Source organism: Benincasa hispida, chromosome 1, assembly GCF_009727055.1.
Source record: "Benincasa hispida cultivar B227 chromosome 1, ASM972705v1, whole genome shotgun sequence".
In the NCBI taxonomy this organism is placed as follows: Eukaryota; Viridiplantae; Streptophyta; class Magnoliopsida; order Cucurbitales; family Cucurbitaceae; genus Benincasa; species Benincasa hispida.
This window is the reverse complement of record NC_052349.1, coordinates 84,299,951-84,372,039: the sequence shown is the minus strand read 5'-3', so window position 1 is coordinate 84,372,039 and position 72,089 is coordinate 84,299,951. Positions and strand designations below refer to the sequence as shown.

Below are 72,089 nucleotides of genomic sequence, written 5' to 3'. Positions count from 1 at the left end.
TTTATTGATAGGATAGTTTCTATACAATGTTGTACAAGAATTTGTCTTGGGAAACTATCACTTTTGAGTCTTAAAGGATGAATGTTCTGAATTCGTTTTTATTTTTTAATGTACAAGCTATTGGATATTATCATCCCAAAATGTCCTTTTCTTTGGGGGGGTGGGGGCATTAACATATTCTATTTATAATGTTTTTTAAGAAAATTAAATAATTTCGAAAGTTATTTTAGGGTTGACTGCGAGCTATTATCCTTGATGACAATTTTTTCATGGCAACAAAAACTCACTCAAAATGGGTAATGTAGAATGAATTTGATAACCATTTGTGTTTTGATTTTTTCTCCTCACAATTTTCATACAACGATCTTCATCATTTTTAATGTAGCTCTTTATACGAGATTACAAAAGAAATTTAATTTGTAGATTACGGAAGAAATTTAATTCGTGTAGTTTGAACTTTATATTTGTATTAATTTCAATATAGTGAGTATAATCTCTAATACCATCATGTGATGCTTTCTCTCAAAAAATAAATTTCAATATTTGTTGATCTTGTTAGATGATCGACCTTTGGGTTTGATGATTATTTTCTTGGAGGATCGACTTTTGCGTTTGATGATCTTTTTGGAGGATCGACCTTTGGGCTTGATGATCTTTTTGGAGGATCGACCTTTGGGCTATCGACCTTTGGGCTTGATGATCTTTTTGGAGGATCGACCTTTGGGCTTGATGATCTTCTTGGAGGATTGACCTTCAGGCTTGATGAACTTCTTGGAGGATCGACTTTGGACTTATTGATTTTCTTGGAGGATCAGTCTTTGAATTTGTTGATTGTCTTGGATCAGCCTTCAACTTCAATCTTCTAGTCTTTTAGACTGAGAGCTTAAGAGCTTCAAACTTTGGAGCTCGTGAACTTGGGAACTTTAAACTTTTTTGCTTGAAACCTTTGGAAGCTTCAAACTTCGGAGCTTGAGAACTTTGGGAGCTTCAAGCTTTAAAGTTTTCAAAGCTTCTGATCTTCAAAGCCTATTATCTCCAAAGCTTCTAAGTCCCCCCAAATGTAGGGGATGAGGCCTCTATTTATAGAGGTTCCTTTATGGGTCTTACATAGGCTTGGGCCAAAAAATTGGGCTTGGGCTAAAGTTGAGCTTGGGCCCAATTTTTTTTGCCTAAATTTCCATCATGAGCTTGGATTGGGTTGGGCCCGAGCAATTTTAGTTACTCGGCCCAATCCAATTATAATTTCCATAATGTGCTTGAACTTTCATTGTGATGATGTGGCAACTTGTGATTAGTCGAAATTTCTCATACAACAAATGTCCATTTTTGAGATTTATGCACGTCTATACGGTGGGTGAATCTCATAAAACATAATTTTAAATCGAAATATGATTTGAACTCATTTAATTTGGTGCATCATTCTGAACAAAATATGAGAATTTAGCTCAAAATTATAATTCGAAATTTGTTTCTTGACACATTTTAGGCCATGTAAACAAAAAAAAAAGGAAAAAGAACTTTAGTCGTTGACTATCTTATTTGAGAGTAAGCTTTTATTAGAATTAAAGTAGAAAATTTATACTCCAATTTAATTGCAAATTGAATTTTCAGTAGTATTTCATATTCTATCAATCCTCTTTGTTTCAATTTGGAATTCACTTAACTCTTGATGTGATTTTGAAGTATAATTTTGACTTTGTCTTTCTCGTCTTTCTCTTTCCTTCAACTTTGATTTGAAGAAGCTTAGAGTGCGCCCATATTATTTTATTTGAGACACTATTATGCTGAAGTTTGATATTGGAATAAAATTGGTTGGTACTCTAAATTTTGACTTGAATTTGGAATATGATTTTAATTTTATCCCAATTTTGATTTGACATAAAACTTGGATTATGCCAAATTTTGAATATGAGAAGGATTTGATTTTTAGTTTAATTTGTATTCAATCCAAATTTTTAGTTTGGATTTGGATTACACTCTCATTTATATAAAGATTGAAATATACCTAAGAATTGGTAAAAATGAAAGTTTCACCTAAATTTGATTTTGATTTAACTTGAATATTACCTCAATTCTTATAATTTGGAGTAGAACTTGTGGAATAATTTGAAGATTTTTCTATTGGCTTGGTAGTAAATCAGAAATGGGATCCTGAAACTTTGAGTTTTGCCTAATTGGGAGTAGAATCACAACTAGCCTTGAGTTCTATAAATTGTAAAATCTATTAACCACCCAAATTTTGAAATAGTTGAGAAAGATTTGATCTTCTCGATGGAATTGGTATCATAAATCTCTTATATCTCGTAGTTTGTAAATATCTATAAAAAAATTGTTATTAATATAATAATTGTTATTTTATGTGCAGTAACTCAATCCAATAAACTAAGATCCTATATTATTTTATGTAATTTAAACATGTATGTGGAGACACAAATGAATCATGTTTAAGTAATAATTTGAACGGTATGTAGTAGATGAATAAGGCTAGGTACTTTATCCTAGTGACACTATGAATATGACCCGTTTTGTAATTGTTACAATTGTTGTAAAGTATTACAAATGATCTGATCCTGATCATTCATATGGAAACATGTGAGCAGGGATATCCTATACAAAGACTTTGTATAAGATCGGGTTAATTTGAAATGTTCAAATTAATAAGATGAATTTAATTCTATATAACATAATTAAATTGTTTCAATTATATATGATATAATTGTCATAATGTATTTGATACATTATAGTTTAATGGGAGGAAATAAATATTTGAATGAGATTCAAATATATTTTCTATGAATGTGATTCATAGTTGTTAAATTTAATATAAATATGATTTATATTAAATGCCATAAAATAGGGAAAAGAAACTATAGTTATATTGTATGTGATACAATATTAAAAATATAGGTTATCTGTTATATTTAATATAACATATAATTTAATATAAATATAATATGATAAGTTAGTTATCATATTTATTTATATTATTTTATTATTATTTGAATGATAACTTCCCCATCTTTTCTCTCCAACCACTTTAGTGGGTGGTTATTAATTTTATGGCAAGAAGAATAAAAGAAAAATGGTTTTTTCTTCTTCAACTACAATTTGCTTTTGCTAAACGATTTGAGAGTCTTGGCAAAAAAGTTGTGTGTTCTTGATTTCTTGAGAGAACTCTCAATCTTCTTCCTCCATCAAATCTTATCCCTCCTAACCAAAATAGTCAGAGCCCACCACTCCTAAGTTCTCACCCCGAGAATACCAAGGACTCTTCGTTGTTGTGTTTGGGTTACTATTCGAGGTTTCGATGAAGAAGGTCTTCAAGGAGGAATGTGATTGTTCGAGGGAGTTTTGTGAAGAAAGGTTCTTCAAAGGTAATGTATTTTGAACTTTTTTTTTCTTGTAAAAGGCATGTTGTAATTTATTTTGAATGCACATCTATTGTATATTTACTGTAAACTTAGAATTTCATAATTTATGGAATTTGGACGATCCGCTTCCGCTCAAGATTCTTTTCATATGAGTTCCTTCAATATTATATGTGATATAATATAGACTATAGGTTATATGTTATATGTGATATAACATATAGTTTTATTAATATATAATTAGGTGGTCATTATATATATTCAAAATTCGAAATTATGAAATATGATTTTGTTTTGAATTTTAACTAATAGAAAGGGAGTTATTTTTATAACCATCATCTCTGAAGGAACTCTAATTACAAAAGACCTTTGAGCAGAAGTGGATCGTCCATACCCCATTGTGAATGAATGCATGCATTTACAGTCCTACAATACATATTATGCATTATAAACTAAATTACGACATGCTTTGAAAATAAAAACAAAGGTTGAGAGATTATACCTTTGAAGAACCGTTCTTCAAGATAATCCCTTGATCATTCACGAATGCAGCGAGTAACACGATCTCCCTCGAACAGCCACAGCCAGCAACTCGATCCTTGAACTAACTGGACACTACCACTAGGTTACCTTAGTATTCTTGATGTGAGAATCCAGGAATGGTGGGCTCTGGCTTATTTTGGTTTGAGGGAAGATTTAGTGTGGAGGAGGAAGACGATCGACGAAAACACGATCGTGTAGAAGATGAAGTCTATCGCATATGCGATATACTCGATCATGGAGGCTCTCAAATGATTGTATAGTAAGACTCTCTCACTCAATTACTAATAATGTCAGTTGTATAAGATTTTTGAAATCAAATTTCATTTTATCCCAAATTTACCATAAAACTTAATAACTACCCACTAAGGATGGTTATTGAGAAATTTTTTTTATTATCAAATAATTAATAAATATAAATAAATATGATAACTAACTTATCATATTATATTTATAACCTATAGTTTTAGTATTGCATTATATACAATATATAAACCATAGTTCTTTTTCTTTATTTTATGGCATTTAATATAAATCATATTTATATTAAATTTAATAACTATGGATCTCATTCATAGAAAATATATGAATCATATTCAAATATTAGTTCCTCCAATCAAACAATAATGTATCAAATACATTATATCAATTATATCATATATAATTTAATTAATTTAATTATATCATATATAATCAAATTTCCTCTTATTAATTTGAACGTTTTAAATTAACCCAAAAAATGATTCTCAACTTGAATCCATTGAGCTACTAAGGGGACCTTATGGACCTAATGGACCTGTAGCTTGAAGCTCCAACGGTACGTGAATAACTTATTAAACTTTTTAATCACATTATCCACCATCCATTAACTACCAGACAGTTCACTAAAGATCGATAGCTGCACTTTTCGCACTACAGATATATTTCTGTGTCCATTGGATATAACCAATCAATAGTACGATGACCCTTGCTTGTAAGTACAACTGGACCAAATTACCGTTTTGCCTCTATAGTTACATCTAACTTCTTAAGTACCATTGATCCCTCTAATGAATTAGTAGATCATAGTCCCGCTATAACTAAACCTTTCTCGGACAAAGAGAGGGTGTGGCACCACATTGTTCAAGTCCCGAAATCAGCCCTTGAGGGAACAATTTATCTACTTACCCCTGCTTCGGGAAAGGAGTGAATTTCATCTTGTGTAGCTGAGTTTCCAGAATCCTAATCAAACGAATCCCCAAAATGGTAGGTTTTTTGAGTAGGCGATCTGGCCACTCTCACCCATACAAATCAAAGCATCGCCTTTATAGGCAGGAGCTCACAATTCACTCAGGATTAAGGTCATGTTACCTATGGTCATCCTAGTGAAATGAAAGTCTCAATTATGAATGACATTATATAACGAGACTAAACATTTCGTGGTCTGGTCTTATGCAAACTCCTTTGTATAGAATATCCCACTCACATGTCTAATACATGAATGATCAAGATCACATCATTTCTAGCACTTTACAACATTTGTAACACTTACAAAGCGGGCCATACTCGTAGTGTCACCAGGATAAGGTATCCAGCCTTATCCATATACTACAAACCATTTAGGTTATCACTTAAAACACGATTCACTTGTATGTCTCCACATATATGTTTAAGTTACAACGATAACTATGGATCTTAATTTATTGGTTTGTGATTAATGCAACTAAAATATCAAATATTTCATAGACAATGTGAATAAAATATCATATATTATAAATCACAAAATATTTGTTCATACAAGTGTTTACAAACTACAGAACCTTACGAGATTTAGGGCATCAACCCCAACACTCTCCCCCTTTAACCTCTCCATAACATGAAGCACAGAGAAATTGTAGGAGTGAACGATTTTGTTCATCTTCACCTTCTCCCTTCCCTAAATTAATCAAGAGCGAGCCCACAACTCTTTTATGATTCTTATCTTAGAGAATAACGAGGATGCCCTCATGGTGGTGTCTTCTTATTGTTATGAACTCCCTGTTCATGATGTTGTGATTATGAGACTGGGAAGGTGTCTATTCATGATCGTGCTGTGATTTGGGAGAGGAAATCGAGAAGATGTATATCTTCAAGGGTGATTTCTCGATTTTTTTCCTCTGTAAATCATAGTCGTAAAAGTATGCTTGATGAATTTTGTTTATCATTTTTTGATCATTTGCTTTATTTGGTTCTTTAAAATGTAAATTGGGACTCAATTGTATTAACATACTTCCACTACAGGTATTCAAATCCTTTCACTTATATTTGAATTTAAACTCGCCGTTGATTGTGATTATATTTACCCCTATAAATACAAATGGGTGTCGCTTGCTTCTCTTCCATCTCTTTCTTCTATTCACCTTTTACAATCTTTCTTTGCTCTGCATATTTTTTTTTTTTTGTTGCAGGCTTTCCTTCTTCCCTTTCAACATACTTTTTAGTATTTTTTTTTAAGTGAGTTTTGAATTCATTCTTTCCTTTCCATTTTTTTTTCAAAGAATTTTACCTTTGAACTTTCATTTCATCCTCTATCTTCAATGATTAAATTGTTGCTGTGAATGTATACTAAGTGATGTGAATGTATACTAAGTCTCCTGTATACTAGGTCTCCTTTGGAGAGTCTTTAGGTGTTGGTTAATTTAGTTAGACTCTATTCTTAAGGTGCTAATACAGTATTTATACCCATATATAGTTCCTTGTAAACAATCCACTTGATAAATACATCTTTCACATGGTATTAGAGCCTTACTAGCTGGTCTTTTCTTCCTCTTTTTCTCTATCATCTTTTCATTAGGTCACCGACCGACCACCCAGAACCCCTCTCCGGCATGAAGAAGAATCACATAGACCCCCTGTCCAAAGCCACTGTGAAAAAACTCGACCCGCGATCCCCACTGTGAAAAACTCGATCCTCGATCCTGTAGCCTATGTGAAAAACTCGATCCTCAATCCCTACTGTATAGAACTCGACCCTTGATCCCTAATCCAAAACTCGATTGAACCCGATCCCTGGTTCTCGATCCAGAACTCGATTTGGTCTAAAACTCAATCGGGTAAAAACCTTGATCCTTCGATCGAACTCGATCCCTGATTCCCGATCCAGGAATCGACCTCCGATCCCCGGTCTAAAACTCGATCCTCAATCAAACTCGATCTTCGATTCTCGGTCTAGAACTTGACCCTCGATCCCTGATTCAGAACTTGATCCTTGATCGAACTCGACCCCTAATTTCAAGAACTCAGCTTTTGATCCCTTTAGCCACGCCACCTAGCCACAAACTCGACCCCTGATTCCCTAGAATTCAACAGTTGATCCCCTTAGCCAAGCCACCAAGCCTTTCTTGTCGCTGGTTTTCTTCTTTCTCCAAGCTGCTTAGCCACATGGAAAAGGATCATTTATTTCGTCCCTAGCCATAGCGACCACCAGAATATACCTCTAAGTCTCGATCTTTTACACCTAATCCTGACTCTGCCTCTACTGTTGCTGCTGCTGCCTTTTCTGCTGCCTCTGAACCTTTCCCATCTACTTTTCAAATGAGTGACTTATAAGACTTGCTTGAACAAGTGATATTATCCAATTTCTCCGCGCTTGCAGTCTCCCCAGGTAATAGATGGCTTATTGATTCCACATGTTGCAACCATATGATGTCTAATCTGCTTGCACCTATTCCTGTCAAATCTCTTCTTACCATTTATATTGCTGATGGTAATTGCATAACCATATCCTATGTTGGCTCCATTGACACCTTCCTGTTACAACTTTCCAATACTTATCGTGTTCCAAATCCGTCCTTTAATCTTGTCTTCGTTGGGCAATTATGTGACCTTGGTTTAACAGTGTCCTTTTCTTCTACTGGGTTTCAAGTTCAGGATCTGCGGTCGGGACAAACGATTGGTACAGGCCGCAAAGTGGGAAGATTGTTTGAGCTCACATCTCTTCGGCTTTCTATTTGTTCTCTTTATGCCCTTGTCACCGACTCTGCTATCTATTAGTGGCACCTTCTTCTCGGTCATGCTTCTTCCGAAAAACTCCGTCATTTAATTTCTAGTCATAATTTGAATAATGTCTCTAAATTTGCATCTTTTGACTGTTAGAATTGTAAACTTGCAAAACAACCCACATTGTATTTTTCTTAGTCTAGTTCTATAAGTGATAGTCTTTTTGACTTAATTCATTCTGATATTTGGGGACCTGCTCCTATTTCCACTGTTAATGAGTATCACTACTTTGTTTTATTCATTGATGATTGCTCTTGGTCTATCGGGATATATTTCATTAAACACCGCTTTTCCCTGTCTTTAATATATAACATGGTTCACACTCAGTTTTCTCGTCCAATCAAAGTTCTGCCTATAGATAACGCCTTGGAATAAAAGAACTATAAGCTCCTTTCCTTTCTCACCAACAAAACACTCTTGTTCAGTGCTTTTGTCCTCATACCTCTCAATAGAATGGGTGAGTGGAGCGGAAATATCGTCACATGCAAGACTCCGTCCGGGCCTAGCTACTGTCTGCCTCATGTCCTACAAAGTTTTAGGGTGAAGCCGCTCTTACCTCTGTTTACACAATCAATGGTTTTCCTTCATCTGTTCTTCAAAATATTTCTCCATTTGAACACTTATATGGTACTTCTCTTGATTACTCTAACCTCAAGGTCTTTGGTTGTGCATGTTTTGTACTTTTTCACCCTCGAGAACATACCAAATTAGAACCACGTGCCTGTCTCTATTGCTTTCTTGGCTATGGAACTGAACACAAAGGTTTCCGTTGTTGGGACCTTTTCTCTAACACATTGCGTATCTCCCACCATGTCACTTTTTGGGAGCACATTATGTTTTCTAGTCTCTCAACCAACTCATACCAACCCATACCAATATAGAAGACAACCCATACCAAACCAAATACCAAAAAACACGAACATCGTCTCACGATCGCAACTAACCCATTCTCCATCTTTTTCCATGAAGAAAATTAGTCAGTAGAAAGGGGCTAAGAAGAATTTCCATGTCCAAAATCAACATCAATCTATTCCATATTTAATTCATTACCACAAACATTCAACTCGAAAATATCTTCATGTATATTCACATCAGAGAGAAGAAGATTGGGAATAATAGGATCAGTATAACAAAGAATATCTTCCTCAAAGATAAAATGATCAAATACATCTTTATCAAAGCTATTTTTACCACTACCTGGACCATCATAACTCACAACCATTTGATCAACCAGACCATTATCAACATTTATTTTCTTAAACACATTCAAATCAGCAAGTCAATTTATATTAGTAACACTAGTAGATATATCAGTAGAAGTAATGTCATCCTTTAACACAATCTCAGAATAATCAACCAACTGACTAGTTGAAGCAATATTAATAAATTTATTAACCTCAGGAACACAGACAATGCCAGCAGAAGTATTATCAACAGCAGACACAACATTCCATACAACATTCTCAGAAAAAGCATGATCAAAAGTTTCTTGGGAATCAATGACAACAACAATAGAAGTAGTGAATTCAATTTACGTTTCTAGTTGTAATAACAGATTCAACAACGATATTAAAAGACACAATGACTTTACCCAGAGATTCAGCAAGAGCACCATTATTAATAACTCTATCACACAACATATGAGGCTCAACAAATGTCTCAGTGCCACAATATGATCTATCAGAGTTTCAACAGAAGTAACATGGTCAATATAATTCACATAATTAATCTCAGTACTTCCAATGACAAGTTTTGTGAGTACAACAATATGAACAACACAAGTTAATACAATAGTTCTAACAAGGACAATATTACCAATAACAGAGGAAACAAGTAGATCAACATTCTCATCAGTGGGTTCAGTATGCGCATAATGAGAACATCAAACAACTCAGCATGATCAATAATAGACAAAAATTCTATCACAGTATTATCAACATCATTAATAATTTGATCATCACTCTCAATTTTAGTTTCTTCAGTAAACACAAGCAAGTCAAGAGAAGTCAAATTTCTAGACATCTTAATAGAAAAATCAGATTTAGCAGTAGATGTGTACCCTTCAAGATCTTTTCCGTATCCATAGACACATACTTGGAGAGCTCAATGACATGACTTATGAGGTATTTCATTGTTAGGACAACCAATTTAACATCACACCTTTCCTTCTTAATTTTATTATGTATCAGAGGCTCACCACTGAAAGAGAAAGAAAGGCCTCGCACTTGAACACCATAGGTGTTGACTCTTGACGGAGAGTTGCCCTTTTTGACACTTTTTTTTTTCCCGTTTTACTGATCTATTAACCCTTTTACTTTCAGAAGTCTGAGTATCTTGACAAGAATTTATCCTGGTGATAAAAAGTAGAATATGCACAATTGAGGATAAATCAAACACAAAACTGACAATCTTAATATATTTTAAAATCACAATCAAGAATTTCCTACTTATAAAAGCTAACTTGACCCACTTTGACTTTCTTTGATCAGATATCTTTAGTTGCTATATGAAAGTTCTGCAAAGATATAAGGTTTTCCTGAGAAATTCAAATTGACAATCTTCACAACTTCCATTTGTTTATTTCAAAATCTCAAAAAGTAAGTACGTTGTTTGACCAAACTCGTTTCAAGATAAGTTTGCGTGTGTTGGACAGAATGTTCCACCATCTTCTTAGACATCCTTTTGAAAGTTATGTCATCTCCATAAATTTGAAAAACAATAAACTTTCCTTCCGTCTTCTTGAAAAATAGACATGCTTCAGTTTGTACTCATGATACACTCGACTGTTGGTAGAATATCTCATAAATATATTGTCATCACTACATGGAACCCCTTTTTGTCTCAAGGCACAATTAGCCAGAATATAACTACGCCACCCAAGTGATGGAAAATTTTAACATTATTAAAATTATTAGAATTCCTTCCTTCTCCATATTTCAAAATTTGGGCACACATATCTACTCGGGTTGATGCCCTAAATCTCGTAGGGTTCTATAGTTTGTAATTGTAATGTATAAACATCTTATTTATTTAATAAAATATATGATGTTTTATTAATTTTATTACATTAACCATACACCAATAAACTAATTAGATCCAAGGTTATCTTGTAGCTTAAACATGTATTAGAGATATACAGGTGGATTATGTTTAAGTGATAACCTAAATGGTCTGTAGTAGATGGATAAGGCTGGATACCTTATCCTTGTGACAACACGAGTATGGTCTGCTTTATAAATATTACAATTGTTGTAAAGTGCTACAAATGATCTGATCCTGATCATTCATATGGAGACATGTGAGTGGAGATATTCTATACAAAGGGGTTTGTATAAGACCGGACCACAGAATGTTTAGTCTCATTATATAACGCCGTTCATAATAGAGACTTACATTTCACCAAGATGACTATAGATAACATGACATATATCCTGAGTGAGTTGTGAACTCATGTCTATGAAGGCAGTCATTTTATTTGTGTGGATGAGAGTAGCCAGATCGTCTACTTAAAAAGCCTATCATTTTGGAGATTCTTTTGATTGGGGAGCTGGGAACACAGTTACAAAAGAAGGAATTCACTCCTTCCCCAACATCAGGGTAAGTAGATAAATTGCTCCCTTAAGGATTGATTCCGGGGCTTTAACAATATGGCGTTATACCCTCTCTTGATTCAAGAGGGATTTAGTCATAGTTGGACTATTATTTGTTGTTCATTAGAGGGATCAGTGGTACTTAAGAAGGTAAAAGTAACTACAGGGGCATAACGGTAATTTTGGTCCAAATGTACTTACGAGCAATTTGTGAAAGGTAATCGTACTGTTGACTGATTATATCCAATGGACATATAAATATATCTGTAGTGTAAAGAGTGCAGATGTCGGTTTTTAGTGGAGTGCCCGACAATTAACATATAGTGAATAATTTAATTAAAGAGTTTAATTAATCAAGTCCATGAGGTCTCATCTGTAGCTCAACGGGAATTGATGAGAATCAATTTTTGGATTAGTTTGAATTGTTCAAATTAATTGAGAGAATTAATTATATGTGATATAATTAATTTAATCTAATTATATATGATATAATTACTATAATGTATTTGATACATTATAATATAAAGTATATATGAGAGAAAATAAATATTTGAATATGATTCAAATATTAATTATGTGAATTAGATTCATATAATTAAATTTAATATAAATGGATTTATATTAAATGTCGTTGGTGAGAGAATAGAAACCATAGGTTATATTGTTTTTTATACAATATAGAAACCATAGGTTATATATGTTATATTTAATATAACATATAGTTTAATATATATTATATGATAAGGTAGTTATCATATAAATATATCCTAAACTATTTATTAAAATTAAACTTATTTATTTATTTTTGAAGAATCATTTTGGAAGGACTCCCCTCTTTTCTCTCTTGTACGTGTTAGTGGGTGGGGGTTGTTTCATCATCTTCTCCCTTTGCCTTCTACAGTGACTAACATACAGAAATAACACATACGAGTTTTGTTCTGTTCCATCATCTCCTCTCATCTTTCTCAAACTCCATCTTCTAAAATAGTTAGAGCCCACAAAAACTCTTGGATTCTCACCTATAGAATACAAAAGAAATTTCTTGGTGGTGTTCGTTTGTTCAAAGGAATCCATTGAAGAATTGTTCTTCAAAGGTAAAAGTTCTGAACCCTAATTTATTTTTATGTATTTTGTTTTAAGTATGCTGTTAATTTCTAAATTAAATGCATAGTTTTTTGTTCATCTCTGTAAAATTCTGTGTTATGTGAAATTGGGAAATTGGGACAATCTTGTGTTCTGCTTAAGGATCCATATCAATAGGTTCCTTCAACACCTTGACTCAAGAGCAAGGCAATTCAAAACATGATAACTAGTACATTGCATCATATCAAAAGTCGTCTCTTTAAGAGTACTAGTCTTGCACTTGAATATTCCACTTTTCTGTGGAGAGGCTACAATTTCATTGTGCTTAGGACTGTTAAAAATATGGTTAAACAACATTAGGAGTCCATAAGTAATAATTATCAGATGAGCACATACCTGACATGATAGTCACATTTTCTTTGTTGGTCACCAACATTTATCTTTTGAGAAGCTTACAGTAAGACCCTGATCATATAGCTGTCTTATGTTGATGAAGTTTGTTGTAAACGCTTCTATAATAATGACATCCTCTAGTGCTAGAAGGCCAAGGTACAGCAGTTGTCCTTTCCCCAATACTTTCCCTTTTGTTCCATCTCCAAAAGTAACATGACCAGAACAGCATGACTGCATATTGGACAAATAACTTTCCGCTATGATGAGAACATCCCACTATTAAAGTATCAATATTCTTTTGTAAAGGTACGGAAAGAGGTGAATGCCCTTTGACATCGAGACTCAGAAGAAGATCCAGACTTCTTAATTCTCCATTTAAATTTATTTCTATGTACTGGTTTGACAGGATTGGCAAACATCCTGGTCTTTCTAGAGTGATTCTAGAAATGTAAATGACACATTCTTGTTAACAAATTAAAACAGTAAGGATAAATGTATCTTGCCTTTTCACAGTAATGACAAATCCATCTCTGTTTCTCACTACAACTTCGAGTGGATATTGACACATCCTTTGTCTTTGTGAAAGGGACTGATATCGAAGAGTCTTGGGCTAGAAAAAAATGATTTGACAAAGATGATTCACCTTTATAAAATCGTTCACCCTCCTACTTGAACCCAATGCCATGCTTATCTGAAACCTACTTGCCAAAGGACATAATCATGTTAAGATCATCAGTGCTTGAATTCATCATGCAAATAGGCTTTGACATCAATTCAAGTTCAAATTTTGATGGCTTCAACTCTTTCTTTAGCTCAGAAATGGTGCTTAACAGACGATGATTGCCTTTAATTAGTGTTACGAAATCGATAATTAAAGAACACCAAAAGGAATGTAGAGATAGAGAAGATCGACACACTGATATATGTGGTTCACTAACAGTGTATTAGCTACATCCACAGACAGAGGGAAAACAATATTATTTGAGAGAATGTTTTTAGAAATTTCATCAAAGCGACGCCTCTAGGGTTAGAGAGTTTATATAGCGCATTGCTCTAAACCCTAGGGTCAAAATCGTAAATAACTACAAATAAATAAATATGTTAAATATGAAATCTGAATAGGTCAAGCGAGACCCCCGTACTTGGTTGTTCAAAGCGCTAACAAACAGATTCAAGACATTTCAACAAATATCCACCTTGACTTGAAATTCTCTCCCAGATAACAAATGTACCAAATGCAACATAAATCAATATCGCCAGACGTACCCAGACTTCTCCCTCATGCCTCAAAGTGTCCCACAAAGGGGACCACTAACAATTCAAAACATTCAGCAAGTCCAAACAATGTTGGAACTTGCCTTGTGGAATCGGTTTAGTGAACATATCAGCAGGGTTATCAGCAGTACCAATTTTCATCACTTTAACTCTCTGCTCACCTCTTAAGAAGTGATATCTTACATCTATGTGCTTAGTTCTCTCATGATGAACTTGATCCTTGGCTAGGGATATTGCACTCAAACTATCACAATATACAATAGCTTGGTCATGATGCAAACCAAGATCACCAACTAACCCCCTCAGCCATATTCCCTCTTTAGTAGCTTCTGTCAAGGCCATGTACCCTGCTTTAGTAGTAGACAAAGTAACTGTAGGCTGTAAGGTTGCCTTCCAACTTACAACAGAACACCCAGAGTGAACACATAGCCAGTCATAAACCTCCTACTGTCAACATCTCCAGCATAGTTAGAATCAGAATAACCGGTCACCAAACACTCGGTGCAATTCCCATAAACAAGACCAACATCAGATGTACCTCTAAGGTAACGAAAAATCCTTTTAACGGCTTGCCAATGCTTCTTCCCAGGTTGACCCATGAACCTGCTGACAACACTAACAACATGGGCAAGATCAGGCCTAGTACAGACCATAACATACATCAAACTTCCCATTGCAATAGCATAAGGAACTCGAGATATGTACTCCTTCTCAGCTTCAGACTGTGGTGAAAGCACAGATGACAAACGAGCATTTACAACACTAGGAGTATCTATAGGCTTAGCTGATGACATACCAAACCTAGACAATATTTTCTAAATATATCATTTCTGTGACAAGAAGAGCTTATTCTTATCTCTATCCCTATAAATCTCTATACCCAGAATTTTTTGAGCAGTACCCAAATCCTTCATATCAAACTCAGCACTGAGAAGATTCTTCAATTTCAGAATATCAGACTTGAACTTTGCAGCTATGAGCATATCATTTACATATAAAAGTAGATAAATCATCAAACCATCATCAACTTTGTTGTGATATACACAATAATGATGCGGACTCTTCTGTTATAGCCAAGTCCAATCATATAGCTGTAAAATCATTTGTACCACTGCCTTGGAGACTGCTTTAACCCATACAAAGTTTTCTTCAACTTGCAAACATAATCTTCTTTACCTGGACACTGGAACCCATCTGGTTGAGTCATATAAATCTATTCCTCTAACTCTTCATGTAAGAAAGCTGTCTTTACATCGTTCAAGTTCCAAATTCTGATGTGTTACTATAGCTAGTTACACCCTGATAGAAGTATGTCTGACTACTGGTAAGAAGATCTCATTATAATCAACTCCTTCCTTTTGTGTGAACTCTCTAGCAATAACTCGAACTTTATATTTAATGCCCTCTGAAGGTGATATTTCTTCCTTTTTCTTGAAGACCCATTTACAAGTGACATTTTTCTCTCCTTAAGTCGTTTAACTAATTCCCAAGTTTGATTTTTGTCAAGAGATTCCATCTCATCCCCCATAGCAGCAAGCCATTTAGCAGACTCACCACATGACACAACTTCTCTATAGGTGGATGGCTCATGAGGATCCACCTCTTCAGCAACCTGCAATGCAAAAGTAACCATATCTTCAAAACCATACCTCACAGGAGGTCCAACACCAACTCTTCTAGCTCTATCATGAGCTATGCTCGGTTGATCTACTCGTGATCTAGAATTCTCAGGCAAATCAACTTCTGACGTTCTAGGCACATTAATTTCTAGTTGCACATCAGTTTCTGTAGTAACGTGTTGATCTTCTCCACCTTGATGTTGTAATTCATTCACAGCTGAAGTGAATTACATCTCCACCTGCTTATCAACACTACTACTTTCTCCCACACCAGTAGACGTCACAAAAGGCTTTACAGTTGAGTTAAGCATGGAATTTTCATCAATATCACAGTCCTACTAAGTATAACTCTATTTTCAGAAGGTGACCAGACTCTATATCCCTTAACTCGAACCCACAAATATACTCTTTTTAGCTCTCAGTTCTAATTTACCTTCATTAACATGATAGTAGAAAGTACAACCCAAAACTTTTAATAAAGAATAATCTGCAGGCTTACTAGACCACACCTCGTAAAGGTGTTTTACAATCAATAGCTGTATGAGGTCCACGATTGATCAGATAACATGATGTATTTACTACTTCTGCCCAAAACCTTCTAGCCAACCCTGTATTAGAGAGCATGCATCTTTATCTCTCCAACAACGTCTGATTCATATGTTCTGTAACCCCATTTTGCTGTGGAATATCCCTAACAATGTGATGGCGAATAATCCCCTCAGCTTTACAGAACTCATTAAATTCAGATCCACAGAGTTCCAGACCATTATCAGTTCGCAACCTTTTGATCTTCTTCCCAGTTTGATTTTTAATCAACATCTTCCACTACTTGAAATTCTTGAAGGCTTCACTTATATGTTTCATCATAAAAACCTAAGTCATTCTTGAGTAATCATCAATTATAGACAAAAAATACCTACTGCCTCCAACAGATTCAACTTTGGAAGGCCCCTAACAGTCTGAATGAATATAATCAAGTGTCCCTTTTATATGATGAACACCTCTTGGAAACTTGTTGCGATGAAGCTTCTCAAATACATAATGTTCACAAAATTCAAAATCCTGCACCTTGTGCCCACAAAAAAGATCTCTTTTTGACAGAATTTGCATCTCTTTTTTACTCATATGACCAAGTCTCATATGCCATAACTTAGTCATATTATCCTTGTGAATGACCGACGATGCAACAACAACATAACCTGTTATCGTGGAATCTAATAGAAAATGCAGTGTTTCACGCTTTATGCCTTTCAGAACTATCTCAGAACCTTTATAGACATACATTGCTCCACATTTACCTTCAAAACTGTAACCCTTGCTATCGAGTACACTAAAGGATATCAAACTCTTCTTCATTAGTGGAACATGCCTAACCTCTTTTAAAGTGTAGAAGGCACCATTATGTGTTTGTATCTTAACTGAGCCGATTCCAACTATCTTGCACACAGCACCATTAGCCATGCTAACATTCCCTCTATCTATTTGCTGATAGGTTGAGAACCACTCTCTATTTGGGCACATATGATAAGATGCCCCAGAATCAAGAACCTATACATCATCAGATTGTGAATGTTCATTCACAACTAAAGCTAGATCTCCTTCAGAATTGATCTCGACTTCTTCAGAATCAATCTCAACTTATGCAACAGAGGCAGATACTTCCCTTTTGTCACTCTTTTCCTTATTTTTCTGATTCCTTTTTATCTTAGGACATTCGATTTTACAATGCCCCTTTTCTTTACAGTAGTTACAAATATCATCTGACCTAGAACCTTTAGACTTCGAAGACCTTTTATTCTGATTCGACTTATGCTTACCAGAATTCCTATGTCCCTTGCTCCTTGTAGCAACTAACCCAGATGCTTGACTTTTTGTAACTGAACTTCTTGCATTTTGACGGTCCTCTCTCATAAGCAACATGGACTTTGAATCTTCTAAGGCCAGAGTTTCTTTCCTTCCAATATACGAGTCAACGAAAGTCTCATATGACGGGGGCAAAGATGTCAACAGAATTAGGGCAGAATCCTCATCATCAACCTTAACCTCTACGTTACGCAGATTTAATAAAATTTTATTTAATTGATCAAGATGGTCTCGAAAAGATGTACCTTTCTGCATACGTAGATGATACAGATGTTTCTTCAGAAAAAAAACTTCTTGGTTAAAGATTTCATCATGTAAAAACTTTCCAACTTCAACCAACGATAGTTTCTTCATCTATGACCTCGATGATGACGTCATCAGCCAAACATAGTATGATTGTCCAATGAGCCTTCTCCTCAAGAGTCTGCCACTCTTTGTCATCCACGGCCGCCTTCTTTGACTTACTTGTCAGTGCCATCCACAGCCCCTGTTGCTTTAGCAAGGATCGCATCTTAATCTGCTATAAACCAAAACTGTTCCTCTCGGTAAATTTGTTGATCTTTACGTTCGCGCCAGACTTCTTCAATTGTCGAACAAATGCGAAATTTCGAAAACCCTAACTAGGCTCTGATACCAGTTTGTTACGAAATCGACAATTAAAGAACACAAAAAGGAACGTAGAGATAGAGAAGATCGACACACAGATATACGTGGTTCACTAACAGTGTGTTAGCTACGTCAGTGGGCAGAGAGAGAACAATAATATTTGAGAGAATGTTTTCAGAAATTACATCAAAACGACGCCTCTAGGGTTAGAGAGTTTATATAGCGCACTACTCTAAACCCTATGGTCAAAATCGTAAATAACTACAAATAAATAAATATGCTGAATACGAAACAAATTCAAGGCATTTCAACAATTAATTTTTCTAAATTTTCAAGACTTTAATGTTCTCCATCCACAGTTGATAGACTTCTTCAAAAAATAAGTTTTCAGAGGTAACTGCATTTTGTTCTGTTTCCTTTCCTACCATAGAAATAAATTCATTAGAATGATCAATCACATTAGAATATTCAAGAGAAAGACTTCCCATAAGAGCTCGAACTTTCTCATCAGAGTCACTCCTTGACTCAGTTTCATCATCTAAGAGGGTAGGAGAATATTCTTTATTTTGTCTTCTCAGAAAGTTTAAACATTCAGTTTGAAAGTGTCTGAACCCCTCACATTCTTGAAATCTAAAATTTTTTCCTTTGACACCTTGATTACTGCGGGCTCATTTATCATTTTCTATCCTCTTGGCAGGAACTTTTGAGAGCTTTGAATTAAGGTTATTGCTGATGTTACTAATGTCTTTGACATGGGAGGACACATAGTCTCCACAGGATCTTGAATGTGTGTCCAATCGTATAAGAGCTTTGCCAAACTACTTTGCCATAAGGGAAATAGAGTCAGCTAGATTTTCATCACTTTCTTTATTCTTACTCTTAGAAGTTTCATTGCTCACAGAGGATTGTAATAGCATTCCCTTAGAATTCTTCTCAGGTTAACCTTCAACGGACATTTCAAACGTTTAAAGGGATCCAAACAGTTCATCAACTTTCATGTTGAAAATGTCATGGGCCTTTTCAATAGTTGTGACCTTCATATCAAATTTTTTAGGTAAGAAGCACAAAATTTTTTGTACAAGCTTCCCCTCTGAAATTTTCTCTCTGAGGGCAAAAGATTCATTGTCAATGTCCAAAAAATGTACGTTAAACTCTGCAATAGTTTCATCATCAAACATCTTTAGAGATTCAAATTTGGTAGTCAAAAGCTGCAACCTTGGCATCTTACCGTAGATGTTCCTTTATGAGCAATAACAAGTATATCCCAAACCTTTTTTGCTAGAACACAAGTATTGACCAATCTGAATGTGTTCTTATCCGCTCCATTGAAGATTGCATTCAGGGCACGAGAGTTTCCTAACGATACTTCATCTTCAACCTCTATCCAATCTCTTTCAGGTTTTGGACTCACAACTCCATTCTTATCAGCAGCTTGAGGAGGAAACCCTCCAATCACAATAGTCTTCCATGACTTACTATCAATAGATTTGAGAAAATCAATCATCCAAGCTTTCCAATATGAGTAGTTCGTTCCATCTAAAATAGAAGGATGAGTAGTTGATCCACCTTCCTTCCATCGAATACTCAATGAATTGGCAGTCAACTCGCTCTGATACCAATTGAAAAATTAGGTAGATCTAACACAGAATACAATGTCAAGTACGATGTCACAGACAATATGTATGACAAGTGGACAATATGATAGCAAATAGAAAAATAATGAAACAGAGATTGGTCATCCAGTTCGGTATAAAAATTACCTACGTCTGGGGGACAGTGTGTCTGGTAGAACGAAACTTCAATATAAAGAGTTTAACAATTACAACGAAAGTACTTATCTGATAGACTCCCTCTTTAGTGACTTACATATTATCCCTCTTTAGTTTCAACATATTCCCCTTTTAAGTTTGAGACCCCATCACTTCCACAATAACGCTTCTTCAAGCTTTGTATGAGATTCCCTCAATACAACATACCTAGGCTCCCCCTAAGAGCAAGATCCCTTCACATTCATCATATTTAGGCTCCCCTAAATATGAGTTTTCATCATCTTCAACGTACTTAGGCTCCTTCTAAATACAATATCAAATCAAACTTCTTCCAAGTTCTACAATGGTTGCCGAACCAAAATTTTCAACGACAAATACAAAGATTTTCAATAACAATACATGAAGGTTAAGGCTTAGACAAACCCTAAGCTCAAAACTCTTAATACACACTTTTCTAATAAAGAGGCTAACCCTAAAAATGAATAAGAGTACAATATAAATAAGGCTAGCTATAGGAATATATTTCTAGAGTGAATAAATACTCTCTGCAGGAAAATAAAGGAAGCAAATACGAAAATCTGTAAATCATACGGACAGATATGGAAAAGATATTCTGCAAAATCTGCTGCCAGCATGTAACAATATATGACAATGTCTTTGATATGTTGCACATCATGTTGTTCAAATTTTTCCTGTAATAAAATCAGCCAACCACACTACAGACCTATAATAAAATTAGTCAATCACATTGTAGTAACGTTAAGATTAAGCAATAAAGCACTCAAACAAAACCACTAACACAACCTTAAATGTCATTTAACTACTTTTTTAAGCCTAAAACTAATAAATCAAATTTGGCCGAGGATTTTATCCCAACGTTCCTCGGGAGATGAAAACTATGGTAAAGAAATATAAAAAAAAAAAAAAAAGAGCATATTTTTCAAAAGCTTAATAACTATGAAATTGACCCTTAATTTTCAAATGAATTTGTACCTTTTTGTTGCATAAATCATCAATAACATTGATCTATTAAATACAAGGTAAAAAAAAAACACTTTCAATCCCTAAGGCCTTGTTTGGCAACCATTTAGTTTTTTTCATTTTTCTTTTTGAAAGTTAACTCTATATACATTACTTCCCCCTCCAAATTTCTTTCTTCATTATCTACATTTTACCAATAGTTTGAAAAAACCAAGCCAAAATTTGAGAACTAAAAAAAGTAGCTTTTAAAAAGCTTGTTTTTGTTTTTGGAATCTGGCTAAGAATTCAATCATTATACTTGATAAAGATGAAAATCATTGTTTTAAAAAATAAAATAGTTACCAAATGGGACCTTAAACTTTCATACAAGTAATAATATAGTTTTGGAACTTTAGGTGGTAATGATTTGATCGCTATACTTTCAAATTTATAATAATTTAAGCTCCTAAACTTTGTAAATAAAATTTTGTCCCTGTACTTAATTTTTGTAACAAGTCTCTATCATGAAAATCTTTTCAAAATTAAGGGTCAACTTTTATATATACACGTAGCTAGTATTTATATATAATTCACAAAAACAAAAAACAAAAAACAAAACAAAACAAAACATCGACTCCCCTATCATTTTACCAATCTAATGTGTAAGAAATTTCATAAAATCTTAACAACATTCTTCATAATAAAGACTAAATTGTTACAAATTTAAAAATATAAAGACTAAATTATTACCCACTGAAGTTCATTTTATGCAAAAAATAAAAGGAGTATGGCAAAATTTGTGATTTAAGAACCATAAATCTTTTTACGACCTTACTTAAACAAGATATGTTCTATAGGTTGTATAATAAGTCTTCTTAAGTATTTGTCCATATTGGATTGACTTAGAAGACTTGGCCAAAGTCTTTTAGGGTAATTAAGTAAACCTACATGCACTCCAAGAGAGAACACTGCATTAATTAGAAGGGGTTGGTTGCACAAATAATAATCAGAGTCAAAATAATAAAAAAAAATGATTAGGAAAATGGTATAAAATTAGTGCCAGATATCATTAATAGTAGCTATCAGTGATGACTATATATGTAAATGGGAAAAAAAAGCCCACACGCAGCCCAAATTTTGCACTTGTTCTTCCGATTCTTTCAAATTTAAAACTACCATTGATAGTTGCTATCAGTGCTAGCTTTTGAGAAATATTAATACAACCATAAAATAGTAACACTTGAAATATCACCTTTCAATTTACTATTAGTTTTCAATGGCTATCATTGATACACTTTGATCAATTGTAATCAAACTTGAAATATTAACACCTAAAGGTATTAGTAAATATCAATGATAGACTTTTATAAGTAGTTGTTAACTTTTGAAAGGAAACTATCATCTTTCAAAGATGACACTCAAAGCTATAAGTGATAAAAGTCTATCAATCAGAGGTCTATAAATGACTATCTTTGATATGTACCTAACTCATATCACCAATATCATTAATATTATTCATTTTATTGACGTATACCTAAGTTATATCACTGATATGCAGATATCACTTATTGTTATGGATATCATTGATAGCTTCAATCAGTGGCTATCACCGATAACTTTTAGCAGTAGCTATCAGTGATAGACTTTCATCAAATGAAGTTGATTTTTATATTATTAATATCATCGATATATGGATATCACCTAAGTTTTATCACCAATATCACTTACTTATATTGTAGTTATCGGTGATGGCTTCTATAATTGATGACATGCTATCAGAGATAACTTTTGCTATTCATTTTTACCATCAAATTACATGTCATCGTTGATAGCTTCTATCACTCATAACATGCTATTAGTGATAACTTCTAAGCATTTCATTTACATTTTAGTTCGAGAGTCAACTTTATTAATTAAATTCACTAAGTTGGCTATTAATGATAGACTTCTATAATTTTTGAAAAAATATCAAAGATAAAGCTAACAATGATAGAAAATATTAGTAACTATCACTGATAGACTTTCATTGGTGACTATCAATTTTGAAAGACTAACACTCAAAGCTATCAGTGGCTATTATTAAGAAAGTTTTATCATGACTATCAATAATGAACTTTTATTATTAAGAGAATTCTACTACTGATGTCTACCTAAATTTGATATCATCAATACATGAATATGACTGATATCTATCTAAATTCTATCACTAATATTATTAATAATTGTTATTATAAATACACAAATATTACGGTACACAAATACACAAATATTTCAATTTGTGCCCTTCATTTTGGGTCATCTATACCATTTTTTCAAGTTTATTTTTTATAGACATCATATTCTTAAAGTCCTATAAAAAGGAAAAACGGTTGGCCTTCTGATATCGTTCACATTTCTCATTTTTTGAGAAATAAACTCATTTAATAACTATTCTCATTTCTTATTTCAAACTTTTAAGAAATATTTCTAAAAATGTGCAAATTTTTAGACTAACAAAGGTAGTTTCTTTCAAATCCATTTTCATTTGCTATTTATATTTAATGTTTCGTTATAATAATCAAATTTGATGATTGACTTGTTGGTGTTAATTCACTTATGAATTGGATACTTTCAAGTCTTGGATACGAAATTCAGCCTCATAATTCTTATGAAGATAAAAGAAGTAAAAATTGGATAAAAGAAAGATTATTTAAAAAAAAAAAAAAAAAAGGAAGAAGCAAAAAATGAAGAAAGAAAAGAAAATTAAAAAAAAAAAAAAAAAAGGAAGAAGCAAAAAATGAAGAAAGAAAAGAAAATTAAAAATATATATATATATAAAAAGAAAGGGAAAAAGTAGAAATCATAAAAATGAAAGAAAATAAAAAAAATAGAGAGAAAGGGAAGAAGAAAAAACTGGAGGAAGAAAAGAAAATTAAAAAAAGAAAGAAAAGAAGAAGGAAAGAAAATAAAATTAAAAAAATTAAAAAAGGGAAAAAGCAAAAACCAAACAGAGAAAAGAAAAAAAAATAACAGAGAAAAACGGGAGAAATGAAAGAAACAAAAATCGAAGAAAAGAAAGAATAAATTTTTTTTTTTAAAAAAAAAAGGAAAAAGAAAGTGTGGAACAAGACAAAATAAAAGAGGGCGAAATTGGAAATGAGAAAAAGTTTAAATGTTAACTAGCCAATACTTCTATATTTGTAAATATTTTAAAGAGGTGATATAGTTTTAGATTTTTTCCTTATTTTATTATCTATTACAAATATCCAATTAGAAATTGATCTGTAACAATGTTGCGGCTTCTTGAATTCTTAAGGATGTTGTGATATATATTGTTCATTTTGGATATTGGTCTTACTAGTTTTGTGTTTTGTGTTTTGTTTTTGTTTTTTTTTTATTTTTTTATTTTTTGAGTTTCTATAGTTTTATTTTTGGTTTTATCTAAAAAGGCACTATATATAATTGGGGATATTTGTCCTTCCTTTATAGACGACTCATGATTCATTCCCTTATATCTAACTAAATGTGGGACTTTGATCGCATTTTCAACAATTCTCTCCTCGAACCAAGAACCACCAAGTCTCCTCTCAAATATTCATATCTCCAAATTACACTTAAGCACACCATTTGTCTGAGAAAGCATAATCATGAAATAGTGTGATATCTCCAAATTACACTTGAACACACTGTCTATTCAAAAGCACAACTATGAATGGATACTACCATGACTTCATCTTCCAAGGTCTAGACTTTTGTATTCAACACCCGAGGATTCTTCCAACATGGCTAAGTCAAGGCATGTCTCTGACACCACACTATGTTAGGGGCAATCAACCTCCACATATCTTCATAACAATATGATATTGTTCACTATGGGTATACCCTCATGACTTTACTTTTGGCTTCACTCTGTTGCATACCATTGTAAATAGTTTTCCTCCCTTATAACCTTATGTGATCCCTTTATCTAATCATTGTGGGACTTTAATCACATTTTCAATAATGTATAAATTTGACATCGATATAATGGGTGAGTCAACATTTTCATTATATATATCTTGGAAAAATCAACGTAATATATGTGGAAGGATTTGATACTTGAAAATTAGGAGACCTTACAATGCTTATAATTGTTTCTCTCATAGTTAATTGGATTTGAGATAGAACCTCATGTTAATAATATTAATGATAAGAAATTTAGTATTATTTGTTAGAGATTTGCTGATTGTCTCTATATTTTTCTACGGCAGCTTCTGTCGGGTTTTGTAGTTGTCTCAAATGATGTCTTAAACATCTGCATCAAGCATATCTAATTACTGCATAATTTTTTTATTTTCCTAATCTTGAATTTATATGCATAATATTTTTATTTCCTAATTCTAAAAATCTCTGCAGAAATATATTGGTCAATATCTTTTTATGGTGCATTTTATCTTTTTAAAAAAGAAAATATTTTCTAGACATTCTTTCCTTAACTGGCCACGATCATTTTAAGACGAATTCTGATCTTCTTCGAGGGTTTCTACTGAAGAAAATCAGACATGAGAATTTTCATGAGCAGCAGAATGATCGTTCCAAATTCCATTCGTATTTGAACATACACAATTATAATCAAGAAACAGAAACTAAGTGGTCATGCACAAAACGAAATTACAGCATGCTTTAAAAAGATCAAGGGAAGAATTATATATACCTTTGAAGACTCATCTTCAAACTCCCTCGATCATGAACGCTCGTGCAAAGTCCAAGATTGCAACTCACGAACGCTCGTGCATACTCCAAGATTGCAACTCGTGAACACTCGAACACAGCGACTGCAACATAGCACGATCACAGTGACTACGAACACAGCGATCTCCAAGATCACAAACACAGCGATCTCCAAGATCATGAACACAGCGAACGACCTCCAAAAACCTTGGCTTAGCCGAGTTGAGTACGACACCACCACAATGGCTATTTTGGTATTCTTGGTGTGAGAATCCAGAAGTGTGTGCTCTGTGTGGACTTGATTAGAGGAATAACAATCATGTAAACGATTGAGCAAGTGGGAGATGACAAAGGTCTATCGTATAGATGATGCCCAATCGTTTAACAAATGTTATGCGATCGTTTAGTAAAAGCTCTGCGATTGTTTAGCTAAAGGCCAGCTGAGTGAACTATCGTGTAGTGTCACTCCATGATCGTCTAGCCTCTCTTCAGTTATCGTTTAGTGAATCTAATCTACTTGACAGCCTTTCCGTGAGTAATTTCTGAGAATGGAAAATCTCTGACAACAACTACTAAATTTAGGGAAAAAATTTCCTTTTATCTCACAGTTACCATAAAACTACCAATAACCTCCTACTCAATTGGTTATTAGAGAAAAAGAGATAATTATCCAATAATTAATATTATTATAAAAATATATGATAACCAACTTACTATAGTATTTTTATTTATAACCATAGCTCTTTTTCTATTTTATGGTACTTAATATAAATCTCATTTACATTAATCCTCTACTTTATGTATCTTATACATCACACCGATCATATCATATATAATTGAATTACCTCTTGTCAATTTGAACATTTCAAATCAACACCAAGAACTGATTCTCAACTTGAATCCATTGAGCTACCAAGGGTTATGAACCTGTAGCTCGAAGCTCCAACGAAATCTACCATCTGTTAACTGCCAAACACTCTACTAAAGGCCGACAGCTGAACTCTCTTTACTACAGATATATTATGTGTCCATATCAACCAATCAACAGCGCGATAACCCTTCACAGATCGCTCGTAAGTACAGCTGGGCCAATAACCGTTATGCCCCTATAGTTACATCTAACTCCTTAAGTACTATTGGTCCCTCTAATGAACATAAATCATAGTCCTACTATAACTGAATCCCCCCCTTCAAAGAGAAGTTGTGGCCACTATGTTTAAGACCTAGAATCAGCCCTTAAGGGAGCAATCTATCTACTTACCCCTACTTCGGGGAAGGTAGGCATGTTGAGTTGACAATCTAACCACTCTCACCCATATTAAGCAAAGAACTGCCCTCAAAGACAGAAGTTCTCAAAACACTCAAGATTGAGATTATGTCACCTATGGTCATTTAGGTGAGATGTAAGTCTCCAATATCAACAACGTTATATACAGAGACTAGTCATCTCGTGGTCCAGTCTTATACAAACTCTTTGTATAGGACACCCTCACTCGCATGTCTCCACATGAATGGTCAGGATCTACCATCTGTAATAGTTCACAATACTTGCAAACCTCTACAAAGCGGACCGTATTCGTAGTGTCACTAGGATCAGGTATCCCTCATTAATCTTTATACTACAGACCTTTTTAGGTTATCATTTAAGGCATGATCCACTTGTATATCTCATATACATGCTTAAGTTTTCATACAATAACCATGAAGCTTTGTTTATTAGATATGAGTAAATGCCAAATAAAATAGCTCTTATTTTATTCATAACAATGTGTACAGATTACAAACTACAAAACTTCGGGAGAATTATGAAACTAATCCCAACAGCTACATTTGTTAACTATTAGAAGAGTGTAATTCTTTGTGATCAAATAGTGCATCATTTTGATTTGTTCTGGCAACTGATTTGTTCTTGACGTTCGTTTTCTGCATCGTGGGTTTTGTCGATCTTTGCCCACTTTATTATGTTGTATATATCTTTTGGATAAATCATTCAAAGAACTTGAAGATATTACTTGCCTTAAAGGGAGCTTAAGGCATATTTGAAGAGAAGGGATTCTCTATCTTAGAGGGAGCTTAAGACTTCATACTAGATAAGGATTTCTCTATCTTAGGGAGGTCCTAAGATTCATCAGTGAAGGGAGTTCACTGAGTTGCAAGGAAGATAATCAAGTGGAGAGGAGTCTCACACACTATTGGAAGCTGAAGTGTTCAACACTAATATTATCATATTTAGGGGGAACCTAAGGTCATTTGGGAGAGAGTCTCACATCTAGGGAGAGCCTAAGTGACTTATGAGTTGGGCTCTATGTGAGTCACTATAGTAGTAAGAATATTACAGATATGTACTATATTGTAATTGCTTAACTCTTTAATATTAGTGAATTATATTTTTTAGGCACATTGTCTCCTAGACGTAGGTGGTTTATCGTCAAACTGGGATATCAATTCCTGTGTGTTTTTACTTGTTTTCTTGTTGTTGGTATTTTGTTGTTACAGTGTTTGTTAGTTCTTTTCATTTAACCTCTATATTTCGAGTTACTAGTCATCCTATCACATTTTTTATTATTAAATCTAAATATTCATAATATCATACAATGCACCTATTAGTAATAATAAGAAATATTAAGTCAGTTAAAAGGTGAATGATGATTATTAATTTAGATATTTTTATGCATTTTTTATATTAGTATTTTTTAAAAAAATATCAATGGATGCGCATCAATATTTCATTGTTATTTCTCAATAAATAAATATATATATACATACATTTCATCGTCTTTTTTATTCACACGTAAAATTGAAGATTCGACATTTACATTTTCTTTTCTTTTCTTCTTTTCTTATATAAAAAAAATTGATACTAATATTTAAGACACTGAATCAAATTGACATACAAATATGTTAGTAATCATGAAATCTATAGTTCAAATCCTTTTACCTCAATTGTAATAAAAAAAATCATTTAAAACTTTGGGTTAATTATACATATTGACATATAACTATTTATAAATCCGATCATTTTGAAAGAAAAAATGTTCGTGTTTATACTAAAATTAGGTCAGCCGTGAAAATACACGCCATTTAAAAACGTACCAATTGAGTTGACTTGTTATTTATTTCGAAAATAATTTCTCTCATTATTTGAAATTTTTGTCATCCTTGAAATCTATTATATTATTTAATTTAATTTTTTTTAATTATTTATTTGAGTTATTTAATGCCACGAACTAGTCAAATATGCGAATGGTTTTTTATATTCTAAAAAGACAGCTAATCATCACAAGAATATTATCTCCATACCCTCACCAATCCACAACATGATTCATCTATAACATTATCATAAAAATATTGATCAATTGTTAGTTAAAAAAAATAAATGATATCATTTCTCGGTCTCCTATAATTCCATTTTAAAAATGATAGTTTTACTTGGAATTATCTAGTTTCATTTTATTAGATTGTTGTTTCAATTTTGATTTAGTACTTAATAGAACAAAGAGGTAGAAAAATTAGAGTTTAACATATATAGTTTGGGTTATGGTTAAAGTCATAAATGATGTTGATTTATTTATTAAATATTAGTTCTTTAACAATTTTGTTTAGAGTTCAAAAAAGTCAAATGAGATTATACCGACATTTTATCTCTGTATCAAATATGAAAAAAGAATACATGAGAATTTGAACATCTCACATTTTGGTCGGTATCATAATATACCTTAATTAGCATAATTATGTCAAGTCTTTTTTGTAAATACAAAAATTGCAGAGTGCATACCAACACATATCAAAAAACACATACATAACTCAAGAGAAAAGGTCTCTAGGAGATGAGTCTCCTTGAATCTCCTCAATAGAAGTCACTAAGAAACATCTCAAACCACACAACTTGACTAACTATCTAGGAAGGACGAAAGGTAGTCCCATAGACTCCCATAGACTCAAAGATATATTACGCTCACGACAAAAATGCTAGATAACAACATACCAATCAATTCTTTAAACCTTACCCCTAAAAAATCTGACATTACTCTACTAATTGGTTAAATGGGCATTAATTAGTAGAGTTACATTAGATCTTTTCTTATTTTTTTAGCACACCAATGGTAAAATGAATATATATATATATTAATATTAGCATTAAGTTAAGATGATAATGACAAGATATGCATAGATAAAACATAATCTAGGCTTCGTTTGGTATCTATTTGATTTTTTATATTTTGTTTTTAAAAATTAAGTCTATAGATACTACTTCCATCTTAAAATTTTTTTTATTGTTATCTATTTTTTACTAATAGTTTAAAAAGTCAAGCTAAATTTTGAAAACTAAAAAAATAGTTTTTAAAAATTTATTTATTTTTTAAATTTGGCTCAACTATTGTAGCTAGTAAAGATGCAAATGATCAAATATGAAGTAGGTTACGGAAGGATTGTTATTTTAAAATAAAGGTGAAGTAGACGTAAAATTACGAAAGACTTGGGGGTGCATGTATTCATATAATATATATATATATATATATATATATATANATTTTGGTTGACCATTCAAAGCCAAGTTGGCAACAGGTTGAGCCTCACCCGGAATGATCATATTACATTACAATCTGCCAGATAGTTGACTTTTGAATATAAGGCAGTCTGTAATTAAATTTTAGAATATAACAAAACATGGCGTAAATGAGATTCTCTCATAATTTCCAAGTTTTTTCAATGCACATCTCATTCATTCTTCTTTGCTCTTTAATTAATTAGTTTGACCAATTCCTTTGAAGAAGCAAAAAAGCCCATAAATTGTTCGACGAAATGCCTCACTCTTTCTATTCATCATCTTAATCCAATGGCAACATTATTATTCAACGCCTTCCTTCTTGCCTTTCTCCCCACCTTTTCTCTTCTCCATTTGCTTGTTCATGCCCAAACCTCCCAAAACGGTCTGTTATCTTTTTCATATTCTTGTTTCTTTTCAACCATTCTAATGTGTTTTAGACTATTAGATAAACTTGTGATTATGAGCCAAATTCTAATTCTTTACGACTGTTTAGACGAATACTCGTTTGCATTTCGTAAGATCTAATATCATATTAGATAACTATGTGGGTCCATCTCAAAACTAATAATTGACAACGAGAGGAGTAACTGATGACCATGTATTTATCAAGATTGTGAGGTCTCTTCATCTTTCCAATGTAGAAATTCTCAACACGTTCCCTCAAGATGGTGGCATTTTGGGGTTCATCGTTTTTATTGAGAAGCACACATTGAAAAAACCAAGGGCTCTCACACTTTTTATAAGATAGATAGACTATTCCTCACATTATCAATTTATTTTGAGATGCAACCTCATATTATCTAATAGCTCTTAAGTCGTTGTATGGGGATTCCAAATTTTTTACTTTTTTCTACTTGACCAAATACCCATTTAGTGTTCTATCTCAAAATCATTTGAAAGTGAGATGAGCATATCATCCTTTCATTTTTTTTCAATGTGAAATCCTCATTCCTTAGCATGTCCCCCTCAAGCTGATGTAGCCTTTTCAAAGTACATCATTCTTAGATCAGATCTTTTTTTCCCTCCTTTTTTCTATTCGTCAATGGAGATTTGAATCTTTGACCTTTTAGTCAAGGATATACACTTTTACACTAAACTTTTGTTGAATATCAAAGTCTATGGAGCTTAAACGGATAATTGTATCCTTAAATCTTCTAATTCTAGTAATTAACTGTGTTTGTTCAGGGTTCATCAGTATTGATTGTGGGGCAAATTCAAGTTATATTGCAGCAACTACGGGTATAAATTATGTTCCGGATTCAAATATGGTGGAAACTGGGATGGTAAATACTGTAGCAACAGATTACAGATTGGATAGTCTTCTTAAACAACTATGGACTTTAAGAAGCTTTCCTGAAGGGATGAGGAATTGCTACAACATTCCAGTCAAAATTAACACTAAATATTTGATTAGAGCCAGTTTTTTGTATGCAAATTATGATGGCCAAAATAGTGCTCCACAATTTGATATCTATTTTGGACCAAATTTTTGGACAAGAATAGATCCGCCAGAGGTACAAACTATTGTAGATGAGGAGATGATTCATATCACAACTTCAAATAAAGTGCAAATTTGCTTAGTGAATACAGGAAATGGAGTGCCATTTATTTCATCTATTGAGCTAAGGCCATTGCCAAATACAACTTATGTAACAGTGAGTGGATCATTGACAACTTTCTTGCGGTTGGATATTGGTGCTCCCAATGATACTTTCATCAGGTGACTACTAATGCCTTTTGTGTGTGTATATATATATACGAAACTCATTTTCTCGACTTTAATACATCTTTATTCTTTTCAAAGTTGTAATATATGTCTTTTAACGGTTTGTAAATCTTTGAAAATTAGCTTTAAAGTAGTAGAAATCTCTTTTCAAATTTTGAATAGAAATTGAGATCTAGAACAGGTCTGTCAGTGATTGAGAATATGATGTGTTTCAGGTCCCAATTTTCGTGACACCACCGTTCTTATAAATCATCTCGATTTTCATCCAAGATTTTAATAAATTCTAGTACTCCAAGAGTAGTTTTGAAATATTTATGAAGATCAAGGATTTAAGGGTAATATTACAATTTTTTTTTATACAAAAAAAAAAAAAAGCGGTTTTGAAACGAAGGACAAAGTCCAATGATATTTTTGTTTTTGGATTTGTAATTTTGCACTTGTTAATAAAGCATAAAGTTTTTTCATGGATAAGTTACAAGTTTAATTTGTAAACTCATAGTATCTTTGTATTTGGTTTCATAAACTTTAAAAAATTTAACTGAACCTGCAACTTTCAATTTTATGTAATAAGTGTTTAAACTTTAAAAAATGTTAATAGTTTCCCACATTTTTTATTTTATTATCCTTGAACTTTCAATCTTATTTCTAACAAGTCCTCACCGTATTCAAAATATATATTTTTTTTAAATTACAAATTATTTACTAGACAAAAAATAAAAAATTTAAGTAAAAGTTTCTATTAGACATATAAAATTCAAATCTCTAAATTTAATAGATATATTAGAGAATTTTATTAGATAAAATTGAAAGTTTAACTGTTTGGTAAACATTTGGTTTTTCATTTTAAATTTTTTAAAATTAAGTCTATTTCTTCTCCACTTGTTTTGTGTTTCTTAAGTAAAAAATGTTTAATTCTAACTCAAATTTAAAAAATAAAAAGAAAAAAAAACTATTCTTTTTAGTTTTCAAAACTTGGTTTGGTTTTTTAGAATATTAATAAAAAGTAGATAACATAAACAAAAAATGTAGAGATGGAATGGTTGTTTATTAGCTTAATTTTAAAAAACAAATACTAAACATCAAGCTTTGTTTAATAACCATTTGACTTTTAGTTTTAAAAAATTAAGCCTACAAACATCCCTTCCATCTCTAGATTTCTTGTTTTGTTATCTACTTTCTACCTTTTACAAACAAAATTTAAAAACTAAAAAAAAAAATTCTAAAAAGGGAAATTTTCAAAAATAGAAAAATAAGGAAAATTATTTACACAAAATAGCAAAATTTAATCAAGTCTATCATTGATACTATTTGATAGACGCTGATAGAAGTCTATCAATATTTTTGTTGTTATTTCTATAAATAGTTTGACATTTTTTCTATTTGTGAAAATTTTTCTTTTAAAAACTTGTTTTTGTTATTAGAATTTTAAGAAAGGTACTAACCGTGGTAAGAAAATGAGAGAATATAGACTTAATTTTAAAAAACAAAAAACAAAAAACGAAATAGTTACCGTAGGGGATCCAAATGATAACCGAATGACACAAATTAAAAAAGTTGAAAGAGAAAAGTATAGAATTTATGTTATATATATAGTAACATAATTATTATATATGGTTATGGTTTTAGATATCCAGACGATACATATGATCGTATATGGAGTCCACCAGCTGCACTCACAAATTGGAGTCCATTAAGTACTTCACTTACAGTTAACAACAATGACGAACCTGGTTTCATGGCACCTTCTAAGGTGTTAAGTACAGCTTCCACAGTCAAAAATGCAACTGCACCAATGGAATTCTTCTGGAGAGATGCCGATGCTTCCAATCAATACTATGTCTATATGTATTTTGCTGAAATTCAAGTCTTGAAGGCCAATCAATCAAGATTATTCAAAATCTATCTTAATGATAAACTTTGGATTAAAGATGATATTCTTTTTGAATATCTTACTGAAAATGTGGCTCGTAGCTTGGTTCCTTTGACAAGTAGTACTACTTATGACTTCAAATTCATCATGTCTCAAGCTTCAACTCTTCCTCCGATTTTGAATGCAGTTGAGATATATAAGGTCATCAACTTCCTACAACTCACCACTCAACAACAAGATGGTAACATTTTATTGTTATATACATTCTTTTTTTTGCTTATTTATATATCGTTGCAATATTACCCCGGTATCTTTTTATAAATGCTTTAAAACTACTCTTGGAGTAGAAATTTTGTAGAATAATGTTTGATGAAAATTGAGACTTGAAACGTTGTGGTTACCGGTGATCTGGAAACGGAATATTGAGACCTGAAATATACTGCTACACACCATTCCACGTCATTATTACACCCTTTCGAGTCTTGCTTTTTCATCCATAATGCTTCAAAGCTACTATTGGAGTAGAAATTTGATAGAATAATGTTTGACCTAGAACACATGAATTAGAACCTAGAATGATGCTATACCGTTCTACGTCATTACCACACCCCTTCCAAGTTCCACTTTTCATTCATAATTGTTTCACAACGACTACTCTTGGAGTAGAAAGGTAATGAAGTGTTTAGATGAAAATTGAGAATTGAAACAGCGTGGCAGTAATTTGGAACGAGAATTAGAATCCATAATACTATTATCATTCCACGTTATTGCCACACCCTTTCAAGTCTCACTTTTAATCTAAAATTTCAATGAATTTCTACTCAAGATGTAGTTTTGAAGCATGTATAAAAGGTCAAGAGGGCAATAACTATGGGGATATTTTTGCGCGTTAATCATGATAATTTATTTATTTATTTTTTTTTTTTTTGTAGTTTCTTTAGAGATGTATTTGAAAATTAAATGCCAAAAAGAATTTGTTAATTGCAGTTGATGCCATTGAATCCATAAGGAAATATTATGGGGTTACAAAAAATTGGCAAGGAGATCCATGTGCCCCAAAAACCTTTGCTTGGGAAGGTGTTAACTGTAGTTATGATGCTTCAAATCATCCTTCAATCACAGGGCTGTGAGTATAATAATATCTTTGCATTTAGTTAATTTTTGCTATCAATTTGTTGAAATTGGTTTCCTCTTATATATGTATGTAAATATGTATATATATGGAAGTATAGTATGATATATTTCAATTATTTTTACAGAGATTTATCATCAAGTGGATTAACTGGAGAAATTTCATCCAACATATCAAATCTAGCAAGCCTAGCAGTTTTGTAAGTGCTTTTTCTTTATACCTTATTATATTATTATTTAAAAAAATCCATATCTTATCATTTCAAAAGTAGTTTGAGAGGGTGAGGAATTAGTATTATCTATGCCCGATAAGTTTTTACCCACCAAACGAAAATAAATATTTTAAGAATATAGAGACCAAAAAATGAATTTAAAAAAAAAGTACATAGTAATTAAATATTATTTTTATCATCATCCAAAACAAGAATATTATTAAATGGATATTAAAGTTTCACCCAAAAAAAAAAGAATATTATTAATGAATTAAAGTGATATTTAAAAAAATGGTCACCTTACCAGAGATTGATAAATAATTACTCATTAATTTCAGGGATTTGTCAAATAATAGCCTAAGTGGACCAGTACCTGATTTTCTTGCTGAAATGCCAATGTTGACTTTTCTGTAAGTTCACTTTTGAATTCCATGGGATATATATATATATATATATATATATATTTAAATACGTCTCGAACCATATTTATCTTTGTGTATTTTACTAAATTATTAATTTAATATTAATCACTGCAGAAACTTATCTGGAAACAACCTATCAGGACAAATTCCTTCTGCACTTATTGACAAAAAGAACAAAGGCTCTCTTTCATTAAGGTGATTTCCTTTTGACTTTCATTAATTAAATCCCCTATAATTAATGCATGCTTAATTATAAATTAAAATTCTTTATTCTTTTCTTGGAAATGAGGGGGAAATCTTCTCATACCCATTTTACTAATTTTATTAACTTTTGATGAATGTTAATGTCACAAGTTTGGAGGGAAACCCTAATCTACAAGAGACAACACCAAGTGAAAAGAAGAAGAATAACATAATAGTTCCTATAGTAGCAGCAATTGGTGGTTTTTTCTTCATTTTGATATTGATTTTAGTTTCAGTTTACTTCATTCGACGGAAACGAAATTCTAAAGGTAAGTCAAAGGTTGATTCGTTTGATAGTGTTTTTATTTTTAGTTTCATATTTCTTATTTTCGATTTTTTGAGAAATAGTAGCATTATTTAACTGTTTCTGTTTTTGTTTCTTGTTTTTTACCTTTCATTCATGCGATAAAAACAACAAAGTCAAGATTTCTTGTTTCACGTTTATATTTCTAGGTTTTTTTTTTCTTCAAAATATAAATAAGAGTTTTTTTTTATATATTTTTACTTATAAAATATTTTACTTAAAACTTTATATGTTTTGAATAAAAAATTTCAAGCAGACAAGAAACCAAAAAATGTTACCAAACATGTCTATATTTGTATGACAAAAAATAACAAACAGATACTAAACACAATTTTTTTTCTTTTTCTTTATTAAAAAAATGAGAAAACAAAAATAATAAATGATTTTTGTGAATGATAAGAAATAAGAGTGATTTTCAAATATAGGAAAATGCATCAACTTATTTACAAACAGTGATAGATAGTGACATTTTGTTATATTTAAAAATATTTTCAATAATTTTATCATTTAAATGATAAAAATAATTATCAAACAAATTTAGTTTTAAACGATAAAAAAGAATGAATATACAAACTCATCACAATATTATTTTTTTAATTGAGAAAAAATAGTCCCCTTTGTTTCAAATGTTCACAAAAAAAATGAAAGAATCGGAAATAAGAAACGTGAAATAAAAAATAATTACCAACGTATATATAAGTTATCTTTTTATTATCGTTTTTTATATAAAAAATATAAAATTTTCGAAGATAGAAAAATGTCAAACTATTTACAGAAATAACAAAAAACAAAGATAGACTTCTATCCACGTCTGTTAGTGATAGATTTCTATCCGCCTCTATTAAAAAATATTACAATTTTACTATTTTGTTAAATAATTTCCGTTATTTTTCTATTTTTGAAAATCTCTCAAAAAAAAAAAAATCATTAAAAAAAACAATCTTTATTCATTAATTACCTGTAAATGCTATAGGTCCAATGATAGTGGATCACCATTCACCAATAAATTCTGAAGTTGAACTTCATCCACATGATCAGCCGCCATTGCAGTCACCAAGTCGCCAATTTTCCTACTCAGACATCTTAAAATTTACTAATAATTTTAGTAGATTATTGGGTGAAGGTGGATTTGGAAAAGTTTATTATGGTCTTATGGGTAACACTGAAGTCGCTGTCAAAATGCTCTCTCCAAAATCAGCTCAAGGATATAGAGAATTTCAAGCAGAGGTAAATATTTTTTTATCTTTAACACACCAATTATTAACTTTATTTTCAATCCTTATATTTATTATATTGAGTTCAAATTTTTCATTTTGTTTTTAAAAAGAAAAACTGTTAACTCATGAATACAGGTTGATCTTCTTTTGAGAGTTCATCATAGAAACTTAACTAGCCTTGTTGGATATTGCAATGAAGGGGAGACAAAAATGGGGCTTGTCTATGAATATATGGGCAAAGGAAATCTAGGGTCAATTCTTTTAGGTAGGAATTTACTAACATTTGACTTCAATAATTTTAATGTAGTAAGATTATTTTTTCAATATATAGTTGTTTTGATTTATATATTATATATGCAGATGGAAAAGGAGAGGTTTTGAGATGGGAAGAGAGACTTCAAATAGCATTGGATTCAGCACAAGGTTAGACAATAACTTAAATCATAGCTTTGCAAATATATGCTATATTAATTCATGTTTTATTATTATTAGGTTTAAATACTATTTTACTCTATGTACTTTTAGTTTTGGTTTATTTTAGTCCTTGTACTTATAAAATATTTGTTTTGGTCATTATACTTTCAACTTTTGTTCATTTTGGCCCATGTACTTTCAACTTTAGTTCATTTTGGTCATTGAACTTTACGTTTTGAAAGTAGTACAAGGACCAAAATAGACGAAAATTGAAAATATAAGGATCAAAATGAACATTTTCAAAATATAGATATCAAAATGAAACAAAACCAAAAATACTGGATCAAAATAGTATTTAAAGCTTATTATTATTATTTTTCTTTTACCGTTCATTTAATTTGAACCTCCGATCTCTTGGTCAATTTGACAGTCTTATATCCATTCTAATGAAAAGATTGAATGTTTGCAGGATTGGAATATCTACATAATGGTTGCAGGCCACCAATTATTCATAGAGACATTAAATCAAGTAACATTTTATTGAATGAGTATTTACAAGCAAAACTTGCTGATTTTGGCCTATCTAGAGCTTTTCCTATTGAAGGAGGTGCCACTCATGTGACAACGAAGGTGGTCGGAACTCCAGGATACCTTGATCCAGAGTAAGTCCTTTCCAAACCTATCTAGAGAAAGTCATTTCAAACATGCTTAATTAAATACGAGAAAATAGCAATTAAAATCTCACGTTAAAAGCAATAGCTAACTTTGATTTTTTTTTTTTTTTGTCTAGGTATTATACATCGTACAAATTGACAGAGAAGAGCGATGTTTATAGCTTTGGAATTGTGATTCTAGAACTCGTGACGGGGAGACCGGTACTAGTGAAAACGAGTGATAAAAGTCACATTATTCAGTGGGTTGATTACAACATTAACCAAGGTGATATATATACTATAATTGACCCAAAAATAAAGGATGAATGCAATACAAACTCAGTGTGGAAAGCAGTAGACATAGGAATGAGTTGCACTGCTATTAATCCTATAAGTAGACCAGCAATGAGTCAAGTTGTAAGTGAACTTAAAGAATGTCTAAACCTTGAGTTCAATCACAGAGCTCCTCATCAAATGGACTCTACAACTTCCATTTCCTCAACATTCCATTCTGAGCTTGGCCCTGTGGCTAGATAGTTTATTTTCTATTATTTTGTATTACAAAAAAATCCTTGTAATGGTTCTCCCTTTTTTAAGTTTTTTTTTTTTTTTCCAATTATTATGTCAAGAGAAATTAACTTGTCATTTTGTTTGTATGTACTAGATTACAAACTGCAATGTAGAATGTATGTGAAGCGTTTTGTTTTATTTATTATATTTATGTTAAATCATCGATTGGCTCAAACGTTTATATATACAAGTTATTAAATCGTGATTTTTTATTTTTTTGCAATAATGATAGGATGGAACATCTAACAATCAACGTTTGAGATGGTACATATTTTATTAGAGGAATTATAAGCTACAGTTGGCAATGTTGCTAGCTACTAATTATTATCTATATAATTATTGACAAACTTACAAAATTATTTATATTATGAGAGAAATTATATATTTTCATACTTTTATATCTATAATTCATATAAGAATTTTTTTTCCCTCAAAAAGACAATCACGTCAATATCATCTATGTAAAGTCAACGGTAATGGTTTAAAAGGCACAGAAGTATGACTTGATTACACGATGTTCATTTTGGTTGACATAGTCACTTTCCTAGAACTCAAAACAGTAATAATAATAAGGGTAATTATTTTAAATTATAAAATTGTTAAAAATATTTTTAAATATAACAAAATATCAATATCTATCAGTAAAAAATAGTGATAGATAATTATAAACTATTATCATCTATCAATGATTAACAATGATATTTTACTATATTTATAAATAAATTAATTCATTTTGTCATATTTAAAAACAATCCAGAATAGTAATGTACTTAAAAATAATAATAAATAAACAAAATAAGGTATCTTTCATATTATCTAGCCTACACCATTACAAACTACATAGTTTTTCTTTACCCGTAATAAAGTTTAGAGCAAAATATTCTTTTGTTCCTAAGAATTGAGTTTAGTATCTATTTAGTTACAGAAGTTTGTACATTATACTCTTTAAGGTTTAAAAAATAGTTATCAAGTTGATTGTTAGTTGACAAAATGATATAGTAGTGATAAAGTGACCAATTTTAAATCACTATACAAATTTTATAATATTTTATTGATATGACAATTTTTTTGTCCTTTTTTTATTCTTCAGTTCTCACTCTTCCCTTCTTTCTTTCTCTTTATTCTTTTTTCCTCGAAAGTCACGATGGAGCAGATTTATTAAGGGATCAGGATACACATGTCCTCTAGTCAAATGATGACGTTTTACATAATTGAGAACGAGAGATTTTAGTTAGTTACATTTGATGAACTTCATAACTAATCTCTCTTAAAAAACAATGGAAGCATGAAGATGTTTTGATGGATTCTACAAGATACATATCTAGATTGATGGGTCAAAATTGTGATTCTAAAACTAGTCACTGGAAGATCATATTAGTGAGATATTCTAGTGAAAAACTCTCACGGTTGTCGTCGTCCGTAGTCACGTGCCAACGGATTGACAACTATTGGCTCATTGTGAAGGAATCCCTATATTTATTAGGTCATTAATCTATAATCATTAATGTTTAAATTGGATTGACAACTAGCTAGCTATTGGTTCATTTGAAATAAAATCCTATGTGTAATTTGACTAGGTCATGAATCTATAATCACTCAAGTTTAAGCATTATGAAATTGGATTGACAACTATTTGCTCACTGCCAAGTCTTTGGTTGACATTGTGAGCTTTCGTGAGGAGAACTAATTAAGCTAAGAAAATGATATTTCAATAATCAAATCCCAACTTGAGGCAAAACAAATATTCTAATTGCCAATTTATTTGAAACATCCCATTCCAATAAACCCCACTTTAAAACCAAAGTTGACGACCAACTAGTTCAGCAAATAAATAGGTGGATGAAATGATTCAATGAAAAACGTTCTTAAAAACTACTAGATTCATGGGAAACATCATATTCATACACTTCTTCCTTCTAGGCCTTCTACCCAGTTCTGTTCTTTTCCCATTGGTTTATGGCCAGAGTCAACAAGGTTCTGCTCTGTACTGTGATTTTCCTACAATTTTGATTTCCACATCGTTTTCGTTATCGACTTTATTTCGTCCCTATTTTGTTTTAAGGTTTTAAGACATGTGCCATTATATAAACTTTTAAAATGAATGTTTGGGACGATGATTTGAGTTCTAAAGTCTAAAGTTAATATGTTGGAATTAGAAAGTTAGCATTTGGGGTATAGGGTCGTAAAAATGAAGTTCTTTGATAAGTGGGAAAAAGAGAGAATGAGAGATAGATAAAATTTCTGCGATAAATGTGCAAACTTCAATAGTAAATACTGTTGAAATTGGTGAAGTGGAGTTATTTAACTCTGATTTATGAAGTCGATGGGCCAAACACTTCCTAACTCTTACCTGCATAGTGTCTCTACTCTATTGGTAGATGTAACTAAGACATTATTAGTAAATCACGCAAATCAATGTGTCGTTTTCTTTTTTTTTTTTTTAATTCTTTGCTTGTCGACTGTTTCTGTCATAACACAGGCTGATATATGGTTTTTGTGGTATTATTTCAGGCTTTATTAGTATTGACTGCGGATCCAATTCTAGCTACACAGAGAAAATTACAGGCATAAATTATGTCCCAGATTGGAGTTATATCGACACGGGCAGAGTAAGAAGTATACCATCAAATAGAATATTGTCTGATCTGGAAAGACAACTCTGGAGTTTAAGAAGTTTTCCACAAGGAAAAAGGAACTGCTACAATGTTAAAGTGAAAGTTGGGACTAAGTATTTGATCAGAGCTAGTTTCTTATATGAAAATTATGATGCTCAAAATACAGTTCCTGAATTTGATTTGCACTTTGGACCAAACTTTTGGGTGACTGTGAAATTGGGACTGCCACAGACTATTATACACGAAGAGATAATTCATATCACAACTTCAAATAATGTAAAAGTTTGTGTTGTCAATACTGGAAATGGAACACCCTTTATTTCTGCCTTGGAGTTGAGACCTTTGGAAAATGTAAGCTATGAAACTGTGTCTGGATCATTATCAACTTACATGCGATTGGACATTGGAGCAAATAACAACACATTCATTCGGTGAGTCTTTTTAATTAACATCTCACTATTTAATTCACTTTTCATGTCTAGGATGCCTTTAGAATTCATTTCCTATGAGTTTAGAGTGATTATAAGATAACTTTAAGAAATCACTTTTTACCTTTATAAAATCTAACTAGTCTATCTAATCATTTAGTTTTTTGTTTTTTGTTTTTTATTTTTAAAATTAAGCCTATTTTATCTATATTTCTTTTAATGGTTTGCATTTTTATGTACAATGGTTCAATATTTAGCCAAATTCCAAAAATAAAAACAAATTTTTTAAAGCTACTTTTTTTAGTTCTCAAAATTTGGTTTAGTTTTTTAAACCATTGGTGAAAAATAGATAACAAATGAAGAAATTTGGAGGTAGAAGGAAATAGTATCCATAGGCTTAATTTTTTTAGAAAAACAAAATGGTTATCAAACGGAGTCTTAGCTTTTAAAAATCAAGCATACCTCCTCTTAGTTTCTTACAATAGTTTTCATCTTTCTTAATTAAAAATTTGAATTCTTAGCTAATTTTTTGTTTAAAAAAACATATATATATTTTCAAAATTTTGCATGGTTTTTTAAAACATCGGTAGAAAGTAGATAATAAAATAAAAAATTTATAGGTGGAATAAATATTTATAGACTTCATTTTCGAAAATTAAAAAGAAAAAAAATAAACAGTTACCGAAACAAGTAGTAGTTTTTGGGATTAACATCCTAAAAAGTCTCATACATGTTCTATTTATGTATTACAATTCCTTATCCCTATTCTATAATATTTTTTCACGTTTAAGATCGATTTTCCCAAACACTTGTTTAATTCATTTTGCAGCTGGTTTTTATAAACATGCAACTATTAGTAATTATTTTAAAAGCTACAACATTTTAAAATAATCATTGAAAGTTAAATGCTAATTCAAAATTGTACCAAATAACCTAGATAATTATGATTCTCCCATGATTACTTTTTACGCTTACGAACACAATCTCAACATATGCTCTCTTTTTCTTTACACACGAATTTAAAATTTTTTTTTAAAAAAATATCATTTGACAATTTTTTATTAGACGGTTATCTGAATTACACAAAGATAAGTAGAGAAAACACCTAAATATTTCTAATTTGAGTATTGCTAAACGTTTACAATTCCTTCTTGAACTGTTTAGATATCCAGATGACGTTTATGATCGTATTTGGAGTCCACCAGTCCCAATCTCAGGATGGGTTCAAATACAAACCTCTTCTGAAGTGAACAATAATGATAACAAAGGTTTCAAAGCACCATCTTCGGTGCTTAATACAGCATCCACAGTAGCAGATGCAAGTGCACCAATGTTCATACCTTGGGGTGATCCTGACCAATCCACCAAATTCTATATATACATGTATTTTGCTGAACTTCAAACCCTCCAACCTAACCAATCAAGAACATTCAAAATCTATAATAATGGCAAGCTCTTCTATAATCGAGATGTTTCCCCTGCATATCTCAATGAAAATGTCATCTATAGTCCGGCACCCTTATCTATTAATGCAACACATGAATTTACTCTGGTCATGTCCCAAGGTTCGACTATGCCACCCATCTTGAACGCGCTCGAGATATATAAAGTGATGAACTTTGATCGACCTACAACAAACCAAGGAGATGGTAATATGTGTGCACTTTCATTTCTTAATGCTACTAGTTCTATAGTTGACATAAAAGATAATGGTAATGGATAGCACTTCTAGAGCTAATAATTAAGTAAATAGCACGTTTTTAAAGAATTGCAAATGTAGCAGAATATATCCGTGATAGACTCTATCGCTAGGGGGTTGGATCTAAATTTTGCTATATCTGCAAATTCTTTTGCATTGTGCTATATTTGCTAATACTTTGTGTCTTATTGATATATTTACAATTTCCCTTAACATAAACATCATTTAACTAGTTTCTTGACTCCATATCTTTCTTTGTTGAAGTACCTCGAATCTGGTAAAACATGCGTAAATCTATTTTATTTAGCATTTAAGAGGGGTGTCATATATAAATCTTCTAACTCTCACGTGCGTACAAATCTCTCTCCTGCTTCTCAAGATAATAAAACAGTTTCTCTCTCCATGCTCGTAGATGTAGCTAACCTACCATTACTAGCGTAAATTTGCGTGTTGATTTCCTTTTAAATTCTTTGCTTTTCAATAGTTTTTGTCATACATGCTTTGCAGTTGTTGCTATTGAATCCATCAAGAAAGATTATAAGGTTACAAAAGAAGATTGGCAAGGAGATCCATGTGCTCCAAAAACTTTAGCTTGGGGGGCTCTTGTCTGTAAATATGATGCTTCAGATCCTCCGACAATTATAGGCTTGTGAGTGACTCAACCTTAAACAGGGATTATTCCCTTACATGAATATTATAAGCTGATCTTATAATTCTTGACAGGAACTTGTCATCCAGTGGATTGATGGGAGAAATTTCAAGAAACATATCAAATCTGGCAAAGCTTGAGGTTTTGTAAGTGTCTGATTCTACTAAAGATCTTAATGTGTTAAAGCTTTCAATGTTCTTAAAACCTGAGTCATATTAAAACTTACAAACAAGTTCTTCTTCAATACGACTCTTAATGAAATTACTTCCAAATGCACAAAGGAAAACTAATATGTTAATTTGAGGTTGGTTTCTCCATAATTGAGTTCTTAAGTTTGAAAAAAAATTATTTTTTTTAAGAAGGGAATTGAATAGGGTGGTTGTATTGTATTGTTTATTTAAAAAGGGAAAAATGTGCTTTTGGAAACTCTACTTTCGGTCTATGAGATTTGAAGTTGGTGTCTATTTGGTTATGGAAGTTTCAAGACGAACATTTTAGTCTTCAAGATTTGGCAAATGGTTCTAAATGGTTCCCAAGAATCCTTGGACCATTAGATGGTAAATGACGTGGTCGTTAAATGATGAGTAAGTTAGATGATTTGGTAAAATATATTAATTTAATTGTTTTTAATGATGTGACCTCTCTCTTCTTTCCCCCTTCTCCATTCTCTTCTTCAAACCTCCTCCGGCGAACCCTCCCCCACCATCCCGCCAAGTGAAGAACAAGTATCATCGTTGTCAAACTTAGCCAGATGAAGAATAAAGGAGAAGTCAAAGTTTAGATCTAAACGAAGAAGTCTCCCTCCATCATTCAAATTTGAACGACGACCCACCTAGAAGATGAAATCTAAAGCTTCTAATTATCCTTCGTTAATCACCTAGTGTGATGCACGGCAGTAACGAAATGTAGATCTCAATGACTGAAGTATTTGTTTTGAAACTTCATAGACCAAATAGACATTCACTTAAAACTTCAAGGACCAAAAACAATACCTAATCTTTTTTTTTCCTCATTTCCAGCAAATGAGTTTGTAACTGAATTTCATCTCTATTTCATAGAATTAAAACAATACCTAATATTTCCTAATGAGTAACAAAATTAACAAGGGATTTATGGCTCATTTCAGGGATTTGTCAAACAATAACCTAATTGGACCAGTGCCAGAGTTTCTAGCTGAAATGCCATTCTTGAGGGTTTTGTAAGTTTACTTTTGACTCCATGAATCCATCTGACAAAGACTTATCTATATCACATTCTACTTGTTGCTTTTACAGAAACTTAGCAGGAAACAACCTAAGCGGCCAAGTTCCTGCTGCACTTATTAACAAAATGAACAAAGCCTCTCTTTCACTAAGGTTAGCCTTTGATACTAAAACCACATGCACGTCCAACCAATATTTCTAAGCTTCAACACAGTACAAAATTTGCCAAAAGTTCTGATATCAATTTAACTTTCATAAATATTTCTTCCATCAGTTTGGATGGAAACCCAAATCTACATGTGACAGCTACAAATGAGAAAAAGAACGATATACTCATGCCTATTCTAGCAGCAGTTGGTGGTGTTATTATCATATTAATCATTTTAACTTCAATCTACTTCATCAGGCGGAAAACAAATCGTAAAGGTAAACTATCCCAATAGACTGTTAATTAATTGTTTCTTGCAATGAACACCAAAATAACATATATTAAATTTTGGTATTCTTACAGGCCCTGTTATGGTACAGCCTCATTCACCACAAAATTCTCATATCGAACCTCAATCTCATGGGCCATTAGATCAGCATCCAAGAAGAAGATATTTATATGCAGATATCTTGAAAATGACAAATCATTTTGACACATTGCTAGGTGAAGGAGGATTTGGAAAAGTTTATTATGGTCAAATTAGTAATGGTACTGAAGTGGCTGTAAAGATGTTATCTCCAAAGTCAGGTCAAGGTTATAAAGAATTTCAAGCAGAGGCATGTGGTTTTTTTTTTTTTTTTTTTTTTAACATAATGAGATTTCTTGAACCCCCCTTATGCTTTTGTTGTTCTTATGAATCACTCAGAATAGATATTTCATGGCAGGTTGATATTCTTTTGAGAGTTCATCACAGAAACTTGACTAGTCTAGTGGGATATTGTAATGAGGGAGACACGAAAATGGGGCTTATCTATGAATATATGGGCAGAGGAAACCTTGGATCACTCCTAGGTACGGATTTTTTAAAAATTAACTTAGGACCTGTTTGGATTGCCCGGGAAAAAATGTGTTTCTCAAAACTTCATTTTTGTTCATATTTTTTATAAAGACAATAACTTTCTGTTTTTGTACAGGTGGAAAAGGAGAGGTTTTGAGATGGAAAGACAGATTACAAGTAGCACTAGATTCAGCACAAGGTTAGCAGCAAGTGTATGATACATGTGAACTGTTTTTGTAAAATGACATTTTTGTTCTATTCCCGTTTCAAATGATATTGGTAGAAAAACAAAAAAAAAAATTGCAGGCCTAGAATATTTGCATAATGGTTGCAGACCACCGATAATCCACAGAGATATCAAATCAAGCAACATTTTATTGAATGAACATTTTCAAGCAAAACTGGCTGATTTTGGCCTATCTAGAGCTTTCCCTACTGATGGAGATGCCACTCATGTCACTACCAAAGTGGTCGGCACTCCTGGCTACCTTGATCCTCAGTAAGTTCTTCCAATTTGTCTTTATAAAACAAGATTAGAATACAGTTCCATTGTGATTATTTGACAGAATTTTGCTTGTGATTATTTGCAGGTATTACATATCATTTAGATTGACAGAGAAGAGTGATATTTATAGCTTTGGAATTGTTCTTATGGAACTCATTACTGGGAGACCAGTGTTAGTAAAAAGTGGTGAAATAAGTCACATAACTAAATGGGTAGATTTCAACATTAATCAAGGAGATATCTACTCTATAATGGACCCGAAAATAAAAGAAAGTTGTAACGTTAACTCTGTATGGAAAGCAGTAGATATGGCAATGGCTTGTACTGCTTCAGATCCTACAAATAGGCCAACAATGAGTCAAGTTGTGAGTGAACTGAAGGAATGTCTAAACCTCGAGTTAAACCACGGCAACGACCGTCAAGTTGACTCTACAATGTCTATTGCCTCAACATTCGACAACGAACTTGGTCCTGTGGCAAGGTAGTTTGAATTTGTTGTTAAGATATGTTTGAGCATAGTTTTCTTTGATCTTTGTTGTTGGAAGGATGGCTTTCTTTTGTTATATTTAAAGTTCACTGTGTTACTGTCTGTTGTGTTATCGTGAGTTTTAAACCAAATTAATTCCAAGGACTGGCTGTTTAGTTGTCAAACTACAAAGGCTGATTTGTAGCCTTCATATGGTTGGATCTTAAGGCTGTTTTCAGTTCGACATTAATAAGACTACCAAGTGTTTCTCTGTAAACACAATTTCTACACTTCTTTCGGCAGCTGGTTAGTTATAATGCCTCACGCCACCAGATAAATTAATGTGGATATCATGGAACAGCTAATGGTGGCATTTTCTATGCAACTCTTGGATTCTAACTAAGATTACAGTTTTGATTAAGAGACCTTCCCCTACACCCTTCCTATTCCTACAAAGCCAATCCTTGTTTCTACAAAGGATTTTGTTAAGCTCATATGGAAAACAGTGCTCTCGTTTCGATCAAACTAATTTTGTATGTATCTTCAAAATTTAGAACTTACTGAAATTAATGGTGTTTGACTATCACCTTCACTTCAACCAATTATGCTTTTCGCCACTACGGTGGTCCAGAGGTTTGTTCTTCGCTGCATGGTATTATCAAAAGAGACCAGAGATATTTTTAACCCACTTTCAAGGTCCTGGGAATTCTCCATCCGCCTTTTAAAGATAAAAGGTTGTTTTCTTTGGTTTCCGGTGCCGTGTGCGATTTTCGGATCTCTGAAATAGTATTTAATATATCAATAAAAAAATTAATTACGAATGAATAATAATTTTATTATTGAATAATTTGTAATTAAAATTAATCAATTACTACATTTAATGGACGTCATACTAATTATAATCTAATACTTAATCATTTTTATTATTAATTAAGTTTAACATTAGTAATTTTAATTTTAATTAAATAATATAAGACAATATATTTTAACAGACAATATATTATATAAAAAGGAAGAAAATGAGATAAAAATATGATATATTAATAAAAAATACTAAAAAATATTTTATGAATATGATATGTTAATAATGAATGGAATAATAAAAATTAATCACAGTAAATAATTAATTTCTTATAAATAACCAGTGATGATTATATGTTCATAATGAATTACTAAATTAAAATTAATCTCAATAAATAATTACTTGTTTATTAAAAAAATAAAGTAATAAATTATTATTATTAAAAAAATGAAGTTTAATACTAACTAAATTTAACTAATCTTAGTTTACTAATTAAATATATTTAAGATAGAGTTGGCTAATAAATTAATAATTTATGAAAAAAAATAATTTCATTCATTTAATAAATTTTTATTATAAAAATAAGTTAAGTAAATATTTTAATAGATCATATTGATTTATTAAAATAAATATTTATATTATTACTATTAAATTAATATTAATTAATTAATTAACTATATTCAAAGGGAAATCCCACCGTTGGAGAATAGAAAACTTTTATATGTGGGAAATGAGATGTCAATTCTCTTGCAGAAGGTTTTGTGGGATTAGTTTTTTTGGTATGCCCTTGTGTTCTCTCATTTATTCTCAATAAAAGGAGTTGTTTCTATCTAAAAAAAAGAGTCATGATTGTTCAAATGCCTACACTATGAATAAAACATATATAAACTTATCTCCTTGAAGTTGATCTCTCCATGAAAACTCTGGTTTTTAAAGTTTCAACCTCTTCCTCTCCATTGAGATTATACTCAAGTTCAGTTTGATTCTACCCATTTGTGTTGGTTCTTGTTAATTTTGACGATAATGTAAATTTAATCTTAAGTTTTTTATTTCTCTTCCTCTCAGTCAAGTTTGTAGGCAAGCTTAGTTTGATTAAATACAAAGTTTGTCAGGTGGTTTTTGTTAATTTCGCTCATAAGAAGGTAAACCTAATGGTCCTAATCCATTCTAGGAGGAAAAATACTTTAAACTTGACCAAAAAAACAAAAAAAGAATGAATTATGTTCATTGGGTTCTGATCTTTCCATTCACTGCAACTTTATTATTAGTAGTAGACTAGTAGTAGTAGTACACTATAGTAAAATTCGGTTAAGAAAATACATTACCTTAGACAACAATCCAAGATTCAGTAGTACAACATACAAATATATTGTCCTACAAAATTCGAAAGGCAGTGCATGAGGACATGATTTCACTCCAATATGCCCTTTGACAGATAAACTACCATGTACAAACTAATTCCAAGTATCTTTACTACCATGCCTAAGAAAAAAGTATCAGCCATGTCCTATTTATTTGCAAGTTAACTCTACCAAGTTAAACTATCAATATGAAGTGAAAACAGACATCACTTAAGGCGAAAGTAGTACATGCTAGTTTCTCTTTAAGTTGGAGAGAAGCTGCATTTCAAAACCTGAATCTTTAGGCATCAAGTAGCAGTTTATTCTCAAGATTCGCTTCTTTTCTGCATCTCCTGGTCTGACGCAAAGAAACTTTGGCAGGAGGCAAGAACTTGAGGCGGTAACTAACAAGTGCAGTCCCAAAAATGCTACATTTTCCCGTATTGCTGAAAGCTGTTTCAGCATCAGAAGTTCTCTTGAAAACTACTTTAGCTCGTCTACTCTTCTTCATTACTTCAGTCTTCGACTCGTACAGAGGGCCGTATTTTCTAAATATATCATTTAAATTTGTTTCTGAAGGAACAGAATCCAAGTCTGTAAAGGTTAAAATGAGAGCTGTGGGATAGGGATCCTCCACACTATTCTCTGATTCTGGTCCAACACTTTCATGAGGCTCATCTTGATCGCTAGAATGCAGAACAGTAGGGACAGCCCTTTCAATTGCAGTCTGGACATGGATATCCACAGTTTCATTTTGATTTTCAAAAGATAATTGATCTTCAGCAATGCCCTGGATTAACCTATCTTGAGGTTCTGATTCTGGTTTCACACATTCATGAGGCTCATCTTGATCAGTAGAATTCAGACCAGGAGGGACAACCCTTTCACTTGCAGTCTGGACGTGGACATCCACAGTTTCATTTTGATTTTCAAAAGATAATTGATCTTCAGCAATGCCCTGGATTAACCTATCAGTCCAATATGTGTCCTTCATAAATTCAGAGTCAAATGATTCTACTGGGTCTGCGTTTCTTCTTCTATTTGGCTTCGTCGCTTTATTTCCAGTCTTCCCGCGAGAAACTAGTTCTGAAGTTTCCTTCCGCTTTCTGCCTCGTCTCGTCTTGGAAACAACTTTTTCAGATATTCCATCATCATGCTTCAATATTGGATTCGACTCATTCAATATGTAAGCAACCTTTTGAATGCGATCTCCAACTCTAAAAGTTTGGCCAGTCTTCATTGGAATGTTGGTATTAGTGTCATTACAACCTACCTCATCTTTAGTACTTGAAGCATGCAAACTTAGTTCATTACCAGCATACTCTTCAAATCTATGTTTCTTCTTCCTGCCACGACGAGGCTTCTCGGACATTGAATTAGACAGATTCTTGCCCATTTTACTAGACTCAATATGAGTTATTGGAATGTTGGTATAAATGTCATTACAACCTACCTCATCTTTAGTACTTGAAGCATGCAAACTCAATTCATTGCCAGCATAGTCTTCAGATCTATGTTTCTTCTTCCTACCACGACGAGGCTTCTCGGACATTGAATTAGACAAATTCTTGCCCTTTTCACTAGAGTCTTTTAAGTCTTCAGAATTATCCTTGCGCTTGCCACTGGAATCATCTTGAGATTTCAAGTTTCCTTCCCCACTTGGGGTCGCTTCATCATGTTTGATGTCTATAGCTATATCCTTCACCAATTCACTTTGATAATTGTTTTTTACATCCAAAATGTGATCAATATCATTGAACACTACACTGTGTTTATGAAACTTGGGCAGTTCATAATAGCCCTTCCATCGATTGAATGCCAACAACTGAGCACGTGCGCGAACTAGTTCTAACTTGTCAGCTTCACCAACAGGTGACATGGATACTTCCTTAACAATGTTAATAAGCTTCATTGGATCGAAAGATTCTGCAGTAAGAAAGCTGTCCCCACCCACTCTTTTACTCAACTTCTTGCGGATTCCTGCATTAGTAATTGTTTGAGTTCGAAGCTTGGAATACAATTCTTCTGATAAACAAGAGCATGCAAGGCTAAACTCAACTCGTCTGGAGAACTCTTCCAAAGCACAATCAATTGCCTGATGAAAACTTTCCAATTTGTTCTGCTTCTGCAACTCTGAAAAATATTCCTCAAAAGGTTTTACCATCGCTGCTTCTTTCCATGCAAATGTATGATCCCCAAAAAAGGCTATCAGATATCTGCCTGTTTTGAAATATTTCATGGCTTTTTTTGATGATGTTGCAGGATCACATATCTGCCCTGGCCACCAGGGATGGCTCGGTACTCTGCTCCATACTAGATCAGAAACATTGAACTCCACAACTGAGTCAGCTGAATCTCCATTGACATCATCAAAAAAATCTTCTTCATCCATGAAAACATGTGGGTCCACTTCAACAACAACATCAAATAAATTTGCCTCATCTAGATCTGTTAAAACCCCTGTCTTCATGATATGACTGTCAGTGGCTAGATTTTCAATTCTGTCCACCATCCACTTACACTGCAATTTTATTCTCTCCCTTTAATATTCTAGCTTCTTAACTGACTAAATGCTTCAAGATTTCAATTTTTATCATTACCATTTGTGCTGTATGGACCAACCAAAATCACTACCAACCTTCTCGAGTGAGTTGCAAATTATAGCAAGTGTGGCTAGGTCGAGTTTCAAGCTTCATCTTTTAAAAGCCTTCAAAGAATTATCGTAGGTGGATACCCCCAACATAGGGTTAATTTAAACCAATGTCGATCCTGCCTTTAGTGGAAATCTGCCAAAAGTAGCCTTTGTTACAGTCATTAGGAAAAACAATTGCAATTATGACTCAATTTGCCCATCATATTTTAAATGGTGAGGTAGCTAAAGCAATCACTATCAAGAGGTTGATTTAGTTATGACTATACTATATTGTATTCACCCAATTTGACTCTGAACCTAATTCACTAGGTGTTGTGGATAGTTTGATTATTGATAAATCTGAACTTTATCATCCTGTTCGAGATATTAAAGCTTCGGAAGCATCTGAATGGTTTGTACTTCATGGTTGTAATTGAAAGTTTGCCTAAAATCTTTTGTTGCTCGGTCAAAAAGTATTCTTAAACCAATGTGTTCAACAGAGACTATATCATACATTATTGGCGAGATTCGTAACGAAACTCTTAAAGCATACCTCAACAGAGTGTGGACCGATCGGTTGCCCGGTTCAAATCAAAATCAACTTCTAACATCTTGCAAGTAGCAGAAATCTGAAGATAAAACGAAAATAGAAAAGTACGAAGGCAAAAGATTGAAAGCAAGTCTTTGGCCAAAGGCAGACTTAGAAAGAGGATCATCAATCGGAGAACGAAAACAACCAAAATCGAGGAAAAAGCTAATCTAGCATACAGCTTAGACAGATAGAGAGAAGCAATTAAGGAAGATGAAACTCACTCTAGGACTACATACATAAAGCAACCATTAAAAAGCAAAATTAATCTCCATTCTCGCGTATCAACAGAAATATGAGCATAAAATGAAGAGAGGAAACTCAAAAAATCCTTCTCCAATGCAAGATTCAAATTGAGGATCATTTTCCGTTGAACAATGGAAGAAGATTAAGAAGACGCTTACCATACTGCAAGCCAAGATGAATCGCTGATGCAGAGAAACAGAGAGAGAAGAGGTTCAAGAAGATGAAATTCACACCCTAGGGTTCGAGCAGTGCATCGATCAACCATTGAGAAACGAGAGAGAAAGGGCTTTACTTTTTAGACTAAAAATACTAAAATGTCCTCGAAATACGGCTAGAAAACCAATATGATTTTTTGTGTGAATGGTCAATTTGCCAAAATTGATTCTACAATTCTGGATAAGGTTCAACAAAGCAAAAGAACCATTGCCAAAAGCACAACTCGATGTAATTTAAATGTACCGTAAAATTGAGGAGCATGATGAGAATTGGATACGAGGGATAACTAAATAATTAAATTAAATTAAATTAAGAAGATTATAGAAAATGAAAATTTTGGAATTCTCTCCAAACTTTTTCGATTTCTCCACCAATATATGCATCTTACAAAACCCACCAAATGTCACTATTTATAAGTAATTTGGCAAGTAGGAGATGAATTACATGGACACTAATAGTGTGTAATCTTGATACACATGGACAATACTTAGGGTAATGAAGGTATGATATATGGTCAAAGGACACTTAAGTATGAGTATCTAATGGACATCTATTATCATAATATTTATAATACTCTCCCTTAGATGCCCATTATATATATATGAAATATGTCTCATTAAAACTTTACTAGAAAAACCCCAATGAAAAAAAAATCTAGTGAAGGAAAAAGAGTAAATATTTCATATAATATATACTCTTAAATGAATACAATATATTTACTCCCCTCCTGAAAACATCACTTAGCTTTTTGAGTTGCTGCATTCCAATGTTGTGCACCAATTTTTCAAAGGTTGTGATTGGTAATGATTTTGTAAATAAGTCTGTCAGATTATCCTTCAAACAAATTTGTTGTATAGTGATGCCACAATTTTCTTCAAGATCATGAGTGTAGAAAAACTTTGGTAAAATATACATTGTTCTATCTTCTTTAATATATCATCTTTTGATTTGAGATATGCATGTTGTGTTGTCTTCATACAATATTGTTGAAAGAATTTTATTAGAAGGCAGGTCACATGTTTCATGAATGTGATGAGTCATTGATCTTAGTCATACACATTCTCGACTAGCTTTGTGAATTGCAAGAATTTCAGCATGATTTGAGGAAGTGATTTTTATGGTCTGTTTCATTGATCGTCATGATATAGAAATTCATCCACATGTGAACAGATAACATGTTTGAGATCGAGTTTTATGTGAATAAGATAAATATTCAGAATCTACGTAACAAACTAGATCAAATTTTGATTTAGTTGAATAAAAAAACGCATATCAATCGTTCTTTGAGGATAACAGAGTATATGCTTAATTTTGTTCCAATGTCTTTGTTGGAGAAGAACTATATTTAACTAATAAATTTATTGAAAATGCAATATCTGGTCTTATATTATTAGCAAGATACATAAGTGCACCAATTGCACTAAGATATGGTATTTTTGGACCAAGAAGTTCTTCATTATCCTCTTGAGGTAAAAATATATCTTTCTTTATATCCAATGAACGGACTTTCATTGGAATATTTAATGGATGTGCTTTGTCCATGTAGAACATTTTCAAAAGTTTTCCTGTATAGGTTGACTGATGAACAAATATCTCATCGGCTAAATACTCAATTTGCAAACCAAGGCGAAATTTCGTTTTACTGAAATCTTTCATCTCAAATTCTTCCTTAAAATATTCTATTGCCTTTGAAAGCTCTTTAGGAGTTTAAATTATATTTAAGTTATTAACATATACAGTTATTATTGCAAATCTTGACTGTGATTTTTTTATAAAAACATATGGTATATTGGATTATTTTGATATCTTTCTCTCAACAAATATCCACTTAGGCGATTGTATAACATCCGTCCTGATTATTTCAATCCATATAGTAATCTCTGTAACTTTATTGAATATAATTCTCGAGAATTTGATTTATATGTTTCAGGTATCTTAAATTCTTTTGGGATTTTTGTATAAATATCATTATCAAAAGAGCTATATAAATATGTCGTGACAACATCCATAAGATGCGTATCCAGACTTTCGTAAACATTCAGGTCAATTAAATGTCTTAGTGTTACTTGCATCCACCACCAGAGAATATGTTTCCTCATAATCAATGTCAGGTATTTGTGAAAAACCTTATGCAACTAGTCTTGCTTTATATCTTATGACCTCGTTTTTTTCATTTTTTTTTCTCAAACATACTTATTTGTATCCCACAGGTTTATACCTTCTGGTGTTCGAATTATTAATCCAAAAACTTGACGTTTTGAAAGTGAGTTTAATTATGCATCGATTGCATCTTTTCACTTAAGTCAATCTTTTCTATGTTGACATTCTTCAACAGATTTTGGTTCAGGATCCTCATTTTTAGATATAATATCAAGAGCAATATTATACGCAAAATTGTTGTCAATAACTACATTAATTCGATTCCATCTTTTTCCTATCATGACATAGTTTATTAAAATCTTATTATTATCTTTAGGTATTTGACCTTCCTCACTAGTCATGTCATGAATTTATTCATGGATATTTCACCCTGAATCAAGTATTTTCTACTATTAATTATTCTTTTGAAATTTTTTATCTTTGGAACCCACTAGTCTACCACGCTTCTGGCGTGTTCCAAACTCACTAGTGACAACTTGCTGTGTTGAGATAGTAATTTTGGATGGAACATTTATAGCTGGTATTTGTGATTTAGTTACTTTCTTTGCATCTGTAAATGCATCTGGTAGTTGATTTGTTATATTTTGCAAACAAATTATTTTCTAAACTTCAAGTTCACATTGATCTATACATAGATCTAAATAAGACAATAATGATGCATTCCAAGTAATTTCTTTTTCCAACTTCTGAATTCCTCCCCTAATGTTGGAAAATTTGTCTCATTAAAATGACAATCAGCAAATCATGCAGTAAATACATTACCCATCAAGGGTTCAAGATATTTAATAATTGATGGAAAATCATATCTAACATATATTTCTAACTTCCTTGGAAGACCCATCTTAGTGCGTTATGGTGGAGCAATTGGTACATATACTACACATCTAAAAATTCTCGGATCGAAACTATTTGGCTCGTGACCATAAGCTAATTGTAATGGCGAGTACTTATGATAAGCTATGGCCTAATGGGATCCAAATAGTTTGAAACTGCAAAACTAGAACACTAGTGTTATCTCAAGCATTTATATAGACAAAATGTTGTCTAGATATAAAATGCAAAATTTCAAGAGAGGTATGTTACGTTTCAGGCACAGAATTCATTTGTCTAAAGAAAAATGTCTTAAGACATCTCAAGAGGTTGAAGTTATGAAACAAATTCTCATGCATCACCAGTCAGAAGTTTATAAATGATGCATGATAATGTTGTTTATGCATGCATTCATATATTATAAATCTTATATTATGTGATGCACGAGCATGCTCTAATAATTCATGCAACTATATATTATAACATTTATAATAACATAATGCATGAATAATGCACATCCTGTGGTGGGATTTTCTCTATATGGAATACATTATGACATATATTTAAGAAAAATCATACATCCAATCCATAATTTAAGTAACAACATTTTGGACCGAGATTGACCTTTTAGCCATTGGTTAAATCAATATAACTATTATATTAATTTAATTAATAAAAAAAATAGGAAAAGCTGATGTTAGACCACTAGAGAAGCCGAATTGCTGGTTCAAACCGCCTGGACCGTGAACTGCGAACTGCCTGCATCAATACGCATCAGAGTATCGCAACACTACAGGAACCTTTCCCATTCGCCTCACGTCGAAGCGTCGTGGTACTAAAGTACAGCGTCGTGATGCTACTATACAAAATGCCTTCTGTACAGTGTGTTTCTGCTCCAACTTCCTCTGATTTTGGCCCCAAAACCTCCAGATCTTCGCCCAAAAACACCACGAAAGACCCGAACTAATAAATTTACAAACACGATAGCAGTTATACCCAGATACAATAGGCCCTTACATAACAAATTGTTTAAAAAAAAAAATCTAAAGGCCAATCCCCAAACATCCAAAAATGCAAAATCAACATTCATCCACATTCATCAGCATAAATGCAATACAGGAAAAAAAATCTCGCCATAACTCTGAATTAATTTCGAAAATAATAAAAATTGGGACTCAAAACGATCGTGCTCTGATACCAATTGAAGGATGTGTGAACACCCCACCGAAAGTGGATCGTATCCCAATTTTTAATTTTACAGAAGCAATAAATTCAAAGGACGAAAATAATAGATATACGTTCTAAATTATAACATGCTTTACTGGAAAAAAAACCAAAAGAAAATTAGGGGTTTGGAATTACCAACTCTTGAAGACTAAAACCATCACGAAATTCATCTCCAAATGATTTCCTTGAATTTTTTCCATAAACACGAACACACCAGAATTCAGAAAGACACAAACAAAAATTGGACACCACCACAGTGTAACCTTAGTATTCTCTTTGGGGCGAAAAATCACGAGAGTGTTTAGGCTTCATATAATTTTGGTAGAGGGAGATAGAGAAATTATTTTGAGAGGAAAAGCTTTTTAGGTACAATGGTTGGGGATCAATCTCTGTCGTCATCTACGTGAGAAGTAAGGGGGAAGAAGAAAACTGAATTAATCTCAACCAACCCATTTGCACGTCTTTTGAATGAGAGAATAAGGAGGAAGTTGTTCCCATGACTCTCTTCCTTTAATTAATTCAAAAAATAAAATTAAAGAAAATATTTTTTAATTTAAATTATATATATATATAATTAACTTATTGGGTTTTATGCCCTAAAACTCGTAGATACTAAATGTTATCAATTAACCGTCATCAATAAATAGTTATCGATGTTAATTCAATAAATGTTATTGATTGTGTTGTATTCTATTTTGTCTTAATAACCCTAAATCCAATAAACTAATATCCAAGACTATCTTATGAGTCTTGAACTGTATATGGAGACATAAAGGGATCAATATTCAAGAAACAGCTTAAAGAGTTTATAGTATAGGGATAAGATTAGGTACCTTATTCTGGTGACACTATAGCTATGGGTCACTTTGTATTTAATACAAGCGCAATGATCCAACGCATTCGTGTAGGTGACACGCGAGTGGGGGTATCCTATACAATGAGTTTCCATAAGACCGGACCACGAAATAGTCACTAGATGCAATGTTGTTAACTAGTTTGGTTCCTATTTCAATTGAATGACCTAGGCAACTTAGTCTTAATCTTGAGTGTATTATGAACTTCTGTTCACAAGGGATCATCCTTTGATTTGTATGGGTGAGAGTAGCCAGTTTTCTGACTCAATAAGCCTACTATTTTGGGACAAGGTCGAGTGAGAAGCTGAGAACATAATAAAACAAGATGGAATTCACTCATTCTCAACTTTAGGGTAGGTAGATGAGTGTTCCCTTAAGTGGTGTCTCCAGGACTTGAACAAAGGATCCTACACGTTCACTTTAAGTGGTATCTCCAGGACTTGAACAAATGGTCCTAGGCTCGAGGAGGGTTTCTGTTTATTAGTTGGACCATAAACAGGTTGTTCATTAAAGAAGCACTGGTACTTAAGGATACAGAGGTGACCTAAGAGTAAAATATTAATCTGACCCAGTTGGTCTGGACACCCATGAAGGATTAACTTGTTGTTATTAGTCTATATCTGTGAACACAGAAATATATCTGTAGTGAGAATAGTGCAACTGTGGGTCTTTAGTGGAATGTACCATTGGTTAATGAGTTTAGCCAATTAATCTCATATCTTTGGAGCTTCTGATCTATGGGTCCACGAGACCCCCTTGTTAGCTCACTAAAGATATTAAAGAGAAATTATTTGAATTGTGCAAATTAATTTGAGAAAATTTATGATTAATATGTAATTAATTATGGACTTGATCTATAATTTAAATTAAGTTGGAGAGAAATACTTGAATGAGCTTCAAATATTTAACTCAAGTGAATTAGATTGATAAAGAATTAATTAATTAAATTAATAGAGAGGTGATGCACATAAAATATACAATGTTTATTTGTGTTAATTAAATATATACATTAAATTGGATTTAATGTATAAATATTTATTTAATTAATGTGATAATTAATTAAATAAACGTTATTTAATTAACTGAGCATAAGGAAAGACTTGGAGAAGGGGTTAGCCCTTCTCCATTTAAATTGGCCCTTTTAAGGTAAGAATTTATTTTGGTGAGATTTACCCCAGCCACCAAACCACAAATATTCTTTTTACTCTCTAAGAAAAATCTCTCTACCTCTTTCTCTTCCAATTAGTTGGATACCACATATTATTCTATTGGAATCCTTGAGAATAACAAGGTTATTCTCGAGGTCGTGTCCAAGTTTGATATAGTGCTAAGATCGAGAGGATTTTTCGGAGCTTAGGAATCTTCAAAGGTAAGAATGGTTTTTTTTTTTTTAGTTTCCCTTCTCCAAACCATGTTATTTCATATGTTTATCCTTCATATGTTCCATATGGATACGCTTCATATGAAAGAATGTGTTTTTGTTTCTTCAAAAATTAATTTTCGAGATGTAAGGCGTTTATACGCTTCCTCTCGAAAATGGATCCCTACATAACTTACTATATATATAACATATATTGCTAAATGTTATATCAAATATAATATGTAACCTATAGTTTATATCATACCATATATAATATAACCTATAGTTTGATATTCTCTCATTTAACTTATAATATTTAGTATGAATCAAATTCACATTAAGTTTAACCTATAGTATTTATATGAATCACATTCTTATAATTAATATTTGAATCAAATTCTACTTATCCCTACTTCAGGAAATGAGTAAATTCCATCTTGTGGATTGAGTTCCTAACTCCCAGATCAGACAAGTCCCCAAAAAGGTAGGCATGTTGAGTTGGCAATCTGGCCACTTTCAGCCATACTAATTAAAGAACCGCCCTCAAAGGCAGAAGTTTCCAAAACACTCAAGATTGAGATCGTGTCACCTATGGTCGTTTAGGTGAGATGCAAGTCTCTAGTATCAAACAACATTATATACAGAGTCTAGTCATCTCGTGGTCCAGGTCTTATACAAACTTTTTGTATAGGATACCCTCGCTCGCACGTCTCCACATGAATGGATAGGATATACCATCTGTGGTAGTTTATAACACTTGCAAACCTCTACAAAGTGGGTCGTATCCATAGTGTCACAAGGATCAGGTATCACACCTTAATCCTTATACTACAGACCTGTTTAGGTTATAATTAAATAACAATTATTTTATTCATTAAACAATGTGTATCTTTACAAAACAACGAGACTCCGGGATAATTAAGACATAAATCCCAACAGTTTTTCAAAAATTCCAAAGCATATTGTTCATCCTCCACTTCTAATCTTTCAAATGCTTTTTGAAAATTTTCAGCATCTAACCTAACATATGTGGAATTCCATCTAGTAAGGAACATCCGAACAAAGTGAATTTTTACTAGCTATTTTTTCATTTCTCGCACAATTTTGAAAAGTAGCTAGTCTAGATGGTGAACAAAGTGAATTTTCACAATTGAATCACTGAGTTCTTTCAGAGCATCCTCCACAATGAGATAAAGAATATGAGCACAACATCTTACATGCAAATATTCTCCATCTAAAATGGTCTCATTCCAATTTCTCGGTTTTCATCTCAAATAATTAATGGCCACAACATTAGAGCTAGCATTATCTACCGTCACACTCGAAATATTATCTATCCCCCAATCCAACAAACATTTCTCAATTTTTTTCACAATGGTTTCTCCTTTATGATTTGGAATCAAGCAAAAGTTTAAAATTCTTTTTTGAAAATTTCAATTATCATTCATAAAGTGTGTTGTGAGAACCATATAACTAACATTTTGAATTGAGGTCCATGTGTCTGTCATCAAACTAACCTTCAACCCTTTCTTCCCAATAAATTCTTTCAACCTTTTTTTTTATCCGTATAAAGTTGAAGACAATCTCTTGTAACTGTACATCATGATGGCACAATAAATTTAGGTTGCAAAGTACTAGAATATTCACAAAATCCTTCCAACTCAACTACCCTAAATGGCATCTCTTCAACGATAATAAATTTTGCAAGTGCTAATCTACATTTCCTTGTGCTAAAAGTTGTGGCAACCAAACTACAACTTCCTTTTCTTTCCTTTTCTGTTTTTTCAAAAAGCAGTAGTTTTTGTTTAGTTTCATTTATTCTTCCTGGATATTTTTTGCACTTAGTACGAATATGCTTTAACATGTTTATGGTACCATTCTTTTGAGTATCACATGCAAGGTAACATCACAATAATTACACTTTGCTCTTGTAAAATGTTCCCACGCACCTGAGGTGGTCTTATTCGTAGTAGTGGTCTTATTCTTCTTCACCACTTTTGTTTCAATAGATGGCGAGTTGGGTGGTGACTTTCTCTTGTTTTCTTTGTACTCAGATTTGTATTTTTAGTCACAAACTCCATAGAAAACAATTGTTTAACAAAATAAAAATGACATTAACAATTTTATAAAAATTAATATTCTAAAAATGACATTAACGATTTCCAGCAAGTACAGATGACATTAACGAATGAAAATTGAAAATTGATGTACACCCAATATGCCATTATTTAACGAAATTATGACCTTCTTTAATCTTTACTCTATGCCTTATTGTTAATTGTCTTTTTATCGATCTTCAAAATTATTTTCTTTTCTTTTAAAAACATTAAAATCAACAAATCCATTAATTTGGAGAACGATACCTGAGATGGAAGATGAAACTTGGAAGTTCGAGTACAACGTGAAGAAGGCGACTGGCTGGAAGTTCAAGTACAATGTGAACGGCAGGCTGGAAGTCGATTTCGCGTTGGATGAAGCTGCCGGAATCTGACTGAGCATGGATGAAGGTGGCAGCTACCGACTTGGATGAAGGTGGCTAGTGCCTTGGTAAGGCATGAGTGAAGGTGAGACTCATGATTCCGGCGTGTTGACGTGAGGGTAAGGCCGGTATGAGGGTGAGGCCGGCGTGATGGTGAGGCTGGCGTCAGGGTGACACGTGAGGTGAGGGTCAAACATCAGATTTCAAAGTTTGGGTATTCATATTTATTTATTTATTTTTAATTAGATAAGGCCGGCGTCAGACTTTAGAGAGTTAGGGTGAGGTCGTTGGCTATTGGGCTTATAGTTAAGAGTTATAGATTTAAATTTTAATGGAAGCCGGTTCAATTCGATTTTTTCGATTTGTTAGGGCAGTGAATCGTGGACCGAACCAAATCGATCGGTTCTGCTACTTAGTGAACCGCAAGTTATTTTTTTAAATAAAACCGGACCGAACTTGTTGGTTTGGTCTGGTTCATCAATTTTCGTTAGTTCCTGCACACTCCTACTAAATATGCAAAGTAACATTTAATTTATTAATTATAATAAAGAGGAAAAAAAACAACCTACCTTTAGGACCTATCTTCAGTTGGAGAAACGACATGATAACATGTTGTAAAATTTTAGAAACACAATGAGAACCCGAATATGAAGAAAATATAATATAATAATAAAATAAAATAACTAAATAATTAAATTAAATAAAGAAAACTATAGAAAATGGAAAATATGGAATTGTCTCCAAACTTTTTAGATTTCTCACCAATATGTGTATCTTACAAAACCCACAAAATGCCACTATTTATAATCAATTTAGCAAGTAGGAGGTAAATTTCATGGACACTAATAGTATGTAATCTTGAGACACATGGGCACACTTGGGATAATTGAGGTATGACATACGGTCAAAAGATTCTAAGCATGGATATCTAATGGGCATCTATTATTATAATATTTATAATAAAATGTATTTATTTATTTTAGGTTGAATTATACCAAATTTCTTGTGAAAAATATCCTTAAATATTCAAATATTTCAAAAATACCCTCAAACTGTTAAAATAAATTTAAAAATTCTCTTATGATTAATTTTAAATGAAAATTATTAGAATTTTGTGTTAATAATACTTCTGAATTTTTAAAAGTTTCAAAAATGTCCTTAATTTTTTTTAAAACAAAAATAATACTCTTACTATTAGTATATGAACATAAATAGTTATGGCTCATAGTTCTCTATTTTTCCTTTTTTTTTTCTCATCCCTTTTCTTCGGTACTCTTCTACTCCCATTCTGTTTAACTGATTGATATTTGTTTGTCTCAAAAAAATTAAACAAACAAATAAATTGTCTACTTCAGTTAGGGTATAACAAGGAAAAAAAGAATAATGGAAGCACCAACCAAGGGATCTTAAGACTTATATGTTTTAACATGGTTGTAGGTTGGTAGTTGAGTATATGTTTTTTTAGTACTATAATTAGGGGTTGGGGGATTAAACTTCCAACCTATCATGTCAATTACCGTTGAGTTAAGCTCACTTTTGTTAGGGTTGATGCCTTAAATCTTGTGAGTTTCATAGTTTGTAAACTTCCAATCTCGTGACCATGGGTAACTTGACCTTAATCCTGATCGAGTTGTGAACTCCTGCCTATGAGGGCATTTTTTTGATCTGTATGGGTGAGAGTGTCCAAATTTGCCGACTCAATATGCCTATCATTTAGGGGATTCATCCGAGTGGGGAGCTGAAAATACAACTAAACAAGATGGAATTCACTTATTCCCAGACATAGGGAAAGTAGATGAATTGCTCCCTTAAGGTCTGATTCCATGTCTTGAACAATGAGGCATCTCACCCTCTCATTAGCCAGAGAGAGGTCTAGTCATAGTTAGACTATAACTAATTTTTCATTAGAGGGATCAATAGTACTTAAGGAGTTAGATGTAACTATAGGGGTAAAATGATAATTTAGGTGAAGGGTTAATTTACTGTTGATTGTATATAGTGCAAAGAGTGCAGTTGTCGGTCTTTAGTTGAGTGACCAAAAGTTAATAAATATTGATCAATTTAATTAAAGAATTTAATTAATTAATCTCATATCATTCGAGCTTCTATTTTGTAGGTCTATAAGGTCCTAGCTCAATAATGAGTTAAATAAGAATCAATTTATTTTTGGATTAATTTGAATTATTCAAATTAGTTAAGAGCATTAATTGTATGAGATGCAATTGATATAATATATATGAATATATTATAGTATAAAGTTTGATAAGAGAGATAAATATTTAAATATGATTCAAACATTAATTATATGAATGAGATTCATATAAAACTATAGGTTAAAATTAATATAAATATGATTCGTATTAAAACTAAGATGATGTGAGAGAATATTATTTGAATATGATTCAAATATGTGACATTTATATTAAATATGATTTATATAAAATTTTTAATTTAATTACATTAAAATTAGTTTTAATGTATTTTATATTAAATGAAGGATAACTCCCTCCCCCATCTCTTACACATAAAGGATAACACAAAGATTTTTTTACCGTATGTTGGTTGGTTTTCTGCAACATTCCTTCTCTAGGAAATCTTTCAGAACAATTCTCTCACAGGAAACTCTTAAACTTCTTGTTCTTTGCCAACAAATCAAAGAGTACACAACTCCTCTGATTCTTACTTTGAGAAAATAAGGACGAGTTTTGTGGTGGTGTCTAGTGTTGGAGATTTGATCTTGTTGTGATCGTGAGGAAAAGCTTAGTTTGTGACTTTGGGAGAGGAGAACGTGAAGAAGGATTTTCATCAAGGGTGAGTAAATTCTTCTTCCCTATTTCTTCATTTTTAGATAGCATGTTTATAGGCTTTACGTTTATGTTTATAATTCAGTATGTTTTTCTCTAATTTTGAGTTTTATTCAAAATGAAATTACTGACACAAGGCGATCACTCGTTTCCACTTAGGATTATTTTCCTTCGACTTTTGGCTAAGTGTGTCTTAATAGCAATTTTTTTCCCTGTATGTGGCTATTTTTTGTTTTGGTATATTTTAAGTGGAGACTTTGAATTTGAAATTTTGTGAAATTTTGGAGAATTTTATGTTTAAACTTAATGTTTTGGTTTTTACTTTGGTAGCTGAGAAAACTGATGTAATAATTAGTTAAATAAGAGTTTCTATATGAAAAGAAAGAGAGAGAATATCTATATAATTTTTTTTAAAATTGGTTTTTTTAACTCAAGAAAACTTCAAATAAATTGATCATTATAATAATTGTATACTCAATTTTAATTTTTTTTTTTTTTAAAAAAAATTGCAACGAGGTATTAACGGTTTATATTCATACACTAACAATAAGAGTTTTTTAAACTTTTGTAAATCTAAGGGTAGTTTTTATACTTTTAAAAGTTGACGAGTATTTTTAAAACAAAATACTAACGATTTTCATCTAAAACTAACGGTGAGACTATTTTTTAAACTCTTTTTAAAAAGGGTAATTGTTTAAAATTGTAAAGTGCCGAAAATATTTTCAAGTATAGGAAAATATTATTGTCTATTAGTGATAGACAGTGATAGACATCTATCACTGGGCGATTGACTGCGATAGACATCTATCAGACACAATATATTTCTATTGTGGTCTATCGCGGTTTATTTCTAATAGATAGTGATATTTTGCTATATTTGTAAATAGTTTACCCAATTTTCTAAATTTGAAAAGACTCCTTTTAAAAATGTAACAATATTTTTTAAATTTTTTTTTAGAACTTTAAAGGATATTTAAATTTTGTTTACTCTAGATTATTTCTAAGTATGTTCGTTAAATATAAGAGAAATATGGGCAACTTTTTTAAAGGAAAATATGATATTATTTAATGAAAATTTTGGTTGCATTTTAACTAATCAATCTGAAATTTAGGACAAAGAATTTAGTTTTGTGATGGATATATTAAATATACAAAATCAATTTTTTTTGTGTGGATTCTCCATTTAGGTGGAGAATGGAGAGAGAGTAAGGGAAGAATTTCTCAAAAGCTAAACTGAGACGAAGAACATTCTTCATCACCATCCCCGCCCTCACGCCCCATTTAATTCTTTTTTAATTTATTATAGTAATTATTGTTATGTTAATATTATTATTATATTTAAATTTCAAGTTTTATTGTTTAACTATTATGATAATGGGTAATTGTAGGGGTGTTCAAAAAACCTAATGACTCGAAAAAATGATCAATCCAACTAAGGTTGGCAACGGGGCCGGGCGGAGACGGGGGTAGGGATTCCCCAACTACTTCTCCGCAGGGAATCCCCTACTAATTTCCCACGGGGATTTTTTATTTTTTTAAATAAAATTTTATTTAAAACTTGATTTTATTTAAAATATGATTAAAATTTGGGCTTGACTTTTGGGCGTAAATTTAGAATTTAGATATTTAATATTGGGCTCCACAACACTATAAGTCTATATATAAATAAGTTATTTTATATATTATAAATATATTTATAAAATATTAAAAATATAAATATATCAAATTAGGGTCGGGGTGGGGATACCGTCCCCGTCCCCACCCGTCCCCGAACAGGGCCCCAAAAAATTTTCCCGGTTTTGACCCCATCCTTGGTCAAATCGGGGATTCCCTGCCCCGATCGGGGTGGGGCCTTGCGGAGAATTTTGCCAACCCTAAATCCAACCCAACCCGTGTGGTTTGGTTGGGTGATCAACTCATGATTGGTTCATGGGTTCACCTAATATAACTCAAACCAATCCGAACTTATTATTACTTTAAAATATATATTTTTTGTTACTTATAATATAATTATTTATACATATATTGATTTTAATTTTATTTAATTTCATCATTTTTTGAATGATTTATTCTCCAAAATTCTTAAATATAGTTTCTTAGCACTTTGAAAAAAAAAATCATTATATGAATTGAAACGGAGTTGTTAATCTTAATTGAAATATATGAAAACAATTAAATTAGATTTTTACGTCTTTACATTTTACCTCTTTTTAGAAAAAAAAATTAAATAAATGACCTAAGTAACCCGAACCAACCCAACCCAAATATTTTTTGATTGGGTTGAGTTAGGATCATTTTCAATAACGATTATTTGGGTTGAAGAAATTTACCGTCCCAACAATTGAATTGGGTCTAAAAAGTCATTCAACTCAATCCAATCCAATTTAACCCATGAATATCCGAAGTAATTATCATAAATAGTAAAAAAAAAAAAAATTTCAACTTTTGCAAAATAGCACTTTTTATGATTAATTGTTTTAATGAATCGTCTGGATGCATCTTGACCAGAATCGATATCGAGACCAAAATAAAACTTTTAACTTATTTTAATAGCACATTCAAATCACCAACTTTTTAAATATTTTATTATTATTTTTTTTTTTATGAAATCTCGGCTAGGATGACAACCAGAATTGAATAAAAATAAAGTAAAAAAAAAGTGAAAGTCTTGGTCAACTGTTTTGCATTCGATTTGGTTAATTTTCCTCCGATGAGATTTTCTTATTTTAGATTAAAAGGAAAAAAGAAAAAAGAAAAAAAAAAAAAAAAGTTCTCATATATACCTTTTTGCCAGGAAAAAAAAACCATCAAAAACTAAAAACTCCCAAATCTCAGTTAGCAACTCAAAACAATGAAATCTTAGAAACTTCTATTTCATTAGTCTTATCTTAATCATCGTCCTGGTCCTTATCTTGGTTAGAATTTTCACCCAACACAACTTTAGTTGCGTTTAAATGTGCCACTTGTAGAAGGCTTATTTTGGTTTCGATATCGATCTTGATCGAGATAGTACCAACGTATATTATTAAAATAATTGGCCAAAAGGACTGCTATTTGTGAAGGATAATGAAAACTTTGTTTCTTATTTCTGAAAATTATCCTAAGACAATGAATCTGTTTAAATTGAATATTTGAATTTAGGTGATATATATGAACAATTTGATATGTAGTTATTTTTTTCTACTAAGAAATATAGGTAATTTCTTTTTAAATTCAAATTATCCATATAAAATTAACTATATATATAAAAAAAAAAGCTGAAAATTTAGATATTTAATTTTAATCTTTTCAATATTGGTTATTTAAGTCTATTGTTTTAGAAAAACAAAATAGGGAAAAATTCACTCCATTCCCTCACGAATTCCTAGGAATCTCAATCTTAACCCTCGCAAAATTAAATGTCGATCTTTTACCCAGAAGGAAAATGAAATAGAGAGTGGGAACAGGGACGAAGAAACGATCTTCGATAATGTTTTGCCCCCGTGAACATTTGAATGAATGTGTATTCAGAAAGGTGACTTTAACATATGCATTTCCAATCAATCTTGCAAAACAGGGAAAAAAAACCTTTAAGCATACAATCCAACAAGTATGAACAATGCACCGACCTTCTTCTTGCTAAAGATTAGTTTAATTCTTCTTTTATTTTTGCCAAAAGCAAAGTAATACATTCAACTATTAGTATTTGATCAAGATGAAATTCTGTCTAAGCCAGGTCCTATTTAGGATGAGATATTTTAAGTTGGCTGTATTAGTTTTATGCATTTCATTATACCATATGTTTTGATGATAATAAATATTTATTTATCGAAAATTTTAGTATTTTTAACGTTCATAGTGTAAAATTTGAAAAGACGATTCTAACACCATTTGAATTATTCAAATCATACGTTCAATTTATGTTTAAATCTCATATTTTTCTCTCTTCTAAGATAGTCTCTCATCTCCCAATCTTATTGAAATTGTTCTCAAATTGTTCATTATTGTCGATCTACCTTTAAAGCTTCTTCTAAAAATTATTTTTTCCAGAGAAATTTATTTTGAGATTTAGGTTACTTTAGTACTGAAAGCTTTATACATCAACTCTTTGTGAGAATTTAATTTATGTGTGATTTCAATTTCATCAATTCAATTTAGAAGTTATAATAAGGTATGGATGAACTTTGAGTTTGAACCCAATAATTTAATCCTGAACTTGCAAAAAGGATTCATTGTAGTGGTTTAATCCTAGACCCAATAAAAGATCATAGTGGTTTGATCTTGAAACCATTAAAAAAAATATCGAAATAGGTTGCATCCTAAACCTGCAAAAGAATCCGTTGTAAAAAGAGTAGTAAATTGGTTTGATTCTCACTCATAATAGAATCCTTGTAATAAAATACTCAAAGAAGTCTCAAAGAATAGAGTAAAAATTTAAAACCATTATAAAATTACTAGTGTCATCTCTCTTTCTCTTTACTCTTTAATTTAGACACTTTAGTTATTTTTGTTTATTATTTTCATTGGTTTCTTTAATTTTGTCTTAAATTTCTTGAAATGGTTTTAATTTTATGAAGCAATCTAACCATTAGTTTCAATTGCTTTAATTTCATTTTAATTTTATAAAGCATTTTAGATTATATGAGATATAGATGTAATTGATTTTTTTTAAATAATATTATTTTAATATATATTAACAAAAATAGGATAGGATTGAAAAGATTGATAAAAATAGGTTTTTAAATCGTGTACTCGGTACACAATTACACCTTAATCATGTACCCGGTATACGATTAGCTCTAAATCGTGCATCCAGTACATGAGTACCTGTTGATCTGGCATATGCAGCGTTGACTGAGATAATCTGTACCCGGTACATGATTATCTTAAGTCGTGTACTGGATACACGACTTCCTTCTCCATTAAACCGCCGTGCGACCCTTCTTCTTCCTCATCCGAAAGCTTCTTCCTCCATTTTCCTCCGTCTTCCTCCGTCCAAACATCATCCGAAATCTCCCAATATATTCAAAAAATTAATCGTTCGTCTAAACATCGTCCGAAAACTTTGATCTTCCTCGGTCTTCCTCATTCTCCATTAAACCGTCTATCTTCTTTCTTCTCCATTAAACCATCCGTCTTCCTTCGATTTTCTTTGATTGAGGTAAAAAAAAATTTCCTACGTTGTTTTCCAATATATAATCTTCATATATATATCATTTTGTTTGCATTTGAGTTGAACTTAATATGTGATTTATACATCCATGATTTAGTTTTGGATATTGTTGAACTTAGAAATTAGATTTTGTTGAGCTATTTGGATTATGTTTGTCTATTTGTTGGGCTATTTTTTTTTTTATGATTATGTATTTGTTGGGTTGAACCTAGAAATATATGTATATGTTTATAAAAATAAAGATTGGTTCATATATATATTATTTTGTTTATATTTGGGCTAAAGTAAATGTATGATTGATGAATATATTATTTTGTTTTTATTTGGACTGATTTAAATGTATAGTTTATAGATCTTAGATTTGGGCTAATTTAAATGTATAGTTTATGAATCTTAGAGTTGAGCTGATTTAAATGTATAGTTTATGAATCTTAGATTTAGGCTAATTTAAATGTATAGTTTATGAATCTTACATTTGGGCCGATTTAAATGTATAGTTTATGAATTTTACATTTGGGCCGATTTAAATGTATAGTTTATGAATATTAGATTTGGGCTAATTTAAATTGGATTTTGTTTGGTTGACATATTAACATATATTTTTTTTCAACTATAACGGTTGAAAAAATCATAATAAATATGTCAATGCGTACTAAATATTTAGTTATTCTTGAACCTGTAAATGATGGAGACGGTGATATTGATGTTGAGGTTGATGAATTATTTGAAAACGATAGTAGTGGGGAACATGATCTTGAGTTGGTACCGTCGGATATGTTCACCTAAATAGATTGGGAAATTACAAATTCAACATGTGAACTAGGGTCTACTTTGGAGGAAAAGAGTATAGTGTAGATAATTGTAGTTTAATACGGAAAAGAATGTTGTTTAATACTAAAGAAGATTTACAACTTGCTATAAAAAAATATTGTGTGACAGAACACTACGAGATTATTGTAGTGGAATCAAATCAAGATCTTTGGTGTGTCAGATGTAAATCATGGAGTGATGGTTGTGATTGGAGGTTACGGACACGTCGGCGTAAAACTCATGGGATGTTTGAAATCACCAAACTTCAAGGGGAACAATCATGTTTGTTTTCAGAATTGACACATGATCATTCATAGCTTGATTCAAATTTTATGAGTATCGAAATTCAAAATTTGGTTAGAGCTGATCCTGGAGTAGTTGTGGCCCTACTCCAAGAAACAGTTAAAAAAACAATATGGCTATAATGTTAATTATAGACGGTTGTGGTAAGTCAAGAGAAAAGCGTTGATTGTTGTGTTTGGTGATTGAGAGAAATCATATTCAGAGCTTCCACATTTGTTGAGTGCTCTTGTTCATTACAATGCAGGAACACGAACAGATTTGTTTTTCCTTCCCTCTGATGTGTCAGGTACAACTATTGGAAATTATTGACCGCCATATCTATTCATGCAAACGGGCATATATTTTCTCTTGCTTTTGCTATTGTTGAATGTGAAAATTCGTCCAGTTGGTCTTGGTTTTTGTGGGCATTGCGTGAATATGTTATCCAAAGAGATGGTATTTGCTTAATTTCTTATAGACAAAAGGGAATTCTTGTTGCAATTAATAATGAGAAAATTGATTGGAGTGAACCTAGAGCGTACCATCGATATTGTCTTCGCCATGTTATCAGTAATTTCAATACGAAATATAAATCAAAATAACTAAAAGATTTGGTGTTTAAGGTAGGAAATCAACACCAAAGACGCAATTCATTCGATGCACGAAATAATTGAAACAATTGAACCCTAAATA

General features: G+C 32.0%; 4 protein-coding genes across 6 annotated transcripts in view; 3 read left to right on the top strand and 1 right to left on the bottom strand.

The window, feature by feature from the left end:
* The window catches only part of LOC120089174 (putative leucine-rich repeat receptor-like protein kinase At2g19210), an 8,468-nt gene extending 7,525 nt beyond the window's left edge, over window positions 1-943 (top strand). For both annotated transcript variants that reach the window (XM_039046594.1, XM_039046587.1), the window contains exon 14: window positions 560-943. In XM_039046594.1, the coding sequence (XP_038902522.1) occupies window positions 560-563 (4 nt within the window). In that variant the 3' untranslated portion in view covers window positions 564-943. The remainder of the gene's footprint in view (window positions 1-559) is intronic.
* Window positions 944-30,440: 29,497 nt separating this feature from the next.
* LOC120079735 (LRR receptor-like serine/threonine-protein kinase IOS1) lies at window positions 30,441-39,050 on the top strand. Its single transcript, XM_039034089.1, has 14 exons — window positions 30,441-30,445; window positions 30,525-30,703; window positions 31,507-32,041; window positions 33,674-34,158; window positions 34,905-35,043; window positions 35,177-35,248; window positions 35,599-35,670; window positions 35,797-35,877; window positions 36,037-36,194; window positions 37,203-37,456; window positions 37,582-37,711; window positions 37,807-37,869; window positions 38,330-38,522; window positions 38,651-39,050. The coding sequence occupies exons 1-14, from the start codon at window positions 30,441-30,443 to the stop codon at window positions 39,048-39,050; spliced, it is 2,766 nt and encodes a 921-aa protein (XP_038890017.1).
* A 1,916-nt stretch (window positions 39,051-40,966) lies between these two features.
* Window positions 40,967-47,652, top strand: LOC120079728 (probable leucine-rich repeat receptor-like protein kinase At2g28990). The gene is made up of 13 exons (XM_039034077.1): window positions 40,967-41,057; window positions 41,595-42,129; window positions 43,291-43,775; window positions 44,333-44,474; window positions 44,549-44,620; window positions 45,601-45,672; window positions 45,749-45,829; window positions 45,951-46,029; window positions 46,172-46,441; window positions 46,550-46,676; window positions 46,799-46,861; window positions 46,969-47,161; window positions 47,253-47,652. Exons 1-13 carry the CDS (start codon window positions 40,967-40,969, stop codon window positions 47,650-47,652), a joined length of 2,610 nt encoding a protein of 869 aa, XP_038890005.1.
* Window positions 47,653-49,728: 2,076 nt separating this feature from the next.
* LOC120075980 lies at window positions 49,729-53,558 on the bottom strand. 2 transcript variants are annotated; one of them, XM_039029747.1, is made up of 3 exons: window positions 53,401-53,558; window positions 52,961-53,036; window positions 49,729-52,561 (listed from the first exon to the last, which is right to left on the bottom strand). In XM_039029747.1, exon 3 carries the CDS (start codon window positions 52,285-52,287, stop codon window positions 50,077-50,079), a length of 2,211 nt encoding a protein of 736 aa, XP_038885675.1. In that variant the 5' UTR covers window positions 52,288-52,561; window positions 52,961-53,036; window positions 53,401-53,558; the 3' UTR covers window positions 49,729-50,076. The 2 variants fall into 2 exon arrangements, with proteins under 2 accessions (XP_038885675.1, XP_038885683.1); XM_039029755.1 differs by lacking the exon at window positions 52,961-53,036 and having other exon boundaries at window positions 53,401-53,545.
* Between the last annotated feature and the right edge of the window lie 18,531 nt (window positions 53,559-72,089).

Coding starts and splice junctions, on each gene's coding strand:
- LOC120079735 (XM_039034089.1), top strand. Junction 30,704..31,506: donor TGCCCAAACCTCCCAAAACG/GTCTGTTATCTT, acceptor GTGTTTGTTCAG/GGTTCATCAGTATTGATTGT. Junction 37,712..37,806: donor TCTAGGGTCAATTCTTTTAG/GTAGGAATTTAC, acceptor TTATATATGCAG/ATGGAAAAGGAGAGGTTTTG.
- LOC120075980 (XM_039029747.1), bottom strand. CDS start 52,287: ATGGTGGACAGAATTGAAAATCTAGCCACTGACAGTCATATCATGAAG.
- LOC120079728 (XM_039034077.1), top strand. CDS start 40,967: ATGGGAAACATCATATTCATACACTTCTTCCTTCTAGGCCTTCTACCC. Junction 41,058..41,594: donor TTATGGCCAGAGTCAACAAG/GTTCTGCTCTGT, acceptor GTATTATTTCAG/GCTTTATTAGTATTGACTGC. Junction 43,776..44,332: donor TACAACAAACCAAGGAGATG/GTAATATGTGTG, acceptor CATGCTTTGCAG/TTGTTGCTATTGAATCCATC.